The sequence below is a fragment of the Azolla caroliniana genome, unplaced genomic scaffold (genome assembly GCF_043228905.1).
Source record: "Azolla caroliniana isolate FFs.n. ecotype wild unplaced genomic scaffold, voAzoCaro1.0.p SCAF_6, whole genome shotgun sequence".
Lineage (NCBI taxonomy): Eukaryota > Viridiplantae > Streptophyta > Polypodiopsida > Salviniales > Salviniaceae > Azolla > Azolla caroliniana.
This window is the reverse complement of record NW_028230441.1, coordinates 7,803,171-7,873,989: the sequence shown is the minus strand read 5'-3', so window position 1 is coordinate 7,873,989 and position 70,819 is coordinate 7,803,171. Positions and strand designations below refer to the sequence as shown.

At 36.8% G+C, this 70,819-nt stretch overlaps 6 protein-coding genes across 19 annotated transcripts; 5 read left to right on the top strand and 1 right to left on the bottom strand.

Moving 5' to 3' along the window:
- Positions 1 to 6,637: 6,637 nt before the first annotated feature.
- On the bottom strand, positions 6,638 to 9,976 carry LOC147862952 (uncharacterized). Its single transcript, XM_087321663.1, has 6 exons — positions 9,865 to 9,976; positions 9,593 to 9,663; positions 9,483 to 9,499; positions 8,494 to 8,740; positions 7,772 to 7,911; positions 6,638 to 7,063 (listed from the first exon to the last, which is right to left on the bottom strand). Exons 1-6 carry the CDS (start codon positions 9,893 to 9,895, stop codon positions 6,961 to 6,963), a joined length of 609 nt encoding a protein of 202 aa, XP_087177789.1. The 5' UTR covers positions 9,896 to 9,976; the 3' UTR covers positions 6,638 to 6,960.
- A 6,436-nt stretch (positions 9,977 to 16,412) lies between these two features.
- Positions 16,413 to 17,299, top strand: LOC147862951 (uncharacterized). The gene is made up of 2 exons (XM_087321327.1): positions 16,413 to 16,806; positions 16,937 to 17,299. Exons 1-2 carry the CDS (start codon positions 16,443 to 16,445, stop codon positions 17,242 to 17,244), a joined length of 672 nt encoding a protein of 223 aa, XP_087177453.1. The 5' UTR covers positions 16,413 to 16,442; the 3' UTR covers positions 17,245 to 17,299.
- A 17,820-nt stretch (positions 17,300 to 35,119) lies between these two features.
- On the top strand, positions 35,120 to 44,168 carry LOC147862950 (putative serine/threonine-protein kinase At1g54610). 4 transcript variants are annotated; one of them, XM_087320941.1, is made up of 9 exons: positions 35,120 to 35,183; positions 35,823 to 37,168; positions 39,667 to 39,951; positions 40,304 to 40,621; positions 41,314 to 41,541; positions 41,619 to 41,719; positions 42,399 to 42,504; positions 42,640 to 43,023; positions 43,349 to 44,168. In XM_087320941.1, the coding sequence occupies exons 2-9, from the start codon at positions 36,761 to 36,763 to the stop codon at positions 43,685 to 43,687; spliced, it is 2,169 nt and encodes a 722-aa protein (XP_087177067.1). In that variant the 5' UTR covers positions 35,120 to 35,183; positions 35,823 to 36,760; the 3' UTR covers positions 43,688 to 44,168. The 4 variants fall into 4 exon arrangements, with proteins under 4 accessions (XP_087177067.1, XP_087177068.1, XP_087177071.1 ...); XM_087320942.1 differs by lacking the exon at positions 35,120 to 35,183 and adding an exon at positions 35,332 to 35,349; XM_087320945.1 differs by lacking the exon at positions 35,120 to 35,183 and having other exon boundaries at positions 35,742 to 35,940; positions 36,041 to 37,168.
- Positions 44,169 to 47,034: 2,866 nt separating this feature from the next.
- On the top strand, positions 47,035 to 53,762 carry LOC147862949 (kinesin-like protein KIN-UB). 9 transcript variants are annotated; one of them, XR_015529920.1, is made up of 17 exons: positions 47,035 to 47,168; positions 47,268 to 47,427; positions 48,151 to 48,253; positions 48,339 to 48,453; positions 49,085 to 49,188; positions 49,270 to 49,356; positions 49,444 to 49,524; positions 49,997 to 50,133; positions 50,211 to 50,272; positions 50,359 to 50,418; positions 50,495 to 50,587; positions 51,863 to 51,951; positions 52,049 to 52,159; positions 52,421 to 52,551; positions 52,785 to 52,860; positions 52,939 to 53,074; positions 53,492 to 53,762. XR_015529920.1 is itself a non-coding variant. In XM_087320947.1 (17 exons), the coding sequence occupies exons 1-17, from the start codon at positions 47,096 to 47,098 to the stop codon at positions 53,597 to 53,599; spliced, it is 1,644 nt and encodes a 547-aa protein (XP_087177073.1). In that variant the 5' UTR covers positions 47,035 to 47,095; the 3' UTR covers positions 53,600 to 53,762. The 9 variants fall into 9 exon arrangements, 8 of the variants coding, with proteins under 8 accessions (XP_087177073.1, XP_087177072.1, XP_087177076.1 ...); XM_087320947.1 differs by having other exon boundaries at positions 49,270 to 49,345; positions 49,439 to 49,524; positions 52,939 to 52,998; XM_087320946.1 differs by having other exon boundaries at positions 52,939 to 52,998.
- Positions 53,763 to 55,220: 1,458 nt separating this feature from the next.
- LOC147862948 (Zinc finger (CCCH-type/C3HC4-type RING finger) family protein) lies at positions 55,221 to 64,045 on the top strand. 3 transcript variants are annotated; one of them, XR_015529932.1, is made up of 6 exons: positions 55,221 to 55,379; positions 60,967 to 61,027; positions 62,154 to 62,950; positions 63,039 to 63,177; positions 63,300 to 63,399; positions 63,614 to 64,045. XR_015529932.1 is itself a non-coding variant. In XM_087321062.1 (5 exons), the coding sequence occupies exons 1-4, from the start codon at positions 55,320 to 55,322 to the stop codon at positions 63,156 to 63,158; spliced, it is 1,038 nt and encodes a 345-aa protein (XP_087177188.1). In that variant the 5' UTR covers positions 55,221 to 55,319; the 3' UTR covers positions 63,159 to 63,177; positions 63,300 to 63,487. The 3 variants fall into 3 exon arrangements, 2 of the variants coding, with proteins under 2 accessions (XP_087177188.1, XP_087177187.1); XM_087321062.1 differs by lacking the exon at positions 63,614 to 64,045 and having other exon boundaries at positions 63,300 to 63,487; XM_087321061.1 differs by lacking the exons at positions 63,300 to 63,399; positions 63,614 to 64,045 and having other exon boundaries at positions 55,222 to 55,379; positions 63,039 to 63,183.
- A 3,818-nt stretch (positions 64,046 to 67,863) lies between these two features.
- Positions 67,864 to 70,264, top strand: LOC147862947 (nascent polypeptide-associated complex subunit alpha-like protein 1). Its single transcript, XM_087321063.1, has 2 exons — positions 67,864 to 67,985; positions 69,625 to 70,264. The coding sequence occupies exons 1-2, from the start codon at positions 67,917 to 67,919 to the stop codon at positions 69,964 to 69,966; spliced, it is 411 nt and encodes a 136-aa protein (XP_087177189.1). The 5' UTR covers positions 67,864 to 67,916; the 3' UTR covers positions 69,967 to 70,264.
- The last annotated feature ends 555 nt before the right edge of the window (positions 70,265 to 70,819 follow it).

Sequence of the window (70,819 nt, the reverse complement as noted above, 5' to 3'; positions counted from 1 at the left end):
TACTAAATTAAGTGTCAATAGCTCTAAAACAAAGATTATGCTTGTGAAGAGCCAAAAAAGAGATAAACCATGCATTATGTACAACAATGAGCCACTTGAATGTGTGGAAAGCTTCAAATATCTTGGCCTTGAAGTTCCTTCAAATCATAGATGGAATGAATGTGCTACACGCCGCTTAAAGGCGGGCAAGCGAGCATACTATGCATTTGAGAACACATGCAATCTTGGAGATATTAAGTGTTGGGTCCTCAAGAAATATCTTTTCGACACTTTGGTGACACCGGTTCTTCTCTATGGGGTGGAAGTATGGGGCGGTAGCATCCCTAAATCTATGTGGAAAGAGTTTGAAAATGTCCAAAAGCATTTTCTTACCAAGTTTCTACAAGTTAAGAAACAAACGCCCTACACCCTCCTCCTCCTTGAGACGGGATCGTTTCCCATTCAGATCATGGCCATGGAAAGGGTTGTTGAATACATGCTTAAGGTTCAAAAAAGTCCTTCACATCGACTTCCTAGAATTGCGTGGGAAGCAAGCAAAAAGATCCAAAAGACACATAAAAGCAAAATTTTGTGTTCCGGTTGGATGCAAGATATAGAAAAATGGTTTGGTAGATGGGATGCAAGACACTTGATTCATGATGCATCATTAGATTCCTCTGTAAATGAGGCATTTTTGCAACGCCAATGTATCATGACATGGGACAAATGTGGAGGCTCACGCTTCACACATTATACTACACATGTTGCACCTAACTACAAAACCATATTCTTTGCGGAACGGGGAAATCGTACACATCCATACATGTTAGAGCCCATATCGTTATCTTCCATTCGAACCATTGCTTCCATGCGACTTAGCTCACATGCATTGCGATGTGAAACAAGGCGTTGGGGTACAAGTGATGAGAGTGGTCGGCTATGCACACTTTGCCCTAAACATATCTATCTGTCTATCTATCTATCTATCTATCTATCTATCTATCTATCGAAACCCAATTTTCTCACCTCTCTATTACTCCATAGATATCTCTTATATCACTAGATGCCATTGTAGAATGTAGGGGTTGAACCCATGACCTGGTCTCTCTTTCTCTCTCTCTCTCTCATTAAATTGTATATGTTTGTCAATGAAGTGTATGTATTGAAACATACAAAAGATACAACTTCAAATATTGCCTCTCCCTCTTACAATGCTCTACTCTCAATCTCATCGAGGTTTGTAATATCCTCTGCTTTTGGTACACTCTCTTCAATCCCATTGTTCTATGGAGCAAATACACATTTCAATGTGTTCTCTTCTTCATGGTGTTCATAAGGTTTGATTATTCATGTATCAATTAGTGTTCACATGATGACCCTTGTTCCAAGATTCTTTACAAGTTTGAACAAAAAATAAAAGTTGTGAATTTTCAATGGTATAAGTAACTTCCAAGAAGTCATCTGCTTGTTTCATATATGACAACATCTGCTTGATCAGATGCTTATACTAGCCTTTGTATCACGATAGAAGTGAGATGAAATGTCTCTTGTTTTCTCCATGTCCAATTTTCAAGTAATATACTAAGGTGAATCTTCAAATAAAAACTTCTAAGAAGGCGTAGTACACATAGCATGAATCGTTGTCGTTTATTGGTGAAGAATAGTTGAGTAATAAACTCTAACACCCAAATAATTATGATTTGTTGGCTACTTTTTCAATTTTCTAAAAGCTCGTTACTAGGATTTCCACCAATATGAGTGGGATTTTCAAGTTAGTTATGGCTTTAAAGGATGGGTGTGTGTATATTTTGGAATGCAAATATGAACTCAAGTTGTTTTGGACAAATATCTCAAAATTCATGTAATAAAAATCAATCAAGGAATTTTCAAATATTTAAGTGTAGATGGATTGAGGTAACAATAATAAAGGTGGATTAACCACTTGAAAGGATTGATTTATTGTATCTAAACCCCTAAATTAACACATTAAACCACCATATATCCATCGTGGTTTATTCCAAACCCTTTTGTCATTGCATTCCAAGATGCAATGTCCCTTGCAGATAGAGCATTATGCTTCTTTGATGCGGCCACATTTACCATATATATCTAAAAGCATGTTGTTGATTTGGATCTAAAATAAAAACTTATAATTTCATGTAATTGTCAAAGGCATCTAAATTAGATCTAAAATCTAATGTAACCACATTCACATGCAATATTCATTGTAATTTTTTATGGAAAAAAAAACCCCATCTGTAAACTTTAAACCCACAAAGAAAATAATGAATCCTCTTTAATTTCCATCTCTCCTCCTCTGCATGTACCATTCTTGTAAATGTTGTGGGAAAATATTAGTACAAACGAGTATTAAGCTCAATAAGATAATGATTACTTTTTCACCAATTAGAACCATTTCGTGACCTTAATACCTCTTACACTCTAACCAATTTTCTGTTTGATATTGTTTTATTCTGTGGATCATATTATTGGAAAAGTGTATGTTTCACTTTCACTAGTAACAACATGCTCAACACTTGTGGATAATGGTCTTATTCTAATATTGTATGCTAATGATGTTTAGTGAATCAAAGCTCCATAGTGTCTCCTTGCCTAGCATAAGATCGGTCATTGAAATCAATTTAACTCATAAGATTGAATTCAAAGTTGTACAAAACTTGATTAGTAAGTTTCAACGATTGGAAGAATGTTGTATACCAACTTTGTTAGAGAAGTGTAGACTTCTGTTTCATTTTAATGACATGCTCAACTTGTTGATTACATTTATATTTAAATATCTTATGCTAATAATGTGTAGTGAACCAAAGCTATAGAGTCATTCCTTGCATAGTATAAGATTGGTTGTTGAATTTAATTTAACCCATAATAGTGAATTCAAATAGGCACAAAACTTGTTTTAATAGTTCCAATTAATGGAATCATGGTGTGACAGTGTCTACCAACTTTACTCAAGATAGATGATTGTTAGATCGTCATTTTCTTACTTCAAAGCTTTCACTTCATTATAACGATAAAAATTTGCCATCAATTCATAAAGTGGCATTAATTAATTGAAAGTGGATCACTTTCCCTACTTGTGATTAGAACATCTCCCGTATCTTAATTATGCCTCCACATCAACACATTGATATTGATTGGCATTCACACTCAACAACCTTGCATGTTTTTTTTTTGTTTGTTTTTTTCCAACAATGATTTATATTATATCTAAAGTGATTTAAATTATACATGGACACTTCCAAATATTCTTAACTTCGTCATGGTTTTTTCCCTTTTCCAACTGCTCTTAGGCTGCCAAAGACATTCATTAGTGCGCCACATTTAGCATACATATCTACCAAAGCATTGCTAAGTACATTACAACATCTTTTTCTAGCAATCCCTTTACAACAATCTCTTCATGAACTTCATTTCCCTTATCAACTGCTCGTATAATGCACCACATTTTGCATACATATCTACCAAAGCATTGTTAAGTACATTACAACATCTTTTTTTAGCAATCCCTTTACAACGATCTCTTCATGAACTTCCTTTCCCTTATCAACTGCTCGTATAATGCACCACATTTTGCATACATATCTACCAAAGCATTGTTAAGTACATTACAACATCTTTTTCTGGCAATCCCTTTACAACGATCTCTTCATGAACTTCCTTTCCCTTAAAGACATTCATTAGTGCACCACATTTAGCATACATATCTACCAAAGCGTTGCTAAGTACATTACAACATGTTTTTCTAGCAATCCCTTTACAACGATCTCTTCATGAACTTCATTTCCCTTATCAACTGCTCGTATAATGCACCACATTTTGCATACATATCTACCAAAGCATTGTTAAGTACATTACAACATCTTTTTTTAGCAATCCCTTTACAACGATCTCTTCATGAACTTCCTTTCCCTTATCAACTGCTCGTATAATGCACCACATTTTGCATACATATCTACCAAAGCATTGTTAAGTACATTACAACATCTTTTTCTGGCAATCCCTTTACAACGATCTCTTCATGAACTTCCTTTCCCTTAAAGACATTCATTAGTGCACCACATTTAGCATACATATCTACCAAAGCGTTGCTAAGTACATTACAACATGTTTTTCTAGCAATCCCTTTACAACGATCTCTTCATGAACTTCATTTCCCTTATCAACTGCTCGTATAATGCACCACATTTTGCATACATATCTACCAAAGCATTGTTAAGTACATTACAACATCTTTTTTTAGCAATCCCTTTACAACGATCTCTTCATGAACTTCCTTTCCCTTATCAACTACTTGTATAATGACCTTGCATGTTTCTTTCCATGGGTACATTTCAAGAGTAAATTAGGCACCACAACCATTATTTTAATTACACCGCTCCTTAAAGGTATTCATACTAACAATTCCATGGAAGATATTCTAAAAAATCTTGGTGTCTTCTTTTTCTTGGATACACATGGATCTAACATATTTTCCTTTTCCAAGACATTGGCAATGAACCACCGAGAACCCGAACCAAGGAAGATAGATTTGATGGTGTAAGGGTTGTGGGAATCAAAGAGCAAGTTGTCCCGTCGTCATGGTGCTAATGTGTTTTTTTTATTGCACAAGTGCACTTGTAAATATGCATTTTGAGTGTGAGATAAAGTGTTGTATGTGTGCACCACTACATATAATATGAGTACGTGTAGTATCTTTGCATTTGTATGTAGGTGTAAATATAATGAGTGCACGTGCAAATGTGTGTATTAATGTATGGGGATTTGCATGCATGTGCACTCTCATGCTTGTATATGTAAATATAATGGTATATTGTCCCTTGAATGTGAATATTAAGAATCCAAGTTCATATTTCATACTCCCCTCCCCCAAAATACGCGCAAAAAGAAATTATGGGGTTATCATAGGATCTTAAACAATACTAGGGAGCTTTAACAATATTTAAAATGTTTTCAAAGGAATATGTAATATTATATGGTTATGAGACGATTTAATGCAATATAGGACACTTTAAATAGGATAGATGCCCTATCTTCATCGACGTGAATGTTTCAATGGCAAAATCCACATTTATCAATTGGCCCATGGTTACATTCTAAACAAAAATGTGACAATCATGTCCCTATCATAACTAGTACATATTAGGCAAACATTGTAGATCCAATATCTTGTCCCGTAAGTCATATTGCCTCTATAATCCTCTATCCAATACGAATGATGATCACCATAGAGAGAATACATGAGGATCACAACTAACATTGATTGTATCTACTCATTGTACAATTGGTTTTAATTGTGACAACTATGATTTCTTTCTATTATGAATATTTACACTAATCCTTAGGTTTATCCATGTCATTACATTTCATATCCCTTAATCTAGCTACTAGGTGCATATGTATGAGAACAACAAGAGTGACAAGTAGGTAGTTATCTAGTGGTATTTGGTTTTGAGAATGATTTCCCATCACATAAACTCTGCATTCTATTGTTGTTTCTTTATTTGTTGAGTACATTAAAATGTTGCCACAAATAAGATGGGCAAAAAACAAATGGCATGCTCTAGACATCAATTGTTTTCCGATGTAAATTCAATAACCTCACAATATATGTGTGAATGACTTGTTTAATTGATCTTGGATAGCTAGTTTCACACATATTTTGCTTTCTCCCTCCCTCCCTCTCATATATTTCTGCATGTATTCTTGTCATGCTTGGCAATGTGGCATGTTGGTTGTGATTATATCCATGTGTTGGATGTTGCCAAAAGGTGGGGACAATTTTATATATATATATATAATTGTAGCGTACATTCTAAACCCTTATTGTTGCCTCTATTTAAAGTGATTTGAGAATCCATGGTTGCTTCTTTTGAGGAAGTTGCAGTCTTATGGATGTGGAAAGAGCTATATTATTGACAAATTTTAGTGATTTGTCGCACTTTGACTGATGTGAACTACTCAAATCATTTGTACTTAAAACTCCAAAAGTTGAACCCTGCACCATTAAGCTCAAAACTATAAAAACTTCACTTCAATTAGAATTTTGTCAATCTGATTATAGTTGGACATTTAATGATGATTTAACTAATCCCCTATTAACAAAATGAATTAAATTAGACAAGTCCTCTACAATATAAATTCCTCCACAGCTCGGAATAATGGATAAAATAGTTCTCATAATGAACCTTTTTTGAATGATTTCAAACTTTAATACACATATGGTACCTTTTTTTTCTTAAATAACATAGAGTAGCTTTTCCGCATACTACTACATAGATTGCATTGTGTGTGATTTCCTTGTTTCTGCATGATGCAAGAAAAATCAATTGTGAAATGTTTATATAACTGTTAGAATCATGTCAACCACACGTAGTAATTAATCACTTCTCAAGTCCAGGATTACAAAATAAATGTATAAATTTGTCATAAAACGAGATCAAATATTTCAGATCAACTGAGGGTGCCAACGTTCCTTCATCGCATCAGCAATGCTATTGTATATAACAAATGGGTTGTGGAAACTGAATTTGGAATGCAATTTCTTAATAAGAAAATATTGGTTTGCATATTCTTGGATATGCCACTAAATTGACATACTCTTGTAGAAAACTCACAATTGGATATCACATATACTCTCTTGTTCAAGCCAAGCATTTTAACGTTAGAAAAGAGAATGTTTATACAAAATTATACAACAGGTGCAATCTGCATGTATAGCTAGCCTGTCCTTCAAATTGGACTACTGATTATGATACCCAAAAGCTCACAAAAACTAATATAAACATCCACATATGAACATATGAATGGCTGAGTTCACTAATCGTATTGATATATCAAGATAGGATTCATGGTGCGACTCTGACATAGCCAAATCTAATATTCAACTGTTGTTATATCATGGTAGGATTGATGATGTTACTCTGACATAGAAAAATGGAATATTTGCACTGGAAGCAACTTTCAACTATTGCTCTCGGAAGTCAACAAAGAACCTCTACCATCGCATGCCACACATTTGCGCGAGCCAGAACAACTCACACAGTAATTCCACTTTTTGGCAAGCCTATAAATGAACATAAAACCCTTCTTATATATGTGAAACATAACTAGGGTAAATAGCTTTAACGATGATTCTGGAATTTCCCACAAATTTTGGCAATCGGATTGATGATATCATCTCTGCCACATCTTCAGAAAAACCTCAAATTCTGAATGATAACACATTTATAATCTACCAATCGGGATGTTTGTAATGATACTTCTAAATTCTTTTCTACTGCATTGTATCACTTCTCAAGTAGCAAGTTGGGAAACCCCAAAATTTTCTAATTTGGTGCAATTTTAGTTTGATGCAAAAATGCCATCTCCAAAAAACTTCTTGACATCTATTCAGATCAATGACATTCTAAGGATATGTTGCATGTGATAGTTCTATCTCCTTTTAGAATTTAGAATTTACTAAAAAATATCTTTGTAAGGATACGAATATGTGATAGTTCTAAAAAAAACTTTACGATAGAGGGCACTGGGAAATTCCTAAATCATCTAGCATGATATTATTTTATATAATAATCACACACTCCTAAAGTGTCTGATTTTCTCTAAGTAAGTTTTTGTTATTTCCCCAAATTCGTTTGGTCAACCCCATCTTGAGAAACTGTGCTATTTGAACAATTAGGTAGCATTTAGGGAAAGAAAGAAAAACCTCGGGACTATTCTGATGTTTTTCATAGTATAACAATGTGATGACACATAAACCTCAAAGCCTTACCCTGCGGTATATCGTGTCGCTGCATCTTGTGCATTCGCGCGAGCCTTTGCTGCTGCCTCTGGTGAAAGAGTCTTAAGCTGAAACCCTTCACCATTACAAGAAGAACACAAACCTGAACCATCACATGCCTCACACCGCACCTGATAATTATTCGAAAGTAATGGAATAATAACTCATGTGCACAGGAGAAAAGTGTGTGGTTCAAAAAACACCAGTAGAATTTTTTAACTTGACAATTGACTAAAATATTTATACAAGGAACAAAATCCAGTAGAATGATATACAGTTTTTGCCTACAAATTAGTGGCATTTTCTCATCATTTGCTCCTTTATGAAAATCAAAGTCCAATTTTAAAAGTTGCCAGTTGGAAATATATCATAAAGGTGCAAAATCCAATATCACTTTTAAGAAAAAATAAAAAACTACAGTACTTTCTTGTAATTTCAATTTCTTCTCTCAGTTAGGTGCATTCCCCTTTTGATACATTTATTCAACCTCATATGAGGCACATGTATTTAGCATAATTTTCCTATTATTTGTTTTGTAGTGGTTGCACACCATCCGTTTTAATCATATTTATACACCAGCATAGGATAAGAGGAAAAACTTGGCCAATTCCTAAAGAATTCTTTCCACAAACACTGAACCATCATGGTTCTCGAGAACATATTGAAATAATTGTGTGTATATTCATCATGCAATGTGCAATTTTTACTTTTACCTTTTCCTGTGGCGAAGAAGCCGACGATTTGTCTGCACTAAGCTGCCGCAGTGCAACCACAGAAGAACCTACCACAACAATAGCCACCAATGCAGAAACTGCTTCAGATGGGAAAGCCTTCAACCTGTATCGAGTTTGTCCATGCGGTCTCCCAAGTCCCACTGGAGGCTCATTCAAATAATCATGACGGCATTTCTCACTCCAAGTACACGTTGTGGCCAATATATTACAATTGCTACATCGAGCCCTAATAAAATTTAAAAAAATACTGAGCAAACTAAGGGCTCCTCCTTTTTGTGAGGTTTACATCAGCCATACATTTAAATATTTACATCTCTCACACCATAGAAAAAACTCAAGATACCCGAGTTTTTCTTTATTTCCCCAAATACCCCTAAGTTGCCATTATTTGATCAAATGTCCTTCAGAAATCCTCCAAAGAGAGAAGAAAGGGATGAACCGACCATATAATTGCTCGAGTTGCACATATAAGAGATGAATTGACCATTTAAGCTTCCCAAAAGAGAATCAAAGCGATGTTGTGACCATATAATTGCTCAAGTAGCACACATAATGGGATTGACACACGAGTTTTTGAAGGAATAACCAAAAACTCAGGGGGATTTCAGAATTTTTTCCATTTATTACATGGTGTACCGTAGTGAAAAGAAACCAGACGAAAATGAGTTTTGAACATATTCGAAAAAATGCTGGCAATAAAAAGGCTTGAAGTTGTAAAATAGGGTGTTATCGTAGTTTTTCTTTTTGAACTTGTTTTGATAGAATAAGCATGTATCATTGTAACCATGGCCTTTGGCCTCGTATGCTACCTAGCTTCTTAGGTACACTAACAATGTGTTATTTCTTTCTCTCTAATGCTGATTCTCATTCATGCATTTATAAAGACAAATCACAGTCACCATGGTCATTTGAAAAAATAACATGAAAACAAATAGTACGAATTTATTAAAATAGAAGGTTAAACTTACTTTATCTTCGGAAATATCTGTAAGAATCAAAAACAAAATAGAGAGAGGTAAATTTGCAATGTTATAAGCGCATCCAAAAGATGGGATCATGTTGCAGAAACCGAATATACCTGGACATAAGCTTTTTGGACAGGTGCACTCCTCCATTGCTCGTCTCTAGTAAAGCTTGAGGTTGTCTTGGCTGAGCATTAGTTACGCGATTGTTTGTTCAAAAAACCAGGAATTACATACATTTCCACTCATCATACTTCATGTAAGCTTGAAATCATATCAAAAAACGACGCAAGACACATGATCTTTCTGTCTCTCTCTCTCTCTCTCTGTGTATATATATAAATATATACCATGATTTTTGTCTGTGGGCAGGGCATGGAAAGCTTACCTCGTAGTGGAAGGCCTGCAGCCATGGCCATTAAAGAGCTGGGGCCGTGATGGAATGGAATTGATAAGGTTTGGGCATCGAATCATAAGCCCGTTCGTTGATCCATTTGGTCTCTTGGTCCATTCGAGACCGCGGGCGGGCGGGCGGGCGGACGGGTTTACGAGAAAACCTGGGCCGCCCACATACCGACCGACACTTGTGTATCATGAGCTCTCTCTTTTTTTAACTTGATAACCCGGCGATTCTGCTCACATTTATACTCCAAACAAACACCATGTTCTATCATCGATCGGGATGTCTCTTTCATATGAACATGCGGCATCATCCCCATTTGAATCTATCGATTGTTCGTGCATGTCTTTCTATTGTCAGAAGATTGATGTATGATGCCCGTTGACGAACACGGCTTATCGCATCCTCTCATACCTCATGAACTTTGGAAGTGTTACTTCGGAACCTTGGAGAAAAGAGCTCCAATTTGTTCAAAATGCATTACCGGCGAGAACATGGAAGTACAGTATGGATTACGTTATTGTATGGGTTATCCTGATGTTGTTTTCGAGGATTAACGTAAGTTTTCTTCAAAAAAGAGGAGGGGGGGATAACATTAGGCCACTGACAACTTCGATTGATGATTAAGATTTATTTGCTAATCAAGGGTTCATGAATGTTGTGGGTTAGCAATTTACCTAGACGTTCAAGAACATATTAGCATGTTACTTGCACTCATGGAGCACATGTAGTTAGTTTTCCAATTATCCAAGAGAAGATGATCAGTCTTCATCCACAAGAGTGTGTGACACCCATTTTCTAAAAATAATCATGTGTATGGAGTTATGGTTTTCTGGGTTGAATTCCATAGCCAACAATTGTCAAGAACTATATTTGGGCACATATGAAGGTGGATCTCACAATATACTCATAATCAAGGAGTATGTTCATGATTGTCCTATAACAACATCTTCTAGAGCCCATGTACATTGCTTGAAACTCCCCATGTGCATTGGATTTTAAGAACTAAGAAAACAAACATCATAACTTTAAATACTGTGGTGATGACGGATTCTGTGTTGTCATAAACTATAAGAAACCAACTTCTAGAGTTAAGTGACATTTGTTCTTAAGCGCAACTAGCATTAAGTTTAACAATATGTAAAGAAAAAATTTGCATTTGTTAATAACGTACAATGGAAGTTGGCAAAATATCAAGCACTGTAGTTATTTTTGTTAGAGAAATAACAAATTTTTCTTTCCATGGATGTACAGGTGATGATTTTAAAATATACATATTGGTTCCTTCCACATACCTTCGTCGATTTAAAAAACACCGTAAAAAACTTTTATATGAAGAAAAAGTGAACCCTAACAAGGACTATCTTCATCAAAGCATATAATTGTGGATTTGAGTTCTTAAAACTTAGGAATACAACAGATAATGTAATCACAATTATATGCATATGTTGGAGAGATAGTGTTCCTCGATTCAAGGAGATCACCATCTTTGATGACTGTAAACATTGATAATATATCTACAATAACTTTGATTTCAAACCTAAACTCAATTAACTCATAAGCCCTAATCATCATAACCAATGACCATGGTCATCTCAATTGCTCTTTTAAACAATTTACTATAAGAATACTAGGAATTCTACAAATTAAGCCTCTAATAACCTAGGTAATAGAAATGGTAACTATAATGTCTTGGAATCCATGAGCATTATATATTGATTGTCTTTCTCCGCTATTTGCTAATGTAATCGACCTATAAATATCATTGTCTAGTAGTATTGCCAACATGTGAGGACACATTTGCTAATTGTGGCGTAAATTTAAGGATGCTTGCTAAAAATAGTGTATGAAATGACAATGAAAATGAGACACAAACATTTCACTCACGAGGAAAAAGAAAACATTGTATAGAGTTATTAATTCTACGACCCATATATGTAATAAAACCTTAATGGGTTTCCTTAGGAAATTATCTCAACAATTGTTACATAAAACTTTGTATGTGGTTATAAGAGATTCCAAACAACCTGTTCATTGGATTCACTTCAAACAAGAGAAACATTTACATCACCTCCAATTTATGTGTGTCAGAAAGAAGACAAAAGTCTTCATTCCATTTTCCTAAATGTGTCATGAAGCGTGACCTTAAATGATACACTTTCTTAGAGTTGTCAATTTGTAGAAATTTAGCAATGATCTTCTACAAGTACAAACTCAACATACCAGCCTTTAAAGTTCCTTTTTATCCGCACTAGAAAAGGCTCACCGAAATCATCCCCCTAGGTAATTGGGCTCGTCAAATCATCATGATGGCACATTCTGATGGTTTGGCTCAAAACTTCATGCTCTCTTAGCAAAACATTATATGGAATGATCAATTGGAACCCATCCCAATGCGTGTAGTGTAGTAATTCTCCACAAACCCAGGTACTCACGTCTGTACAACTCTAGCATTGGGATGGAAAATAATGTCTCAAGATCGAAGATGATCATAATTGATATTTATGGCATTGTAATTATGTAACATGTTAGTTTCATTGCCATGCAAGCATGCCATGACATCCAAATTTGTGCAAACTAGGAAAATCATTATTCACTTCACATATTTTTTGTGTCTCAACTCTCGTGTTTTGATAGAGGAAACATGGAGCTTGCCTATTTATTTGATCGTAAAACATAAACTCTCATTTGTCGTGGTGCACACTTAAGAGGTCTACCTTGAGTTGATCGAGGTCATTGGTCACACGACACATTGCATGATCATATGTACGATAATAATGTCGAGTGTTGGAAGTCCTATCTCCATACGAACATGTTATTTGATGACAACTTTATAACGTTCACGAGTTTCACACAATACTTGAGCATAATGGCAAACGCATACTTTACATGCCTAGTGGATAAATCCATTTGGGTTGTTTTGAAGCAATATTGGGCTTCGTTAACAAAAGTATCATTGTCCTTTTTTGTTGTATTTTCACATAGAGACTAGAGGGTTAACCCTTGACATTTGACTACTTTAGATATTGAGGCCTCATGTGCAATAACAACATTGGAAGTGGTTTCTTGTTCCATGCATTGTGAACATATGTAGTCAAACTTAATACACTATGGGTGAATTGTTGACATGGCAATGTATGGTATATAATTGGAGAAACTAGATGTGCAACTACTTATTTGGAAGCGGAGTTTACATGAATGGATCCACATGCAACAAAGAACCAAAGAAAAGATTGGAATGCAAACTAAACAAGTCGTTGCCCAACTTAAAATAATCACCCAAGTATGGTTACAAGCATTTCAACACATTCTATTGGTATCTTATGTGTACAATCGTTGTGAGTGTGATTGTCATATATATTCCAATTATTTTAACGCTTTATGTTGATGACATGCGTGTTGTTCATAGTGTTAAATTACACATCTTCAGACACAAGAACATGTTGACCAATGAATTCAAAATAATGTAATCCATACAAAATTAAATGGATAAAAAGATGGCAAGTTGTGTCTCCTTGAAGGAAGTGTTTAGTATTCTCCACCCTAAAGTCATACAATTTCATTGAGTGGGAGAAATCGCTAATAGATTATCCATGGCTGAATATACTTTGACGTTCAATAGATGATTGATTTACATGGAAGTGTGTCCTACAATCTAAAGTTGTTCTCTTCCACTACTAAAGTTGAATACGTGGCAATCATCAAAGTAAGAAACAAAATTTTAAGGTTGATGAAATCCATAGAGGAACTTGGTATGTTAAGTAAGACGTAGTTCAAGTACAATATGATAGTCAAAGTTCTATACCTCCTTTCTGAGAATAAATTATTTTATGTGAGGCCAAATCGTGAAGACGCTTAATATCCATGGTTAAAAAATGGACCATCAATGAAAAGATTTATCTGTTGAATGTTCACATGAAGTATAATAGAATAAATATAATGGCAGAACCAATTTGTACATAAATTTTGAGCATTGTTGGAAGTTATTACAAATCACAAAAACTATATAATACAAATAAGTGGTGCAAAACATCCATGCCCCGGTTTGGGCAATACAGGTATAAAAAACTTACTACCTTGGAGATGGCACTGAAGTCGAGATGGAGATCGTTGGTTAGTGCTCCTAACATAGGCAAGTGTCAATACATGTTGAGCAAGTGTTTATTGCATGTTGGGTAATGAGTTACTTCATGTTAGGCATAGTCTATTATGTGTTAGGTTATTGTCGAAAGCAATGCCTTTTTAGTGAGTGCCTCTCTTCACGATCAACATCATGTTAGGAAACTATCCATTATATGTTGGGTAACTAACTAAAAGCCTATGAGCCATTGCATATTACATTGGTGTATCTTAGTTATGAGTTACACGTGTTGCTTTGAATGTTGTTCAATTGTCTTCAACTTCTAAATGGATGCTTTGAATGTTGTTCAATTGTCTTCAACTTCTAAATGGACCCGACAAAATTGTGATCTCCCTTTGGAAGACATAAAGCAAAATGCCAAACCACATAAAAATCTCAAGTCCTTGTTTTCACTTTATTTCCGTGTTACTAATAAGCTCTATTTTTAGGATTAGGCTTTCTTTTGTATCTCTTGAAACTCTACATGAGCATACCCGGTTCCACACAACATATAATGAGCTCCATTATTGGGGGATCGACTTCTTTACCTTGTCTCTCTTCTACCTCCATATGACGATCAAGTGGATAAAGAATATGTAGGTGGCTAGAAATAGTTTTACACGGTAAGTCCACCCTCAAATATCAATTAATAGTTCGTATGCAGCTAGCCTATTCATTCTTACACAATATCAATCAAACTAACTAGTGCCAGACTAATTAATGAAACCTACTAATTGCCAACCATTCAAATTAATTAATTTGAGGCATGTGCCAAATGAAGGAGCCTAAACCCAAGGGGAATTGTGGTAATACTAAGAACAAATCAACACATTTGGTAATTGTACAATTAATCAATCACTAAAAAAGTGTAGTAAGTGGGTCATTTTCAAATGTACGACATAAAGAACACATTTAAATATGTTTACCAATCAATGTAATGTCATCTCACATTAACACGACGATGGAAAATTTGAAGTCGCCCTTTGGATTGGTATCCTTACAAAAGGGAACAAAACCGCGTACAAATATTCAAGAATACACATAACTTGTAATGAAAGACACAAACATTGGTGATATGATCTCATAACTTGGGTCTATTTCATCACATGGATGGTCCTACGCGGAGAACTATGTGATGGGATCTTTCAATGTAGTAAAAACCTTGAGGATCACTGTACAAATCCCATATAGATAGATAGATGCTTGGAGGCACGTAATAAGAGCACCTTTTTTTTGGAACACTGATGTCATACTAAATGCACATCCAAGCGGAACCACAAGGGTTTTGAACTAGGAGAGCCTAGAGTGCAAGAAGGAAAGGAAGACGAAAATCCAATTCATCAAATGAGCAAATCCCAAACCGTGAGCACAAAGACGAATTCTAGCACAACGTTTCGTAGACACCACCAAAATTTTTGTGTGGATACTCGTTAGAAACCTCTCTGGACAAGCTTTCCATGAACTATAGAATGTCATAATTGGATGTCTGAGTAGAAAGACATGACCAAAACACCCAGCCACATATCCAATCCTAAAACGACAAAGAAGGAAGAATGTGAATAGAGAATCCATGTTCCAGAAAAAAAAAAACCGAACAAGTCGGAACACCCAATTGGATTCAGAGTAAGTGTCAAGTTAAGGTGGCATAATAACTTGGTCGTAATTACTACACGACACTGATCGGGACGGGGCTTTGTAAGTAAGCGTCTCTCATTAGAAACAGGACGGGCAGGAACATGTTTGTGAGCGTACTACAAAGACAAACATTGAATACCCCATGATTACAATGGACCATATATAAGGATGGGCAAACAATACAAAGGCCAGGCCCCCTCGCCATTGGTGGAAGCACCCACCCGATTTCACACTGTATTATATCCCAGTGGGTTTATTGAATGGATCCACTTGTTGGATTTTGCATGAATGGAGGGGGGGGGGGGGGGCGTGGGGACTCGCTTTGTGTAGAGTAAGTAGCTCTAGGGAGGGTATTGTGACACACCGATGGGACCTTAAATTAAAAATGGGAGAGAGAGACAGAGAGAAAAGAAGAAGAAGAAGAAGAAAGGGGGTGGGGGTGTAGTAAATGCAGGGCATTAAAGGTTGACAGTGACCGTGATTAGGTCAACGACTGGAGTAAATGAAGGGGGGGGGGGGGGGGATTCAGGATATGGAGGCAGGAAAGGGGCGATGAATGCGACGCATGTGTAGGGATGTATCATCCATCCATCAATCCATCCATCCATCCATAGTTAGTTACTTAATAGCGGGGTGTGTGACTGAATCTTTGTTCGTGAACTATATAAAATATCTCTTGCTGTTCGTTCGTTAATAAATAGATAGATCACTCAAGCTCCTATTTCTCCTTCCTTCTCTCCTTCTTGTAAGTGTGTTGGGTGTTGGAGGTGGGTGGGTATATATTATATATAGTTTTGTTTTTGTGTGGGTTATGGGCATGATGTGGCAGAACCGGGCGGCTGCGTTCTTCTGTTGCTGCTTGGTGGCCGTGCTACTGGCGTCGTCCGCGGGCATAGAGATGGCGGCGGCGGAGGCGGCGGCGGACACGAGCCACTGCGAGGCGCTGATAACGACGCTGGTGCCGTGCCTGGCGTACGTGCAGGGGCAGAGCCCCCTGCCTTCCCACCAGTGCTGCGCCAACGTGCTGCCCATCCACCAGCAAGAGCCGCAGTGCCTCTGCGAGCTCATCGTCGCCGCCTCCCAACACAACCCGCAGCTCCCCACCCTCAACCTCACCCTCTCCCTCTCCCTCGGCCCCGCCTGCAACATCCCCACCAACCCCAGCCGCTGCCCAGGTCACTCCCCCTAACCCTAACCCTAACCCTAACCCTAACCCTAACCCTAACCTAACAATGATTGGACTTTCCTTGTTCCTTCCGCTCTTAATTTCTCATGCGTTTTTTTTCTTTCTTTCTTTTTGAGCAGCTTTGCTGGGATTTGCTCCGGGCTCCCCCGACGCCAACCTCTTCCCTTCCGCCGCCGATGCGCCGCCGTCGCCTCCGCCGCCTTCTTCCACCTCCAATGCCCCGCCTTCACCATCGCATTTGAACTCGCCTTCTTCTTCTTCTTCTTCTTCTTCTTCTTCTTCTTCCTCGGGAGGGCTCGGCCAATCCTCTCCCACGACGTCCGCCTCCTCCTCTCCTCCATCTCCGCTCTCTCTGAAATGCTGCTCAGCCATGCCCATCTCCCTCCTCCTCCTGCTCCTCGTCCTCAGCCTTCTGCGTCCTTTCTGATTTCCCCCACCCCACCCCTCCCAACTCTACTTTCCTGTCTCTCGCCTCCTCCTCCTCCTCATCACCATCACCATCACTAGGGTTTCTTTGTATCATTTTTGGACCACATTTCCTCTGTTTTTGCCGCACTCCAATTCTCTGTAGCAACAACCAAACCATTGTTATAAGGGTGTTCAAATCGACACAAATTTTACATTTGTTATATACATACATATGTCATTGCACGGTGTTTCGTTTGTCTCCCCCCCCACACTGGACAGTGGATTTTTATTTTTATTTTTTTTGGTAAGCTCTGCGTAGGATGCCATTTTTCTTTTGGATTTGGTTTTAGATCCGAGGGTTTACAACCAGACATAGATTTACTTTTGCGTAAGGTCTGCGTAGGATGGGGGTTTTTACTTTGGATTTGGTTTTAGATTGCAGGGGGTCGGGGATTACAACCAGACATGGAAAATGTGCATTCTGATCGTCTTGTAGGATCCATTGTGGATCGATAGCTCCCCCCACACGGGATACATTTATTCCAAATGATGCATCGTTTCTCCGGTTTTTAATCCAACCTAACATCGCGTGTGCTTGATTTTGGATTGTGGTTATTGGAAAGCATAATTTACCCATTACATTTACATTGTGACATAATTTCCTCACATCCATCGGCAGGATTTGAAGGAGCAAGCCTCTATCCATTTGCCAAGATATCCAATTAATATATATAGATCATATAATTCATTCCCAAACCATTCTTATAGTCCTTATTGTTGTTGCTCGAGTTGGGGAAGTTTGGAACCCCCTTCTGAGTATGTCACGATATATAGTTTGAGTGCATTGCAATCTTGTTGTTTCTGTATAACCTCTCCTTCCAAATTTGCTGTCATGTGAATGTCTCACTCAATCTCAAATTCAAGATGTTAGTCTAAGTGATACGACTCATCTTCTAAATTATTCTCCCCACGTCCTAGTCTCTTATTTTTTTACAATTTGTTTGCCATATATTTCATGTTAATGGTCCTTTCTTCATTATGTAGTAAATACAAGAGATTTTGTTCCTTTCTTTGATACTTCATCCAATATGTACATGGACGCTAATAATTTCATTGTTTCCTTTAACCAAACTCTTCCTTGACGCTGAATTGTTGGAAAGGTAAATTTATTGTGTAATGTAATGGGTAAATGATCCTTTTAGTTCCCTATCAATGTGTAAATTATCCTTGACGTTGAATTGTGGGAAAGGTAAATTTATTATGTAATGTAATAGGTAAATGTTGATGAATGCCAATATTTGAACGTACTATGATGGTTTCATTTGTACCTCGTCAAACCTAGAAAGTAGCTCGTTTGTATAATGAGATCAAACCTAGAAAGTAGCTTATGTGTATAATGAGATCAAACCTAGAAAGGTAGCTCACGAACACGAGAAGTATGTGTGAATCCACAAATTCTCTTTTTTAAATCCTCGGGGTGCCTCACTTAATTCAAAATTTGTACATGGCTCACATTGTCATCCTCCTAGCTTCTCCAGTAAAGAATGGTGGATAAGTGAGAAACTAGATGGGCAAATATAATTAAGAAGACTTACAATGTGTTTTGGGCAATAGATTGCTATGGAATATTTGATGGTTCTCATTCAATTTAGAGAACAACTATTGAAGCAATATGAAAGGTATTCATACAGTAAAGATAGACTTGTATAGAAATGCGTAATAAAACAAACATTTAATTAAAATGGTTGTGTAGAGAGTTACTTGTATGTTTTTATTTTATTTTGTAAGGAGGCACATCGGATCATCAATGTTCAAATGAGTGTTCTATTGGGCACTTCAAGTATTAATTGGCATTGTTTTTTGAGAAAGCTTAATTTTACCAACATTGCCTCCAAGTTGTCAGATGTCCACATTAGTCCATTCAAGTAAAATAAATACATTGAATTGAATTTCATGCAATGCTTGATGTGAAGAAAACAGGTGATACACGAGATGCCTATAAAGCTCGGTCATTAACTTGATTGTTGGTCTTATATCACAATACCTACTTGCAATTTGCATCGTCTTTCTTGCATACCAAAGGCCATGTGATAGACAACTAAGAAGATAGTCCTTTACCTTTTAATTACATGATGTTGCTATTGATGTTTAGGATGCAAAATAATCGATGATGAGAATAACACTCCAAAGGGAGTCATGAGAAGCTAGACATATGTACATATAACCAAAGCTAAATCCAATTCTTTGCTCGTTTAAGTTGGATATCAATTTTCAAGTGATAGATTTCATGCACCCATTTGTAAGCCAATATACATTGGAAGGTGTATTCTCTCTTTTTTAGTAACACTTTTATTACTAGTGGGAAACCTCAAAGTGAGGTGAAAACCCACAAAGAATAAAGAGAAATATATAAGTTTCAATTAGACACGAAAGAGCTTAAAAGCACTCAAAGTAAAGAGTGTAAATTTGTAGTGTGACGTCCCTAAGTTGCAGGCAATCAAATAGAGATTGCCAGAGGGATTGCTTAAAGAACCTAACTTCATGCAGTTGGTTGCGATCAAAGACCTTCATATTTACGGGCCGTCAAAAGTGCCCAAAATCTTGTCCATTGGAGAAAATAGGCATCGCTTGATAAGGCGCACAAAATTTGTCCAAATAGCCAAAAGTGTTTCCCAAACCTTCCGCCAGGAAATCTGTGAGAAAGAGATGCGCTTAATCTTTGTACAAATGTTGTAGTGAATGAGCAAGTCCATAATAAGTGTGGGACTGTTTCCAATTGATCACCGCATCTTGCACAAGGCGGCGAGGTTATCGATCTCTTTTGAAGATTTGACCCAGTCGGGAGCACACCCAATGGGCATCTCCATACGAATACCTGTTGCTTAAGTGGAATACCATAGCTCCATAAGCTTGTAAGCTGGTTTTTCCACCAGGACTGTGTTTTGTGTATGTGCCACAATGCATTTGCATGTTCGTGAAACCACGGGTCAGGTTGCAACAACATATACACTGAATCTGTTGTAATCTTATTCATTGGAATAACAATCTTTGGCAGTAATGTAGCTTTTCTAGCCACGGGTCAGCAAATTTTGGCAGTAAAGTAGCTTTTCTCGCCAACATATGCAACTGCAAATTAAGGTATTTAGCCCTCCACACAATCGTGGAGTGCATATCTTCTCTAGTGTTCTGTAGTGATAAGATTCGTACACCTCTACGTGACTGCTTAGAGAACCAATAATTGTTTATGATTTCTGAGTTAATCTTTTGTATCATGTGTTTCGGCCAATCAATCATAATTAAGTAATATTGCATGTAAGCCATGAATATAGATTGCACTATCCTCAATCTGACAGGGAGCGGCCATGTTGCAATCTTCCAATAGCTTAGCTTTTGTCTCACCATTCAACCTTTCCTTTATCTGTTGCATTCCATCCCAATGGATAACCAAGATGTTTAACCATTTCATTTGGGCTAACAACTTGACCTGGCCACAAAAGTTGATGCCAACTATATGATGTCAAGGGTAGGAGATTGGACTTGCTGAAGCTACTTCATACAATTTGAGGGCATCCATAATGACTCTCATATCATTTGGATTGTTTTGTGACAAGAATGATGTATCATCTGCATATGCCTAAGCCACGAAATCATGTCCGTCTTTCATTTGCAAACCGTGAAGTTGACCAATTGATACTACATTATCCATGTACAGTAGTAGTGGATGAGTTGCAATTGCATATAACAATGCACTTACAGGACAACCTTGTCGTACTGATTTGGCTAAGCTCCATGAATCTGTCAATAATGCATGAAGATGTGCTAGACCCATAAAGCCAATAGATTACTTGAGACATTTTCGAGCCAAATCCTAGTTTGACCATTGTAGTTGCCACAAAATCCCATTGTATGGTATCAAAGGCCTTTTCAATATCAATTTGCATGATCAATACATCTTGTTTAGTGTATTTGGCATACTCCATCCCAATATAGGCATTAGCAATATTATCTGTAATTTTCCTTTGTGGAATGACCCGTACTAGTTTACGTGTATGCCTCCCAACAAAGTGTCCTTAATATGATTAACAACCATCTTTGCAATAAGTTTATAGATTACTAGCATGAGAGTGATTGGTCGCCAATCCGAAAAAGATTTACACAATTTTCTTTTTGGGTATTAATTTGACTAAACCTTCTTTCCATGAGATAGGCATATTATCCCAATGTTGCCAAGCTTTATTTGCCTTATACAAGTCTGATTAAATCCTTAAGGACATCCCAAATTTCTGCCATGAACTCTAACGTAATACCATCCCAAACAAGCGCTCTGCCTTTCCCGAGACCCTTTGAACCTCCAAAAGCTCCTCCATTGTGAATGTTGCATCCAAAGCAATAGCTTTATCAACACAAATAGTGGGTTGAACTAGTGACAAGAATGTATCTCTGGCATGTTTAACTGTATCTGTAACAACTACATTGTTCTCAAAGATGTGAGAGAAGTGAGTTACACATTCCTTGGCTAGTTAAAACCCTATTTGTAGTCCACGAACCATCACAAGTTTTGATGAATTTAATGGATTACTTTTGGCGTATTAGATGCAACCTTTTGAAGAAGGATTTAGAAGAGCATCCTTCGTCTTTCAAAGGCAACTGTCTTGACCTAACTTTCCATTTTTCCAATTTATTTTTGTCATGTAACATCAATGTGTGTTTGGCCATACACAATGCATCCTCTTCATGTAAGGTCAAAGATCTGCTATGTGCTAACTCCATTAGGGCATGACAAGTAAATTTGGCTTGTTCAGTGCAATCTCTTTGTCTTGAGACATACCATTTCCCATACTCCTGTATTATTGTTTGTAATCTATGTACAAAATGTACCCACGCTGTGTTAACATCTATGTTGACTTCTACATAAAGAGGAGGTATTATGTCATAGACCATCCTCTTGAAGAGCTCGTGCTTGAGGTAGGTGTTTTAATGAGCATAAGTCTCTTCCTTTGGAGATGCACATCATACGAATTCCCAAAATGAAGGTCTAGCCAAACAGGAGCATGGTCTGACAACCTCAAAGCATGATCTACTGGCATTGTACATGTGAAATTTTCATACAGACTAGCGTGCAACAAAAACCCTCTATCGAGCCTTGCATAATATGAGGAGTGGGTGGTGTGATGAAAGCTAAACCCAGGAACATGTGCGTTGCATATTATACCATTGATCTTGTTCATCTCTCAACATATACAAGTGCCCACTAGTGTTATCACCTACATTTGAAGAGTTGTTGAAGTGCGCGAGACCGGACGGGTTGATAGATAAAAAACAATGTATAATTTAAAAAAACAAGATTTTACCAACTTTACAATGCTTGATAGCAAGATGAAACCTTTCTCTACTGACTCTTGATTTGAACCCTCGACTTCAACACTGAGAGACAAGACACTTCCCCAAATGAGCTAACTACTTTGCTTGATAAATTGTTTGATTTTTTATTTTCTCTTGATTGATTACCCTATTTTCCCTTGATCCATCCCTTAATTCCTTGCCTCTCTTTATAGGTCCTCTCATGCATATGATGATATGGGGGGTGCATGGCATGCATGATCGCCATTTGGCGCACATGCGTTACATGTGATGCATGATAACCATCATGCTGATCTAAGCTCTAATGTATGAAGATAGACATGTCATAAGCTAATGCTATGTACTGTGTCCTTGGTGTGTGAGGTTATGGGTTCAAGTCCCACAAATTTTACTTAATACAATATTGAAGTTTATTCTTATATCGTGAAGCAAATCCTTCACGACACCCACCCTGAACTTGCACATTGGATGTGCAGAGTTCATCCAAAATCTTGAAAAAACTCTTCATTCCCTTTCCGAATTGGATGTTCCCTCAAGAATTCTTTGTTTCTTTCATGGTTAGGCCTCACGGTTAAGAACTGTATTGCCTTCCTTCCATCCTAACTCTTGATCATCTCTGTCGCAACTCTTATCTTCCACCCATGATTCTTATTGATTGTCCACTTTCCTTGAGCATAACATTTCAACAATATCATGTTGATTTCCGATCCAAGATTTATCAAAGCAATGCAAAGAATTTGTTGCTCCCCAATTTTTGTGGACGAATGCGGATAGTGCATCTATTGGATCATTCCATCCAGTGAAGTGCCATATTTCATCTCCCGCTCCTTTTAATTCATCCACTCGAACCTTCCCTTTTCTTGCATACTCCATCACATATTGCCAAAAGCTAGACCCACCATCTAAGTCTTCTATGCGCAACCCTAAGGTTGCCATGGATTGTATCGCTTGAATTGTTTTCCTCTCAACATATTCTATTAGCTTTTTCATTCCACATCGCCCGAAGGTGAGTTGGAGTGGTTGTCGAGTCTTTGTGGAGTGAATCTTACCATCTTGATAGTTGGTTTTTTCAAGATTAAGAGCATCCATATGTTCTTGGTAGTCTTTCTTCTAGTGGTCAACACTATCGCACCACATACACCTTCAGACCATTCCACCTCCTTGCCTTGATGAAGTTGAGCGTTGTCCTGATTCCAACTTTGTGACTTTGATCGACAAGTTTTTCATGCCTTTCACCAATTCATGCAAGAGTGACTCTTCTACTTTCTTTTCGCCCGAGTCGTTCCCCATTTCGTCTCCCTTCCTCTTAGGCAGCTCCATAATAACTTTCTTATACAAAAATGGGCGCACACACTTTTCACCTCCTCCCAGTCTTCGGTAAGTCCACTCAGACTATTTTGATCTTCCAAAAGCATTCCCAAGTCCTTCCTGTCTTTAATATTAGTGGCTTGTAGAAACAATATTATTTTATCTGGTATTATTATATTTCTATCCCTAACATTTAATTGCTCAAATCTTTGAACTAAAAATTCTTTTAACACTTCCAAAACACTTAAATGTTTATTGGACTCTACCCAATCCATGAAAGCTCGCATTGTCATCCTTGACATATCATAGAGGTTGTATTCATTCAATAATGCTCTTTGGAAAATTGCCCATATCTGATGCTCTCTTTGTAGCTCTTAGATCCTTTCTTGTAGCCCAATCGCAGCGACTCGACTCAAGCTATTAATTTTTGCTGCTTTGTCGACACCTCGTTTAAGCATTTCCTCGTTGTAAATCTTCACAAATCTTGTTAAATTCATACCTTCAAAGATCTCTATTCGTGCGAGAATATTGTCGATGGCTTTGTCGATGCTTGCCATCATCCCTTGCTCCCGCATCATTCGTTCCATCATCGTACACATAAGCCTCATTTGCTCCTCCATTTTTCCTTGTCGCCGCCTTCACATTGGGTTCACCAAATATGTCGGGGTAGTTGTGGTTCGTGCGGCGAAGTCACCGAGACTAAGGTTAAAGGAAGTTGGCTATATATTTTATAAGGCTTGCGCGTTGATGTTAGAAAGATTAAGGATAGGAAGACAAAGTAATGTGTGAGAGAGAGACGAGTATACATAAAAAATAGAGACAATGTATGATTTAAGAAGCAAGAGTATATGATATGAATATGATTAATATTAAGAAAACAAGATTTTACCAACTTTACAATGCTTGATAGCAAGATGAAACCTTTCTCTACCGACTCTTGATTTGAACCCTCAACTTCAACATCGAGAGACAAGACACTTTCTCAAATGAGCTAGCTTCTTTGCTTGATAAATTATTTGAGTTTTTTACTTTCTCTTGACTTTGATTACCATGTTTTCCCTTTATCCATCCCTTAATTCAGTGCCTCTCTTTATAGGTTCTCTCATGCATATGATGATATGGGGGGTGCATGGCATGTAATGCATGTGATGCATGATCGCCATTTGGCGCACATGTGTTACATGTGATGCATGACAACCATCATGTTGATCCAAGCTCTAATGTATGAAGATACACATGTCATAAGTAGGATGATAAAAACATAATTATAAAAAATAAATTATCCTAATGGTATATATTTCGTCCTTGGTGTGTGAGGTTATGGGTTCAAGTCTCTCAGATGTTACTTTATACAATATTGAAGTTTATTTTTATATCGTGAAGCAAATCCTTCATGACAACGTTGTCGGAGTCGTCAACAGATTCATGCATAATCCATGCCAATCGCATTGGAATGCAGTCAAGCATGTATTTAGATACTTGGTGGGCACACAAGACCTTGGCATCCTTTTCGATCAGAACAAGAAACCAGGCGTAGTCAATTACACCAACTCAAACTTTGCTAGTTGTGTGGACAATCGAAAGTCAACAACCGGATATTGCTTCAAATTCGGCAATGGAGCAATTTCGTGGAAGTCGAAACTTCAGGAGTGCATGGCCACTTCAATGATTGAGGTTGAATACATAGTCGCATCCGACGCGGCAAAAGAAGCTTTATGGCTCGGTCAGGTGGCGTGTATGTTTCGACAAGTCGACCCCAATTCGGCTCCAGTTGTCTACAATGACAGTTAGGGTGTTCTTGCTCTATCAAAGAATCTGGTTCAGCACAACGCCTCCAAGAATATTGATGTTCGGTATCACTTTGTTCGGGACTATGTAACCTCAAGAAAGCTCGGCCTCGAGAAGATCTCCACGGACGACGACATATTAGACGGGATGACCAAGTGTCTCGCAGCTGACCGATTTCGGTCACATTGGTACCAAATGGGCTTAAGGATTATCCAGTCTGATTGAGTCGGACAACAGAGATAGCTTCGAGCACTCAAACTAGCCGATTTGGCCTTTGTCCCTCTCAGCCATCGTCAATTTGGCTACAAGTCGATCTATCATAGCATCTCTTGGTATAACCTATATCTTCTATTTTATATTACAAGTCTCTTCTCATTGAATACGCTCATTACGGGGGGGTCTCAAATACGGGTGTTTAATGACCATATTCACATTGTCCATTAGACAGACTAGGTTTAGGACAATTCTATAAATATGTCAAAGGGTAGTTTCCCTAGCCTAGTTAGTATATAATGGGCTTATAACCTAGCTCATAAGGTTGTTGCCTCCATTTGTTGTAACTTAGAGTTCAAATAATACAATTACATCTCGTGCGCCTCTCTGTCTATCGATCTCTCTTGTTTCTCTCTCACGTTGTCTCTCTAATCTTGCTATAGCTTGTTAACTCGGTGATCTTCATCAGAAGGTGTTGTTTATGGTTCCACACTGACGGCCTCAAACTCCAACAATCCCAAATCGTGCAGGTTTGATTGGACATTACCAATTGTCTGAAGGACTTTACTTTTCCCTTTGTCTTGTACTCTCGGTTTCTGGATGGGTTGCATCATAGATTGGTTGGTTGCCTTTGAAGAAGGAACCTAACTATTTTCTTTCAGTGATGCATATTTCAACATGGTGGTTTCATGTGGTTGAATAGTGAGCGTTGGGCATTCTGATTGCATATGACCAAACTTGTTAAATGTGTAACATGCACCTGCAATTTTGCCCCATTTTAGCTTGAAAGGTCTTGCACCAACAGTTGGATCATCCGAGTTGAGGGTGATACCTTCTAAGATCAAAACATCTGTGTCCGAAAGAATGCAAAATCTATTAGAAGTACTTATAGTTTTTTGGGGGCATATGACTCTCCCCATTCTGGCTGCGATTGTAGGTAACAAGTGATTCCAATTTCATGGAAAGTCAACAATTCCACCCAAAGAGTACATTTGTCATGAATTAGTCCTTGATAGTCTTTAGTCAAAGACCACAACAATGCACAAACCATTTGATCTCTATATATTAACGGAGATTCTTCAAGTAATTGAGTTTTGTACTTCGATTCTACTAGCAACACTTCGTAAAAGCCTTTAGCAGCAAAATAAACTCCACTAACTTCATAGAGTTTAAACATTGCATTTATCCATTGAGCTACGTCATATGCAAAAGGCATCTTTCCAAGGAAAAAGAGAATAATTGTGTTTGACATGTACACTTTCAAAGGATTTAGCAAGTCTTTTGATGGGATTGTAAATGTCTTGCTTGGCAAAGGGTCATCCCATGTCTATCTAGCCTCTCCAAAGTCCTCTACTAGACTATCCTAAAGTCATTTTGTATCTAAAGGATTTTCTATTATTTCTTTCCTCTTCTTATTCCATATAGAAGTTGATTGAAACACCCTTGACAACAATGATTTGGTAGACCTGCTACTTTGTGTGTTGAAATGTAGAGAGGTCTAACAAAGTTAATGAGAGTAGCAAACCTAATGTCTCACAGCTTAGGTCGAAATAGGCAGGTCTTATAGTCTGCACGCCGCTTAGATATGAGTGAATCTGACATGCTCAATCCATCTAGAAGGCGCCAAAACCCCCAAAACGACTCAGACCTCGTTTGAATCAGATTCCGAATGAGGAAGATATGAGATTTGAAAGGTAAACTCTATCTCTTTGTCTTTCAGGCCGCACTCTATCTTTCTCTCTAACTTTGTATCTTCAGGAGGCGTATTCTCAAGAACTTGTTTTGCAAGTAAAATGTTATTAGTAAATGTAGATATTCTATTAAAAATTATCTTGAATATAAAAAAGCTACATTTATATACTAGAATTTAACAAAAACTATCATGTGATTCATGACTCAATATCTACATATTTTTTCAAATTTATTCATGTACTTGAAAGAGTGACGTCAAACATGATACACGAAATTCATTTATATAATCTATTAGTTTGATAAGTTTAGCCAATTAGTTGAGAAGAGAATCCACATTCATAGAATTTTCTCAATTAACTTGCTCATTAACAACTCTTCTCCCAGGGTAAGGCTAGGGCCATTTTCGATTGGTTAATCCGACGAACCATGAACATTTGCCTTTGGCCTTTGTGCAGGTTGAAACCGCATGGGTTCACCGGGCTGAATTGATCAAAAAACTTTAAGCCAACATTTCCTAAACTTTATGTACATTGATCGTTTGGAGGGCACTACACAAAATATATATGATGGGCCAATACAACATCTTGAGCTAATAATCCATCAAGTTGGTGAGCAGTTAGTCGGAAGCGATGAAAACCTAACTAAACCTATATGCAAAAACCTTTCCCATAAGGGGACAAGTCATGGAATTCAACTAAGTATTCTTGACAATAATGTCCTTTTGAAAGAGATTCTTATTCTTGTTAATAAATTTAGTGAGGTCCTACTTGCTTTCATGATTACCTTCATAAGGACTCACTCACACCAAATATGCATCTTGATCTCATTCGGAGTTACACTCTACAAACAAACAACCAAAGGGAATAAGACAAAGGAAAAGCAATCATGCACCAAATATATGCTATAGATACTAGATATTGTCCTCCCCCCCTGAGTGGGCACCCGACATGTGTAAATGGTTTGAGAGATGGAATATTGCAATACAACTTGACTTGCACACCAATTGTGTGCTCACAAACATACTGAATATGCCTTACAAATGCCCTCAAATCAAATGGAATGATAATGTTGAGAATAACAAATTTATGCAATGCATTATGCTACTACAGTCACATTGACCAATATGTTGGCACAAATGAAATAAATTGTAGGCCACACGCAACCACATTTTATCACCCCCACATTGTTCATTGCAAGAAGGGTAATCACCCTTGAAATCGAGAAGGAGCTTGGGGAGGACTTACTGGAGCAGATTGTGCATAGACACATACGCACAACCATTATCACGAGACTGAGATTGATAAGTATCTTCATTGCATCACCTTTCATGACTACAGTCCCCGAATCACAATTGATGGGAGAGTCATGTCTTGGATATGGAGAAGCTCCCCATAGTTCCCATTTCATTGATCATGGGAGAGTCATGTCTCAGGAGTTAGGACCCAAAAACCTCAATACAATGACCGAATCTACACATTTCACAGTAACACACATGTACATTGCTTTAGAAACACACAATCAATTCTCGTCACTTTGAAACCAACCTTGTTTATTGGAACGAACAATTAGTTGCATTCATTGTCAAGAATGTGAGCTCTAGAATAGTAGAAACATGGGAAAGGTAACTCAATGTCCTTGTGGAAAGGAGCTCTAATGTGAAGCATCCATAACATTCAAAAATAATTTCTACGATCATTTATTGTGTCCCCCATCCTTGCAAAACTTCTTCAAGTTGGACACACTAAGCCTCACCCTAGAGCACATACACACGCTCTCCAATTTGGCACAAAATTGGTCGTAAGAAGATACACGACAAAGTAGGTTACCTTTTAACACTCATTTGGGGTTCCACAATCATGTTTATGCTCTTCGGATGATGTTAACCTTTTTTACTTTTCTTGTGTTATTGGGCTCATAGGACTTGCAACACAATTGTATTAAAACAAGGAATGCTAAACAGTTTCCCATAAAGATTCCAATGGAGTTCATGAACAATTCTCAAAAAGTAAATGTATTTTGAGAAATAACAACTTTGAGAAGACTTCAATTTGAAAAATCCCCAAGACATGAGGAGCATTTTGAAAAATATCATTATTTTATACACCTTGATTTCAAAAACCCGGAAATTGAGCTAATTCTTTGTAACGTGAAAAGTTTGAAAACATCAAACAATATTTTAAAATTGCACGTGCCTCTTTAAAATATTTAACGTACTAATAACTCTAATTATCTAGTTATCTCTAGAAAACCAAACGTGATAGTTATAAAGAAACGAGGCCCGTACTCCGAATCTTAGAAAACAATCCACTCACAATAACCCTTGACTAAAAAATTGATGTGAATTATGATCATTATTTTTTGTTTCAAAACACTTCCAAACAAGTCTTTGTTACTTAAAAACAATTCCAAGAGCATGGAAACTAAATTTTGATGTTAGGTCCACTGCTTTATTATTCCACTAGGCGAATATTTGATGGACTTGATTTACCAGTGTTTTACATGTAAAATAGGGTTTTACAACTACATGGAAAAACACTTAGAACTTAAGTTGAAACAAGAGTGATGTTGTACTCTTGCCAATACGTCTATAATTTATGCATAACAAATATATCCAAAGTTAATTTGGTTGCTAGACTTGATAAAGAGGTTGCAACTTCGAATATGGACCAGTCAATGTAATTTTATTCAAGCCTTTGGAAACGAGATATGAAGTTTGACATTGAATATTATGAATTATTCACATTTGCCTATAAGTAATCCTACAACATGCATGTCCTTCAATAATCCCAAACTGTTTTTCCATCACAACAACCTATATTATTGCGATTGTTATACGCAAACTTGTTTATCTTTGGTTTTGATTTTCCAAAGAAGAATATACTCCATTAGTTAAAATGACATACAATACACAACTTTAGACATTACCTACTTCCGTATGGGTTACATCACTTATTTATCTTACTTCCATATGCTATTTAGTGTAAGATAAATAAGTGATGTAACCCATACGGAAGTAGGTAATGTCTAAAGTTGTGTATTGTATGTCATTTTAACTAATGGAGTATATTCTTCTTTGGAAAATCAAAACCAAAGATAAACAAGTTTGCGTATAACAGTCGCAATAATATAGGTTGTTGTGATGGAAAAACCGTTTGGGATTATTAAAGGACATGTTGTAGGATTACTTATAGGCAAATGTGAATAATTCTTTGGTTTTGTTAACTCAAACCACCACTGCGACACAAACCTATATTTGCTACACATATGTGTTTCAATGTTTTAGGTATTTAACTTATGCATGCGTGTATTCACTCAAAACAACTATGGCTCATTTTTTTTGTTTGAAGGTATAACCATACGAATGAAGGGGATGACTTGTCTCAGTGCTTAGAGGGAGTAACAAAGATATATCACAATTCATCTTCGACCCCATGATTAAAATGATCGATCATCATTCTTCATAGATCACGGGTCACACTTTTCAGTTTGGAGAAGATCGAGTCAACAAAATATTTGTTGAGTTCATGTCATACGTTTTACTATCTAACAATGATATATGCATTAGTACCAAGCACGCAAGTGTAGGTGCAAAAGAAGAGGACACAAGAGAAAATGCTATAGAGTTTAAAACCTTGTGGCCATACTAGTGTAAAAAGGGCCAAACATTGTAAGTGATTATAGAGGTTATTTATACCTCTCTTCAATGGTTTTTTTTCCTCATTCTTGAGATTTAGGGTAAAGCTTGTCTCACACACACACACATGTATTACGTGAAATGAAATATTTTTGGTTTAATAAATCATATTTGACCCTCGAAGACGATAATAGCAACTCTCTCTCTCTCTCTCTCTCACACACACACACACACACACACACAAACACACACTCACTCACTCGCTCACACTTTTCACATTTCATGATATTAGAGCTAAGCACTTTACTCTATGCCTTACACACATTATTCTTGTACGTGATTTGTGGTTTGATTTAATTAATTGAAGCATGTTTTGCTCACTTGCGTTCTTTTTTTGTATTTTTAACTAGTAAGGTAGACAAGTATGCTGCAATGTGCTACTAATTACCTTCTTAGTTCTAAAAACTAGTTAATAGTGGGAAGGAAGAGTTTGTCTAGTTAGTATAGTGGCTTAAGAGTATGTATTTGATAACTACCCTTGCCCATTTCGTATTGAAAGGGGAAATGACCATCAACCCCAACATATGATCGAGAGAAAGATGTGTGTTTGATCCAACACACCTAGAAGTGACACATCTAATTTGGTGGTGGCATTGGGGATTAATGGATCGTTGCTAGGTAATGAAGAAATAAAGGAACGAGGGGGTGAAGTCATGCTAACTTGTTTGTTTTTGTGTTTAATAATAATAAAAAATCTTGATTTATTTTAAATCACTTTATTATATTAATTAGGTGACTAATAGTCAATCACTTCTTTCCTTGAAGTCATCAAACAAAATAAAGTTAGATTGACTAGCTTTTGCCCCCTCTCCTACCTCGTGATTTTAGCACTTGGTAGGAGTCGACAACGGCTCAACTCAAGCCTAATCCGAGTTGTTAAACCCGTTTGAGCTCGATTTGGCAAGGTTGAAGCCAAAGTGAACCATTTTGGGCCAAACCAGTTCCCAAATTAGTTAATGCTTAATCACTTTAACCAAACTAGTGCAACCAAACTAGTTAAGCCTTAACCGGTTTTGTAATCGATTAGTAACTAGTTCAATTCAAGGCTTAACCAATTTGGTTTGGCCAAGACCTAACCTATTTAGTCGAAACTGAATTGTTGTCGATTCTTAGCACTTGGATGAGAAATCGTTTCTCACATGAAATTTAAAATTTTCGGAGGAGAAGTAATTTCTCTCCATAATTTTTCAAATAAGAGATGAGAAATTTTAAAAGAAAGAAAAAATGTCAAAAGGAAAAATGCCTTACATGCATACTAACAATTGTTACCGGTTCATAAGGGTCAATTGAGTGAAAGAAATGCATTGAGGTTGGTTGGCCCCGGGGTTTTACATTGAACCACCAACTGATGACTTCCTTGTGAACCATTCATTATGACTATAGTGAATTGCAACACTTGTATAATATGATCAAGGTCCAACATAACACATTTATCACTAGTTGGTCTCACCAAGTTGCCCAACAAAGCTAGATTGTTTTGTAATTACATAATATGTCCTCGATTACCCGAGTATTATGATATATATAACACATACCATAAGTTTAGTGAAGTTTTGCAATGCCCCACTCTTTACATTGAGGACTTTCTGAAGAATGTACCTCGCTTAGTTGTTTCATCCCATCATGACTTGGAGAACATTGATGTTGATATTAAAAAGCATTTAAAAGGCCAACGTTTTGCAATGTTAGAATTTCTATCTTTTATTAATCAAAATATCATGTTGTGTGTCTCTCTTTGTCTTTGTTCTTCCCCTTTTATCTTGTAATGTGGTGAAGCCATTGATGACTTCACCCCCTCCAATATGAGAAAATAATAGCATGGATGACACTTAACACCTTCAAAGAGACCACCTAGCGACCACAAAGAGAGTTGACCAATGATGTAGGTGATGAAAGACAAGGCAAATAAGAAGTGGGTTATTTGAGCAAGTTAAAAATAAGGCAAAGAATGGTCCACAAAAGAGCATATAATGAAGACATGGTTGGTGGTTTATGGTTATCGCAACTAATGGTTGGTCATTCAATGTTAAGCTATAGCTAAGTAATGATTGATCGTCGATCATCAAGCCGAGCCAAGCCTATTGGGGCAAACAACTATATTATCTAAAGAATGCAATTTGGATAATAAATAGAAACCTTATTAGATAAACAAGAGTTGACTTGATTTACAAAGCATAATGCAAAAGACATCTCTTATTCAAGGATTGCATACACCTAGAGTATCTTATACCACCCATATGACTAGAATAACCATAAAGAGGGACGTGTAAATGTTAACCACAATCTTCTTTATAGCAATTTCATATTAAAAGATAAGAAAAGACTAACATAACAATTCATTACAACGACTCCTATTGAGCCACCCACAAAATTTGATACGTTTGATCCATTGGCCCCATACAAGACAAATGAGTGAGACATATTCATAGATGGAATGTTTATAAGTTGAGGCATGCATATATCCTTTTATAGAATACAATTGTTTCGTAATATAAACCTCATGATGAGGTTAAATCTCATGAGTGGATACATCACAGGGACATAGAGGTCTCCTTTACTCGATTAACTAAAATTTTTTATAGAAGAAACTGTATAAGATGCTTTGGGATATGACAAGAAGGGATCGTGCATAGATACAATCTAGTGATTGTCGGAAGGTGGTATATGGATCAACAATACGTTGACCACAATAGACTTGGTTGCAAGACAACTAGATATATTCACACAACCCATAATTTTGACTAAGTTGAAAACATTAAATATGGTTCCATGAGTTGCATGATGCAACAAGGAATATTGAAGACACTACCAAAACTGTTGCCAAGAGATCTTACTTGTAAGTGATGCTCTAGTTCTAGAAAAACTACGAGTCGATTGATGTAGTATGCATACGAGAGTGCGTCTAGATTCCCACTATGTATTTTACATTGACACATACATACGCAAATATATGTACGCGCATACACACACACACACACACACACACACACACACACACACACAAACAAACATGCATACATAGCGCGCACACACACACACACACACACACATACATACATACATACATACATACATACAAACATACATACATACATACATACACACACATACATACATAGCATACATACATACATACATACATACGTACGTACAAACAAACATACATACATACGTACGTGTGTGTGTATGTATGTATGTATGTTTGTTTGTACGTACGTACGTACAAACAAACATACATACATACATACACACACACACACACACACACACACATCATACCACATATACAAATACATATATATATTGATATACATACATAACATATACATCATACCACATATACATATGTACATAACATACATATACATATACTGTATACATATACATACATAACATACATATACATATACTGTATACATATACATACATAACATACATATACGTATACATACATAACATACATATACTGTTATATATATACATACGCACATACATATGTCCATAACATAGAGACAGACACTTACTTACACATCCATGCGTACATACAGATGTATGTACCCTGCTGCATGTGTAGGTAAGCGGCACAATGCACGCTCCCATGGCGATGGCAGCAAACCATGCATGATGTTCAGATCATCGCCATCATCATCATCATCATCATCATCATCATCATCTTCTTCTTCGTCTTCTTCTTCTTCTTCAACTGTGAGAGGTGCTGAAGAACTTACAGCCTTGGCGACCTTGTTCAGTTCTAATTTAATTTACACAACGATAAATATAGTTCCGTCGATCTCTCAGGTCTTCTTCTTCATTACTTCTAATGCACAACCTCCCACAAAGCTCACACGCTAAAGAAATAAAGCTAAGCTGAAAGAATGAATCAAAGCTTCTCGCTGTCTCAGGTTTCTTCTTCTGTTTTCGTTTTTCTGCGTTTCTCCATTGTTTGTGCATTCTGCATTGTGTACATATATAGCAATATGCTTCTTTTACCTGTTTTAAAGTGTTTTTTTTTTCGGTGGTAGAATCATTATATATAGAGAATGCTGTGATTTACAAAGGGTTCTTCAGGTTTGAGAGCTCTGTCGCTCTCTCAGGTTTTCCTGTTGTTTATTCATTTCTGTTTTTGGCCATAGTTTAGTACTTGCTTCTGCATTTTCTGTTTTTCTTTACCATCTTTTTGAAAGATTCGTTCCACATTGTGTGCATGTTTATATCAGAGAAGCTTCTTTTATAGCATTTAAGGTTAAGAATTCATAGTTATATATAGAGAATGCTATGATATTTCTCTGTTTTAAGACCCATCACTCTCTTTAGTTTTCCCTATATTATCTTCATTTGTTTGTTTCGGTTTTTCTCCATAACCTGTGTATCCTCTCTTTTTTGACGATTAATTTGAAAGAATCTCTCTCTCTCTCTCTCTCTCTCTATTATAGATTGCAGAGAAATTTCTTCCGCCTCATTTAAAGTAAAGAATTTTATTATCAAGCACAGAGAATGCTGTGATCTGCTGAGAAAGCTTCATCTTAGCTCCGTTTTTTAAGATATCTGTGAGAATTATGGAGCCAAAAGACGAGAAAAAGATTACATGAAGAGAATAAGGAAGGAAAGGATTTGATTCAACCCAGTTCGATGCAAAGATTTCTCCTCTACTGAATTCAGGTTATATGTGCTTTGGCCACAGAGCGGATTCTTATTTAGGGGTTTTTGTTGAGATTTTACAATGAAACAGCTGCTAATATCACGTCATTCTGAGGTTCAGAGAATTGAACATGCCAACCTAGTGATTTTTCATGAGAGGTCTGTTTTGAGGTGCAAAGCAAAAAGGTTGCGAGTCTAGGGCAGGAAGGCTACTGGATTAGAGGTTTTCTGAAGTTTCAGAGCAGGAAGGCTGCTAATTAAGAGGGTTTTCTGAAGTTTCAAAGCAGAGAGGCTGGCAATTTAGGTTTGTTTCCGAACTAATTTAAGTCTGCTAAATTTGAGGTTTTCTGAGATTTCGGAGCAGTAAACCTGCCGATGTAAGTTTTTCTTTCTGAGTTTTCAGAGCAGAAAAGCTGTGAATCGAAGCTTGTTCTGGGCTTCAGAAATTCAAGCAGAATGGTGTCATATTCAGGGTTTTCTGTAAGCTTTCAGACCACTATTGTAGTGTTTTCTGAGTTTTTGGATCAGAAAAGCTGATAATCCAGGTTGTTGTTTGAGCATTCAGAGCTGAAAAGCAGGAATTTAAGGTTTCTGAGCTTTTAAAGCAAAAAACCTGCCAATTTGAGGTGCTTTTCCGAGCCTTGAGAGCAGAAATGATGATAGTCCTAGTGATTTCCCTAAGTTTTGAGAACAGACAAACTCAGAGGTTTTTTCTGAACTAGTGTAGGGTTTTTTCTGTTCTAAATTGGACCAGAAAAGACTTCATAAGTTCTTTTTGAGCTAATTTGGGCAGAAACAACTGGCAAATTTAAGAGGCAGCTTCATTTTGTGGCTTGGAGTGATGGGCTGTGTATGTTCAAGAAATGCCAACACAGATTTACAGGGGGATTTCAACTTCAACAAAGAAAGGCTTCAAGGGTCAAAGAGGAGTTTGTCTGGTTCAACTAGATATGATGATGAAGGAAGAATAACTAATGGCATCAATGTAAAAGAGAAGGAGAAGGAGAAAGAGAAAGAGATAAAGGCCAATGGGATTGCAACAATGACGATTGCTACACACAATGATGAAAGGAAAGAAAAACAAAGTAAACTGACAATGGATATTAATCCTAGGCCAAGGAATCTACCTAAGCACGTAGAAGGTGAACAAATAGCTGCTGGTTGGCCTGCTTGGCTCTCAAATGTAGCTAAAGAAGCTATAGATGGGTGGATCCCAAGACGAGCGGATTCGTTTGAGAAGCTTGATAAGGTAATTCTTTGTAAATGTTAAATCAAGATTTTGCTTGTTTTTTCATTCATGGTCATGTTCTTACTAAGCTTTCCATTTTTTGTGTGCACTTGTTATTATTAAGATGATTCTTTGTATTCTATATACAAATGATGGGTAGATATGGCTTAATCTTGTGCTTTCCATTCGAGTTTAAGAACACTGAAGCTTGTTTGAAAACAGGAAAATATCATGTTATCATAAGAACATAGAGAGACATTGAACTTAGAATGAAAGAAATATATATTCAGGTTTTTTAAGAGTTCAGGAAAATAACCCTATTAATCTGAACAAGAATTTTATCTGGAAAATGTTCTCATCCCAGAACTAAAATGAGTAGCTCCAATATCCCTCAAGCATATGAATAGAGGCATTGCGGCAGCTAAGGGAGATAGATAGATTTAATTACCGTCTTTGAACTTCGTAGATGAGAGAGAGAGAGAGAAAGACATAGATAGATAGGGAAAGAAAGAAAGATATATTAAAGTTTTCTAAGTCCAAATTTGGCCCATGTAAGAGAATATGTATGGAGTAAGAGAGAGAGAGAGAGAGAGAGAGAGAGAGAGAGAGAGAGAGATTATATTGGGCTTATGTGTACTTCTTCATGTTCCTTTCAAGTCGAAACGATTTGATCAGATCTACACTTCATATGATGCTAAATTCTAATGATAACTTATCTATCAGTATTTGAGCTACTCAGAAATAAAGACCTTGACAGAGTTTGAGTATTTTTGTTGTAGGAGTGAATATTGAGATTTAACGACAGAATTATCAAATGTACTCACATCTAGGGATCGGCAACGGCTCGGCTCAAGCCTAAACCGTTTGGGTTAGCCGGCTTGAAAACGGCTTAGTGGCTCGGCTCGGTTTAGGCTTGAACTTGCCTTAATGGTTTGAGCTCGGCTCGGCTTGGCTTGAGCCTCGCCAAACCGGCTCAAGCCAGCTAAACCGTTTAAGCCGTTTATAAACTTTAGAGAGAGGGGGAGAGAGACAACAGACAAAGGGAAAGAGAGAGAGAGAGAGAGAGAGAGAGAGAGAGAGAGAGTGAGGGAAACTAAACAGACGATGGGAGAGAGAGAGTGTGAGTGAGGGAGAACTACACAGACAAGGAGAGAGAGAGAGTGAGGGAGACAACATATAAGGAGAGAGAGAGAGAGACTACACAGAGGGGAGAGAGAGAGAGAGAGAGGAACTACATAGAGGGGAGAGAGAGAGAGAGAGAGAGAGAGAGGGAGAGAGTCGAGACCACAGACGTGAGAGAGTGGGAGGGAGAGCTTGTACAATGTATACTATATACTATATAGTATATAGTGGATCATCTGAGAGAGGGAGGTAGGGAGAGAGAGAGACAGAGGGAGGTTTCTAAACCGGTTTAGCGTAAACTGGTTTGTGAACCGGCTCGGCTCAGGTTGGAGATCCTGTAAACGATTTAGGCTTAGCCGGTTTGGCTTAGCCTAAACCGAACCGTTGCCGATCCCTACTCACATCATAGGTGCCCTTGAGTTGGACAATTGAACAGTCAGGATGTTTAGGCTTCTTTTGTGCATATTGGTCCTGTGATTGAAATCACGCGCTTATGACTAAGCATTTTTTTATTTTTTATTTTAAAAAGATATCCTGTCATTAGTATAAAACGTTTTACAAGATTTTAAACCTCTATGTGATCAGCGGGGGAAGCAACCATTTTGGAGGCTGAAAATGCCAATAAGGAGTGCCATAATTGAATGTCATGAATGGAGTAGCTGTCCAGATAATAAGAAACTCATGCCGTTGAGCAATTTTAGCCTCAGAATCTCCAACTATACCATCCCATTGACCCTTCAAAGTATGAACTATGTCTAACCAAATATTTGAAACCACTTCAGCTGGTGGTGTTTTAAGTTGATGGAAAACGAGAGTGCATCGAGTCTTCCAGATGTGATATACAATGGTACTTCTTAGTATCTCCCATACTGGCTGGACTTCCTTCTGTACTCCTGAAAACTGTAATGACAGCAGTGGTAATGTATGAACACTTCCATATTTAGTGGAAAACCCATGGTCCATAGATTCGGTGTCATAATGGAACGTGTCACGGACAAGTGATGTCCAAACCACCATGCCCCAAGTGAAAACCAATGGGGGAAAATAATTAGCAAAACGCTTATGACTAAGCATTGTCCAACTATGATCAATATCTTTAATTGTGATGCTAGCCTTGTATGGAGAAATGAGGTTATAATGGAGCTGTGACAAAGCACATATGGAAGACAATAAGTGTTAGTATTGTCTCAAAGCTATAAAAAACTATCAAGAGAATCTAATCCTCACGATGTCTTTTAGATGCAAATTTCACTGCAAATGTTTTTCACTTTTCATTTCAAACCAACCGGTTTGCAGAACCTAGAGTCCATCTTCCAGAGATATCATCACATCTTTTGGGTGTGGGAAAAGACTCTAGTTATTACTAAACTTTTATTATATGTATATTATATTTGCAGATTGGACAGGGAACTTATAGCAATGTGTACAAAGCACGTGATTTGGAGACGGGGAAAATTGTTGCACTGAAAAAAGTGAGGTTTGACAATCTGGAACCAGAGAGCGTTCGGTTCATGGCTAGGGAAATTCAAGTTCTGCGACGCCTTGACCATCCAAATGTGATAAAACTGGAAGGTTTAGTCACATCAAGGATGTCTTGTAGCCTTTACCTTGTTTTCGAGTACATGGAACATGATTTAGCTGGGCTTTCAGCCTCTCTCGGAAAAACATTTACTGAACCACAGGTCAGGATTAAATAGTTAAACAAATCAAGTATTTCTCTTTAAGGAGATGTCACTAAGTTTTTCTTTATTTTCCTAAATGCTCCTGGGATTTCATTACTTCCCCAAATGTGCTTGATCAATCCTTCTCAAGTAAATGTTTTGAGCAATTATATGGTCAATTTATCCGCTTTTTCATGAATTATATGTGCTATCTAGGTAGTTTTATTGACCAAGGGAATTTGGGGAAATAGCCCATGCTCAAGCATTTTGGCAAATAATGGAAACTTGGTCAGAGTTTTCCCTCTCTTTTTCTAGACAATGTGGTTCTCTTTATTAACATGATGTATTGCATCTTGATTGGGTTCTTGGACAGGTGAAATGCTACTTACAACAGTTGCTTCGGGGATTGGATCACTGTCATAGTCGTGGTGTTCTTCATCGAGACATAAAGGGATCCAATCTTCTTCTTGATAATTCAGGAGTTTTAAAGATTGCTGATTTTGGGCTTGCTACTTTCTTTCATCCTGATCAAAATCAGCCTTTAACTAGCCGTGTTGTTACCTTATGGTATCGCCCTCCTGAATTGCTTTTGGGAGCAACAGAATATGGAATTGGTGTAGATCTTTGGAGCACAGGGTGTATCCTTGCAGAACTCCTAGCAGGAAAGCCTATTATGCCAGGGAGAACGGAAGTTAGTGTGCTTTTTTCTTGTTTTGTTTTTGGGGAAATTCAGGACACCTGAAATTTTCTTTGTTTTTCCAAATGCCTTAAGTTTTCATTATTTCCCCAAATACTTTGGTTAACCCTCCTCTCGAGCAATTATGTGGTCAGTTGATTACAAAATTGTCAATTATATGTAAATTTGAGAAATTATACGGTCAATTCATTCCCTTGGGGTGTTGACCAAAGGGCATTTTGGGAAATAGCGAAAAACTCATGGATATTTCAGAGTTTGTTTGTTGGGAAGAACACCAGAATACCCCTAATTTGATCAAATTACCACAATAATCCTATAGTTTTTTATATCAAATTAAATGCTAACAAGGCTAGCAATATTAATTGATTATGCTTATTTCATGAAGGTCCACAATTAACAGCATTAATAAAGATAAACATGATAACTAGTCACCTCTAATAAACTAAATTAGCCTATAATGAATGTGATCAGGTCCTTACGTAACCCTTAGTTAATCAAAGCAATCAATCACTTCCACTAATTCAGATTATTCATGCACTAGCTATGATGAATTACACTATTACTGGGGGTATGAGCTGGTACTATGGTAGTTTGTTAAAAAAAGTCCGCAATGTTTCAATATGCACTTTAAGTGCAGTTCATCTCTCATTACCAAGGATGGGACTCATCTGAAATAATGATTGTAGGTTGAGCAATTGCATAAGATATTTAAATTATGTGGTTCTCCATCGGAAGAATACTGGAGGAAATCAAAGCTTCCACATGCCACTATTTTTAAGCCAAAACAGCCATACAAGAGGTGTCTTGCTGAAACCTTTAAAGATTTTCCTCCATCATCTTTGGCATTGCTAGAAACTTTGCTTGCCATAGAGCCAACAGATAGGAGTACGGCATCAACGGCACTGGATAGTGAAGTAAGATCTACTTTTGATTTTGGAAGGTTTCAAAAGGAAAATTTTCTCTTGCTGACAATGAGTTGCTGTTATCACAGTATTTCACTACAAAACCACTTGCTTGTGATCCTTCAATTCTTCCTAAATACCCACCGAGCAAAGAGTTAGATGCAAAATTACGAGACGAAGAAGCTCGAAGGTAAGCTTTTACTTTTTCACAAATGTATGCTATGAATGAGATGTTACTCCAGATCCTTATAGATGTAAAGCTTTTTATGATATTTTTTTTACAATATTTGATGTTGTAACCATTTTATAAGATGTTATACCATATACTTGTAGATGTAAGATCTTCATGAGGTGCACTCTAAATTCTTGTAGCTGCAACGTACTATATGACATACATCTCCAAATAATTGTAGATGTAAGCTTTTTATGAGGTGCTACTCGAAATCCTTGTAGACACAAGTTTTTGTCAGATGTTACTCCAAGTCCGTGTAAATTTAAAGCTTTCTGTGAGATGTTACTCCAAATGCTTGTAGATGTAAGCTTTTTATGAGGTGCCACTCGAAATCCTTGTTGACACAAGTTTTTGTCAGATGTTACTCCAAGTCCGTGTAAATTTAAAGCTTTCTGTGAGATGTTACTCCAAATGCTTGTAGATGTAAGCTTTTTATGAGGTGCCACTCGAAATCCTTGTTGACACAAGTTTTTGTCAGATGTTACTCCAAGTCTGTGTAAATTTAAAGCTTTCTATGAGATGTTACTCCAAATGCTTGTAGATGTTACCTTTTTATGAGATGTTACGACAAATCCTTATTAATCCTCATGGATGTAAACTTTAATCTCATGCACATTACATGTTGAACTATGTCTAGACAAAGAGCTGCTGGAGGCAGGACACATGGTGTTGATGCTGCAAAGCATACAAGTAAAGCAGTTCCTGCTCCAGATGCGAATGCAGAGCTAGCAACATCTATTCAGGTGAATTTAGCGTGTCTTAAAATTCTATGCTACATATAGCTAATAATCTGGGTATTAGCTATATAGCTAGTAAAATGAAAAATAAATGTATTTATAGCTAAGTAGAAGACTGAGTTGGCAGACATTCACTTGCAGAAACGTCGCTTGACCTCACATACCTCAGTTAAAAGTCAATCTGAAAAATTCAACCCTCGACAAGAAGAAGCAGTTGGATTCCCTATCGATCCACCCAATGCTGATGGAAATAGGCCTCCAGCAAAGGTTAATGCAATTTATGTGAGAAAGCAGAAAGAGGATTCTAAAAATCCTCCTAGAGCAACATCTCTATCACTGAGGTCTCAATCAGTTTATAATGGTTCTCGGAGTGAAGGATTATCCAGTGTTCTCATAAAGGATAATGAGAGTGCAGAACAAAGGCAAGATTCTGTTACTGTCAGGAATGAAGAATCAGGTTCAATATGTAACGGTTTAGAAGGTTCCCAAATTCATGGCCCAGCACAATGTCTTGGACTGAACATGGTAATAATATGGACAACATTTACGAGTGTTCTTGCTCATTTGACAGAAGAAAGTGATTAAATGTTTTTAGAATTTTAACTGCAATTGATGTGACAAAAGAAAGAGCTAAGATTATGAATCTTATGTACTGTGCTTGATGATGTAACCAAAGAGTAAATGTTTATACTGTCAATCTAACTTAGCATGCTTAATTTATGAATTTGTGGATCTGAGCTATGTGGACTTATCAATTATGTGAAAGGAAGCAATTAAAAGTCCTGAATCTTGTTTTGCTAGATGTGGTGAAAGAAGTGATTTTGACTCAATAGACCTGGTTCATATGTAGGAATTCAATACGAGTGAAGCTGACCGGACATATTTCTCTGGACCATTGCTCCACCCTTCAGCAAATCATGATGAGATACTTGGACAACACGAAAGGCATGTACAACAAGTTGTCCGGCGTTCGCGGCAAGGAAGAATGCATAATCCAGTCAATGTTGCATCTTCTCATCAGGTGTCATGGCCTAGTGTTTCCAATGGGAACGCGAGAATAAAAGACTCTATTAAAACCCAAGAAGTATCACAACTGAGCAATGGGCAGAGAAAGCCTTTACGGAATGCTACTGATATGCAAGGGCTTCCGGTTGTAATGGAAAACTATGAGAAAGAGCGTGAAATGTAACATAAAAAAAGGGACAATCATATTTACAGGCAAGACCTCCCAGTAAATGTGAGATCTCTCTCTGAATAACAATGCATGAAAGGTGTGGTGTGATATCAGGTCATCCATTAATATACTTTTTCTTCAGACAGCTTCAAAGCAATGAGATAGTGGAGACATCTGAATGGCTGATCTTTTGGCGTATCTATATTATATCCAGCTTATCAGCATATGTGGTAATATGTATCATAAATTCCATTCTCCAATTAATATATTCATTGAAGCATTAGGATATTAAGGCAGTTCAGCAAAGGAATGGACAAATTTGCTCTCTTTCCAACCAGATGAGGTCACATTCTTTTGTTTTTCTTCAGCTTTTTGCTTCATTATCATCCTTCTTACAATCAAATGAGAACAAACATCTCTCACTCTCCTGAATGATTGATAGTTTGATACTATGAAGACAATCACAATGACCAATGTTATTTCGCTTTGTTTGGGAGCTCTTTAGCATCATTTCTATTTTTAACATTTTGGGTCATTAAGAATTGTATGAAAGAAAGAGCATGAATGAATCGATGTATAGTCTTCCAATTGAACTATACAAAAGAAACATGTGCCTAATAACAATCCTTTCCTCTTCTTGGCTGAACTTGACCCCAATTCACTCTCCAAGCTAACATCTTAGATCAAAATTCCAATTGAGAATGCTAATTACATTGCAATATTTTTCAGCACTTTGCATCACTCCTTGATTATCTAAATACGTACCCATCGATAATCTTGTACCTCAGTTCAACCACCAGTCCACCCAAGATTGAGAATTTGTCATTAAATACCCATCCTTGCAATAATGCTATAAAATAATAATTTGGTGGAATACATAGCCATGTTCTAGCATCACAAACTTGAATGACCTTTAGGGTATGTATTAATTACATTACACACTTCAACAACCTCTAATACATATAAATAATTGAATTGAGATCTCAAAGTTTCCTTTCCTTACCAATATGACAAATAAAAAGAAACAAGTAATCTCTTATGTAATGAATTACATGGTCTCGATTACTGATGCTACCCATTCAAAATAAGGCAACTTCTCTCCAAGATCTTACAAATCAGCATATACAAAGTGTCAAACTTTAAGAGAAATGTGCCTATTGACCAATTACCAATTGCCTCAATCTTAGTTTTCCCATGAAGCAATCCTTCTTTCTCAATAAAATGTTGTATATGATATATCCATGGTTACTCTTATCAACATATTTCTCACAACCATGAGTCATTCAATGCATTTTGAGCCACTTGGTAGCTTGGGAGTGGTCCCATGATCCAAATGAAATCCATGCAATTCCCATATTCTCCTTTTGCCACAACATAAACCGAAGAGGTTAAAAAATCTCTTGTAGCACCTTATTAGGGGAAGGATGGAATGCTAATATAGAAACATTTCACCATTTTGGGTCGCACAAAAAATGTTCATGATGAGACTTCCAATGCATAAACTTGTTCTTCAAGTTCCGGAAATCTACACAAATAATTGATAATTTGCAACATAAACTCCTAATGAATACCCTAAATGTCGAGAATTTGTAGCTGTATCAATCACTGATCCATATCATACCAAACATTGTAAATTGGTCTCAATACAAGCGATCAAATGGTACCCATTTACAAACTAATCTAAAACTTGCATACTCGTGTCAACACTTTCTTGAGGCATATAAAAACATGAAGGAATTATCCACAAAAGCTTCCATCACTCGTTGTCCTCAAAATGAAAGGATTAATCCCACTATATCACCACCAATTTTAAGATTTGAGAACATTACCAACAAGGATGTGTAGCAATAAGAAATAACTAGAGACTATGGGAAGATGGCATTGATCTAGTGAGTGAAATTTGGAAATATTTATTGGAAATATGGCAAGTTTTGTCTTTGTGTTATCTAATACCTAGATAGATATTAAACCAATATGTACAAAATGCACTAAAGGATGCAATGGAAATCATGTTCCGAAATTTAAGGTATTGGGCCAACAACATAATTGGATATAATATGCACAACACTTTTATGTTTGATGGCACACATGGAGTAAATGTATGCATTCGAAAGTTGAAAGACATACCTATGTGGCAATTATCCATGCTAGAGTATGTTGGGATTATTTCATCATGTGGGTATTCAAGTTTTTTTTATGGAAGTAAGGTGTGTCTCTCTCCCTATGCAGTAGGGCAACAATATTGTATTAGTGTTTTTTACAAACAATTACTTTATTTATGTGGTTTAGAGAGCGAGAAAGATTTTAATATTTTCTTTAGAGGTCAAATATGACATACTAGACCAAAGTATAATATTTTCACATAATACATATGAAAGTATGTAGCGATTCTCAATATTCAAAACTTTTCTAATGAATGTTGCAATGGAGAGTGAACATTGTGTATGAGAGAGAAATTTGTGCAAGGATTGGGTTTGGTTTAAGATGTGTGCGAAGCATACTCGAGTGTGATCAAACATAGAACATTGTATCAAAGTGCTTGTTTAGGGAAAAACGTGCATGATTGACTAGTCTCATCACCTCTAATCAATATCCCATCTCACATTGAAGTGAGTGTGAACCAAGTCATACGAAAGCAATGGCTTGGACAATAGACATTGGGATGGGCTCTAAGGTGCATTCATGTATGTGGTTTCCCAAATTTGCGAACCATATGGTTTTGCCAAATTTAGAAGCACATATGTAGTATATAATGTGTGAAGTGTGATCTTCCACATTTCCCCCATGTCATGATACATTGGTGTTGCAAAAAGGCCTCCTTCACGTAGGAATCTATTGATGCATTATGAAGCAAGTGTCTTTAGTTCCATATTCCAAACAAATTTTTCCATATTTTGCATCCAACCAAAATACAAAAAATTGCTTTTAAGTGTCTTTTAGATATTTTTACGTTCTTCCCATATGATGATAGGAAGTTAATGTGAGGGACTTATTAACAATCCTTTCCATGACCATGATCTCAATGAGGATGGATACCGTGTCCAGAAATAGGAGGGACGGTCTATACTAAATGGTAGGAAATGGCAATGGTTGGGTTTCGAGTACATGGAGTTTAGGAACGTGAACAGAACCGAACCGAACCGATCCTAAACCAGTTTGGGTCAAATCAATTAAGCCTAAACCGGTTTGGCATGGGTCAAGCCGAAAGGAACTGAACTAAGAGACCGGTTAAGGACGCTCAAGCTTGAACCAAGCCTAGCTACCAAACCATTTAAAAAACAGCTTAACGGCTCGGTTCCGGCTTGAGCGGAGAAACAATTGTATGATCCAACAACAAAAGAAGAAGAATTGACGTGAGAAGAATGAATGTATGTCGTTCTTCGAAGAAGAAGTTGAGGAAGGAGGGAGGGCGATGGACGTTTGATGATCGAGGCAAAGGAAAAACGAAGGAAAATAACAGAGATGGGCGATCGGCGCAAAGACAGAGCAGATAATGGTATGCATTTGTTTCTCTCTGTGTGTGGTTTTCCTTTTATCCCTGTTTTCCTCTCTGATGAAAGATTACATGTTTTTGTGTTAATCCTATTGCCCACAGAACGTGTCAGAGTAACTGTCAGAGTCAGGCCATTCACAAAGAATGAAAAACAGAGAGAGAAAGAGAAAGAGAAAGAGAAGGGCAGCGAAAGAAATAAAGGGAATCAAATCCCCCTAGTTTATATCAATCCTGAGAAAAGCACAGTTACCGTGAGGAGAAAGCAAGCATGCTTTACTCTTAATCCCAACTTCAAATTCATGGTTAAATGAAAAATCGAAATCGTTTGTAACGCTAGTTGTCGAGTTTTTTCATTGAGGACAATAATTATAAAGAAAGAAAAGAAAAAAGAAAAGACATTAATTTCAAGCTCATCATAGAGAAATTTCAATCTTTTTCCTATTTGATCGTGAGATATATCATTCGTCAATTGTTACACTAGGATTTTCATGGCTGCTAAGTAGTTGGAAGGTAAAATGAAGAATTCATAGTGCCCAGATTGTTGAGCTAAACATGATTTTAGATCCGTTCAAACTCGAGCCACTGTCCACGTAATTATAAAATTCTGAAATTTCAGCTGCTCTTTTCTGATCATGAGCAAAGTTGTCTTGCTCAATTTCCGCAAAAAGTCACATGATGTTTTTTTGTAATATCACAATCATGACACCTTGTAGTTCCTACAAGTCCTCTGAAACCAGTGCTCTATGGAATCATGTTTTCTATCAAGCATAATCTTCAATAGATCCTCCTACAGACCATGGTAACCATGTTGAAACCTCTGTCCTTAATAGAAGAAACTGATAAATTGATGTCAACAGAAGCCCAAATTTCTTTTTATCTCATGAAGATGTTTTGTTTCTTTCAATGTAAACCAAAAATTCATTTGCGCCTAGAAAAGAAGTCAGATTTCCTACATATTTATGCTTTCCCTTGATATCTCTAGCAGGGTGGGTTTTGTTGATTATACCGAGTTCAAATTTGATGCTGTTCTCTCTGAAAAGGCAACACAAGCTGACGTTTATGAAGTTGCTGCACAGCCCATTGTTTTGGTGAGATTTACACCCTTTTCCTTATTAATGCTAATTTTATGTGCATTTTCAGTTGTATCTCTCACAGTTTTTTCTGCTCACATAGGACGTATTAGAAGGCTACAATGGCACGATCATGGCATATGGACAAACTGGAGCCGGGAAGACATATACACTTTCTGATGTCGTAATCAATGAAGAAAGTGAATCAAGGATTGAAGGTGTACATCTAATATAGTCTATACACTATGCCTGAATTCCATGTGAAAAATTGGTTCACATTCTGTCATCTTAGCTTTAGTAATTTTATTCATTGATTTTGTTGAGGCTTTAAATCTTTTATTTATCAGTGATGTTAAGATGACTAATTGTTGTCGGTGAGTTGTTCATTGATTGTCCAGCACAGATTCAAACAGTTGGAATCAAAGCTGGACATGTGTATGAACATAATATATTGTTAACATTGAGTCAATAATAGTGCAACTTGATATTATGTGAAATTCTTCCCCCTTGGGATACAGTCATCCTGGGAGAAGGATCCATCTAGGTGTAATGGCATGAAACCATACACTTATCATACTCATACAATCATATTACTGTTGGGAAAATCTAACGTGGGAATTTAAAGCTCAAGTTTATTTATATTTGATTTAGTCTACCCTCTTCTCTTATTGCTTCTCTCATGCATAGAAAACTGGAATGTAGGACATTTATCCATAATAGCTTGACCAGGGTGACCATGTACGAGTTATCCATACATATCATAATGCCAAACCTCTGTACATACTAGTCAAGAAATCCAAAATCCAATTAGCTTTATGACATTTAGACTTGTATTTTATGTCTATCCAGGTATAATTCCCAGATCAGCAGCAAACATTTTTGAGTACACCTCAAATGATGCAGATCACGAGTATCGCATATCTATGTGCTATATCCAAATTTACCTTGAAATGGTAGATATTCTGTTTTATCCCGATTTAACTGAGTTCTCATAGGTTTAAGGTGTGTGTATGCTAAGGACGTAATGACGACAGATACAGGATCTTCTCAATCCAGAAAGTTCCAATCTTCATATTCGGGAAGACGAGAATGGAGGAATTTTCATTGCAGGTGTGCGTGAGGTAAATCATTCCAGTTTTATGTGCTTGTGGGTAAGCCATGTGTCTGCTTTCTAAATAAATTGATGTCTATTGCTGAACTTAGAACAGATTGAGATCAAATCGCTTGAAGATGTGGTGACCCTGCTAATGTTGGGTGATTGCAATCGTCAAATTGCGTTCACTAAATTGGTAACATCTTTGTGCCTTGTTTGTGCTCAATGAGGAGTCAGATCTGCTTTAATGGAGTTTTGCACATGCCTTTATATTTAGCTTTTATTTGTGTCCATGTGAAAGCAAAACATGGGGGGTCAAGCTGAGATATAATGTTAGACCCTCATTGATAAAATTGATTATATAAAGCCTGAGATCAGAACCTCCCATCATTTCATGTATTTTTGGAAGTTTTTAATCTTGGGATCTATTAATGTCCACAAGAACATGGTACAGAGTATTGTAATAATACTACATTCAATGATGAGATTGGTATGCTTTGAACATAGTATTATGGTGCTCTTTCCTTGGTCTTCTCCTGGACAGAATGCCATAATTTGCTATAACAGTCTGGTTTTGTGATTCTGTATACAATTGTCAACCATCAGTGTATGAGCCTTCTACTATGAATGGGTGGTGTATTAATCCTGAAGCATTTTTTGCAATGCAGAATGCTCATTCCTCTCGTAGCCATGCAATTGTCATTATAACAGTAGAAAAGAAGAGTGTAAGAAACAAGAAATCTACAAACATCCCATCAGATAAGAAGCAAACAACTAGAGGAATAGGAATAGGATCGTCAGAGAAGTGAGACGTTTTCATATATGTGTTCTAATAAATAAATGCTAGTTGAAAATCTCACTAAAATGATACCCATAATGTAGGATCCTCGTTGGAAAGCTGTTCCTCGTTGACCTTGCTGGTTCAGAACGTTTAAAGAAAAGTGGTATCTATTATAGCTTTAAATTTCTATATAACTATATGTTCATGATTATTTCCTTTATATGATAATGTATGTTTGGTCATCTTTAGGGTCAGAAGGCCTACGTGCAACAGAGGCCATGAGTGTCAACATGTCTCTTACTGCGCTTGGTATACAATTATGTACTTTCTAAACAATTCTCTCATTTTATTTCAAAAGGCGTTTCTAAAAAAGCTTATGTTGTAGGAAAATGTATTAGTGCTCGGGCACATCCATTAACTACACATATTCCATTTCGTGATTCAAAATTAACACGTCTGCTTCAGGAATCTTTAGGAGGTATTGTTGTATTTGATATTCTCTTTTTTAAGAATATGGTGTACGCATTCATAACCAGAAATTTACATCAAACTGCATTGAAATGTTTCTTGTGTAAAATATGTATTGATATCAGAATGCTTACCAAATTTCAAGATTATGCTCATTGTTTACAGTTCTTTAAAAGAGGTTGTTTATACATGTGTTTTTACCTATGCACACACAAATTGGTAGTCTCTTTTGATAGCGTTAAGCATGTACAGCTAATCCCATTCTAAGATCATGGGAGATGATGTGATGGGGACATAATTTCCGATTCTTTATCCTTTTGTGTCTTATTCTTGAAACTACTTATGTTATCAAGAATGTTATGTACATTAAGAAAGTTTGGCAAACCTTTAGGCTTCTTTTGAAGAAAAGAAATCAATATGATTTTTTTCTCTCTCCATATGCAGTTTTTTCCTTTGTCAAATGCTTTGTGTGTACTCAATAATGGAACACCAAGCATTATGTGTTTTCTTCTAGAACAGATCCTACAGAAATATTCCAACTCTGATCCGTTCGAGACATTAATCATGCATGACAGCAATTTGTTGCCAAGAATTGTACAGTGACCCAACTATTGCACAAATATCATTACTGTGTAGTATGTACCAATTCAAGGAAGGGCACCAAAATTGAGATCTAACTTTTACATCGAGCAATCTTAAATGATTGTGAATGAGAAAGAACCTGGGAAGTCTTTACCTAGAATAACAGAAGAGAAAAATAGAATTCTGTTGCACTGAGCAGAGTTGCAACCTTCACTTGAAAATATCGTATCACTAGAATATAAGGATAATTGGGAATTTCTGGATTTGAGTATTGCAATGTGCAGTTTTTTGATAACTTTTTTTTTAATATTGGATATCTGTATTATCAAACTGAAATTAAGTTTCCTTAAAATGCATGTCGTGTGCATGCACATACATTTATTTATCATTTGTATGACCAATTTCTTTCCATGATAACATATGCTTCATGTACAAAACTGTAATGTATTTTTGTAGATGTTTTTCTTGTATTTGGATTGGAATTCCTGGATTTAAGTATATCACCGTGTGGTTCCTTGAGGACTTCCTGCGAGTATTCGATATCTGTAGTATCAGATAAATGACCAAGCCTCCTGAAATGAAGTTTCATTAAAATGCATGTGGTGTGCATGCACATATGTTTTTCATTTGTATGATCAATTTCCCTCCATGATAAGGGCATTACATGCTTTATGTAAAAAAATGCAGCGATATTTTGCACCAGGAAACACAAAGACGTCACTAATCATCAATATAGCTCCATGCAGCGAATATATTCATGAAACACTTTCTTCTCTCCAGTTCGGTATGCGGGTAATGTGTTTTTCTATGATCTTAGTCTGCAGTATTAAAAATTTACATATAAGTTGTAACTCAATATCTATAATATACCAAGATACGGTCATACCAGGCTCTGAAAGTTGGATCGAGAGCAGTTCTGAATTTTGAGGAGGAATTCCGTGTTCTAAATGGTAATTGCCAAGAGGAACCTGAGATGACAGAAGTAATGCCAGTTGATGAGGTATGATATTAGAAGAAAACAGCAGATTACCCCTATATTTGCTGGGTATTTACCAGAGTACCTCTTTGTTGTACTTTTACTCTGCTTCATAACATAGGGTTATTTGGGTAAATACAGATTTTGTCTTCTTCCTTGTTATGTTTACTTAAATATATATGCTGATAATCAATGCCAGGATCTATGTTTTAATTATGATGATAGCTATCCAGGAATTGCACTAATATAGAGTCATATTTGAAAAAACAATGCTTGTTTATGTAGCTTTCCCCACCCCAAGAATACCATTGGACAAGCAGGGAGTGTCGGAAATCGGTATGGAATGATGATTCAGAGAAAGATCTTCATAGAAATAATAATGATTTTGAACATAAATCAAGCGAAACAGAAGCTAGGTAATATCCGAAAGATCTCGATGTATGCACGCTCAAATTTTGACTCTTAACTATCTTATATGTTTGAATTTTGCACAGTTACTTATGTGTTTTCTTTGGTATGACTAATTAGATATTTGGAAGTAAAAAATTTGAGAAAAACGATTAATGTAAAACCTCTCTCTTGAGACATTTCGTAGAACTATCTTTAGAGATTGGGAAGTAAAATAAAAACTGAGACATGTTTCTTTCAGGAGTAAACAATCAAAATCATGTCAAGAGGGTGGATCCCATCTCAATTCCAAGGATGTTAGTGTAAATTGCGTAGAGGTTATTCACGAATCATTTGTTATTGATTTTTTATCCTTATTGGAGATGCTCTTAACAATAGCTATGATATGAATGTAGGATGAGATTCATGATCTCCAAAGCCCCTACAAGAAACATTATGTAGATGAACTACAAAATGTATGATACTCGGCATATTCTCAAAGCAAGTACCTGGATATTTGTGTGGTAGCTAGATTTTGAAAATTGTGACATGGTAATAGATCTATGAATAGTCTTTAGCCCTCATAACTCATTGGATATTCACCAGAATACCATAAAACCTTAAAAACTTTGAACGAATACTCAAACTTCATAATTGACCAGAGTATACTCCTACTCTGTAGTTGAAAATTTTAATACACTTATTTACTACTATGAACTTGTTGGTTATTTACTAGAATACCTCGTAGCCTAAAAAACATTCCTGTACATTGCAGTACCCAACAAGTTAGGGGAGGGGTACTGGGTACTGATGTTTTTACATTGTTATTTCTAGAATGTGATTTTGTCTGAGATTAGAAAATTGTGCATGTATTTGACATGTTCTACTATACTTCAATTAATTTCTGGTGAAGGTAGATTAGATGATTTAAAATGATCTAATCCATCTTGATGTGTTTCTTGCTAACAGGAGAAGCGAAAAGTTGAGTTGGTTGCTGGGGCACAGCTTATGGCCAATTCAGCTGCAAGAGTACTGAAGTCTCTGAATATGATTGATGAGTTCTTTACGAAACTGTAGATCCTTAAGTTCTTAACATATCAAAGAGAGTCCCCTTCCTAGCGTTGTACATGATGATGATTGAGGTTCATTCTCTTATGTATGATATTAAAATCATATGTATACATCTCTCACTTCTTTGTAGCATCTGTCTTGAATGTTCATAAGATTGTTTTGATCCAAATCCTTTAAAGTTTTTAAATGTTGCAAGCATCTTATGCATGATACTATATTTATATGTATACATTCCTCACTTTTTTGTAGCATCTGTCCTGAATGTTTGTAAGGTTGTTTTGATCCAAATCCCTAAGATTTTGTAAGTCTCTCTTAAAAACATTGTTATGGTTCTTCAAAACTTGAGGTTTATAATACTAATTGATGGGGTTCAAAACTAGGACGATACTGTATCGTGCTATCATGGAGTATATATCTTCTTGTCTTGCTACATAGAGGCCTTGGGATGGATTAAGATGTTTGCCTAACATCCAAATGCAAGGAACTCAACTCTAGTGGTGGTCCATGAGGCTTAAGTCTTGATGTTTGTAGAATGAATGCAACATACTATTCATTCATCCATAAATGCAACAATATAGGATGTTTAGATTAATGTGATGCAACATCATGGAGTAGTGATATCGATTGGAATATGATTTGAAAGAATGTTGTTCATTCATGTTTAGCTATTATTTTGGATATTGTCACCCATCATACTTTATTGTTCATTCATGTTTAGTTACGACCTCAAAGTAAACAGGGTTTAACCTTTTTGTTGTAGCTGAATAATCATTTTGCTTGTTATTCCCTTAAATTTTGAATTTGGCGGCTCTTCAATTAGTGTTCAAACATCAAATGCCAAATTGAAGTACCTAAACTATATGAGGTCGTTGTTGGACTTGAGTAGCATTATTAGTAGTAATTACATATAAAACAATTGCATTGCCATCACTTATCTTCCTTGATTAAATGCGAAGATCTTCCACAATAGCAGAGAATGCTTTTAGTATTTCTCCTTCCTTTTCTTTTTCTCCCTCTTTGGATTGCCCAAGACTTCAAAAGAGTAATTACTCCATGCTCTTACAACTTGAACTTGTAACTTCCCACTGCTTTAGATATAGTGAAATCTTTTCATTTGTAGTAGACACCCTCTTACCAACAAAATGACATGGGCTATGTTTCCATATTTTGAGCTATATATTCCAAAAGATGGACGCAATAGTCTAAACGCTTGGAAGATAATCGAACAACAAGATGGAGCTATTGATAATTATTCTCTATAGGGAATTTCCGAGATGATCGATGTATATGATTTAGATACGGCGTTGCAGTCTTGAGAAGGATGTTTTGGTCAACATTACGATGAGTGTGAGAAGGGGGGGGAGAACGAGTCGGGTAAGCCGTGGATGGAGTCAATCAGATGGTGAGGATGGACAAGATATATATATATATGAAGTATATAATAGAGAGGTGAGGAAATTAGGTTTCGAACCCAAGACACAGTGCTTGTAGTTTTATCGACTTACCGCTAGGGTAAGGTAATTACGATAAAAAGAGAGAGAGAGAGAAGAACCATACTCCCTAGTGTGTGAAATTAAATGTAAAGGTTTGAACTCATGACGTTCTCTTGTGCTACGGAGTCTGCTCTCTCTTTCTCTTTCTCTCTCTCTCTCTCTCTGAGTACGTTGAAAGCTCAGCTTCCCTGCCTTTCGTTCTTCTTCTGATTCTGATCGATCCGATTCCAGACATGGCGGCCGAAAGCGCAGAGGCCGAACTCCCCGCAGACCTCGAACACCAGAAGCTCCTGGTATGCCCCCCTCCCCCACTTTTTCCTCTCTCTCTCTCTCTCTTTCTCTCTCTCTCTCTCTCAATCCCCTCCACTGATGTAGACTTCTCAAGATAGGTCTAGGTCATGGCAAACCATACAGTTGTGTACATATTCTCAGTCTTTGGGATGTATTCTTTAGCCTTTAAGTCGTTTGTGTCTTATTTTTGAGCATTTGCTGTTTGCCTACTTATAGCCATGTTCCTGCTTATATTCATATGACGTGAGGCTTTCAAGTTGTTTTTGACAACGTTTTTGGGAAAGAATTCTACGAATTTTTTTGGAAGAAGGAAGTTTTAGAGCATTTGGTTTGCTTGCTTATAGTCATGTTTGAGTGGATTTGAGTGTACTTTTTGTCTATGAAGGAGACGTTCCATTTACCTTTGCCTTTAATATGGGGAAGAGTCTCTCCAGAACTTGGAAGAGGATGCATGGTCTGTGTACTTGCTTCCTAAGGAAACAAACTGCTTCAGAGAGAAAAAATATTTGATCTACCAGGACTTTCAGAAACTCTGAGATTGGCTACTTGGTCATCTATATGTAAGATATTGGAATAGGGACCTTGGTTTGGCTTGTCATCAGGAAAGCATCCAACAACCAAATTCTCACAACTGGCAGGACTCAGTGGGTCAAGAGAAATTACATAAAATCTATTGAGGCTTCTTCTCTTATGATGTCTATTGACTTAAAAATAGAACTACAAAATTAAAATTTTAAATAATTAAATAACGAAAAACTGAAGATATATTGGCCGAGGTCTCTTCTTTGTCCCATTTAAACCAAAATCAGACACATTGGAAGACCTCAAAATTCAACAAGCAGCTGTGCAATGATTAAGTTTAGGATGAAATGTGGTATCAATTTTAGATAATTCAATAAGAGATTCGTTCATGTTCTAGTATCATTTCTTCTTGTATAGATTTAGATAATGCAGGTACAGATTTAAATATTCCAAGTATAACTCTGATGCGTCCTTCTCTTCTTCATTCAATACAGACTTTCTGTAAGCTTGCAATAGAATAATGTGGAATTTAATCTTGCAACAGAATAAAATAAAGTGCAATATATAAATATAAATGTTAAAATTTAATCTTTTTTTGGACTCTCATTTCATTGTTTCGTAAGGGACATGAAACAATTAATTTTGTTGCTTCTTGACGGTTTCCATTTCTGAAACAGTAGGCAACTAGTCTGGTTAAGGTAGTTTACTTCTTTAAGCTCAGGAACATACAAAATATCTTTAATCATAACATCTGATTTACCTGTACAGACATGGTAACTACTTTTACCCTCGGATTTGATGATCATACCATCTGTTTACAGAACAAAATATCTTTAATCGTAACATCTGATTTACCTGTACAGACATGGTAACTACTTTTACCCTCAGATGTGATGATCACACCATCTGCTTACAGATGTTGGAACCATTAGAGACATCTCTATTGTTGTTCGTATGATTTAGAGCATCACTATCTACGATCCATTCAATGAACTTAGAAGTACTTGTATTAGGATGAGTTACTTCTATTTTGAACTGTCATCCTCGAGAACTTCAATGGAAAAAAGGATTTCTATGGTCTTGCTTTCCACAGCTGATGAAGGTTCGATTTTCCAACTTGTTGACCTCTTTTCCTCTTGGAACAATTTGCAGCAATCTGCCCTTTGGTCTTGGTCTCTGTCTTTGGTCATATGAGTGCTATTTACCATTCATTTGATTGACTTGCAAGCTCTTGTATTAAGATGAGTTTCTTCCATTCTTAAATTGCCATCCTTGAGAATTTCGATGGAAAAATGACCACTTTAGTCTTGCTTTTCTCAATTGATGAAGCTTTAGTTTTTGAACCTTGTTGTCATTTTTGGAGCAGCAATATGCCATTTGTTTACATAATAATGAACACAAGTTGGAGCAGCAGTATACCTTTTTTTTTGCTCACAACAGTGAAGACAATTTGGAGCAGAAATATACCTTTTTTTGGCCACAATAATGAAAACAATGAAGTCCTTGTGACGATCCTATGGCTTGAACTCTTTTTGATTGAAAACTTGGATGATGTGCTTGTGACTTTTGAACAGTACTTCTTCTTGTTTTTGGTTTGGATGCACAAGCATCCTGACTGTCTTCATTCTTGAATACTTTCCTATCCTCCTTACCAAGGATCACGGCCACGAGAGACTCAAATGGTTGGAATGAAGTCCTTTATTATGATTGTCTTTTTACAAAGGACTTTTATGAATATGAGAGGTTAGCAAGTAGATGCAAAGACAATTGCTGCTATTCTATCTCTTAAAGAAACAAATTCAGCATTTTCTTATCAGTGATAGATTCATCTTGATGAATGTTTAGACCTTCAAATTGCATTTCTTTCACATCTGCGGGGGAGCTTCACGGAAACTGTTGTTCACAGTTTTTGCCACTGGTTTAATCTTTAGGAGAAACCATATGGCTTCTTTAAGAACAGGATGAGGACGGTCAGATCATTAATCATCTGATACATTACATTGATTTTGTATGTGGTTTAAAGTCAAGTGGAAATTGTGTATCAGAAGCTTCAATTGAGTTATATCCATGAGCACAATGCCACAGGATATTGGAGACTACAATTTAGACATGTCATAGAGATCTGGCTTTGCCACTTGCAATCCATGGAAGAAGCTGACCTGGACTTGGACCTATCAAAGATACTTTATGGCCCCTTCATGCATCCACTTGATACATTGCATTATGCACTTGATTGTTTGTAGTGGTTGGATGTACTTATCTGGTTTTGATGCACCTCGTAAGAGCTCTTGGCAATTGCATTCTAAGATATTGGATAACATATAAGAGAAATAAGCAAGAATTTGGAATGGAAGGGCCTTTAAAATCTTCTAGATGCAAGGAATGATGTAATGTATGGATTAAGGAACCTTTGAGTGAAAGACTAGAGGTGCAAGAGTCCGTAAACCGCCCCGATTTCTAAACACCTTGAGATGAGAGCATTCATGGCATGTGCAATAAAGCAAGAATGTGTAAAACATGATAATTCCAAGGACCTTGCGATGTTGTAATGTCGAGAGACACCCCCCTCTCCCCGGCAAAGAGGTTTGTAGGGAAATCACTAACAAGATAAGCGGGATAGGAACTTATAAATGGTTCCCCTTGATGATGATGAAACTGACCATTACTCATCTCGCTCTATTTGGTGGTTGGCCTTGTTACGTACACCATCACATCAAAGTCATAAAACTGAGATAATCCAAGTTTGAGCCTCGCCATGGCCTAGGCGGTGTTTCATGGATTGCAATCAATCTCTCTTGGATGTTAAAAAAATTATGCATGTATGATAAATTTGAGTCTCATTGATCGCACTTGGCCACTGGCATAGGGGACATTAAAAGTCTCTCTCTCTCTCTTTCTCATTCAGATGCATTGTTTGATTGATAAATAACATGTCCAAATGAAAATGAGGAAGGAAGAATGATAGAAGGTTGAGTGAGTGGTGGGGATGGCATCTCAGGGGTTGAATCGGACGGTGTCAATTGTATCTCTCTCTCTCTCTCTCACTCTATATCTATGGGTGTGTGTGAATTGGAAGTTAAAACGTTTTGCAATTCTGCCTGTCTACTTTTTTTGTCTTCTTCTTCTTCTTCCCCTCTCTCTGATCAATGACTGCTGGAAATGCAGCAAATCTCGCCGCAGAGTTCCAACACCAGAAGCTCAAGGTACCCTCTCTTGAAAGCTCCCCTCCCCTCCCTCTCTGAGTAAGAGATATCGAAAGCTTCCTTTCCTTCGTCATAAATCAGCTTCCATGCAATGTTTCCGTTGTCTTTGTTCTCTCCCTTCTTCCTGGTTCCTGGTTCCTGCTCCTCACTTCCCTGATAATTCATCCAAGGAGCCTTAAGAAAACACAAGGAAAAACCAACCTTCAGGCATTCATTGTATTGCCTCTGATTTATGGGAACACGATTCTATGTGTTACTGTGACATGTCGGAATCCCTATCTCCACATGGAATGGAAAACAAACCAAGATAGGTGTAGGTTTGATAACTCTTCCTGGCACACTAAAACTCAATATTGGGAAAATTACTGAAGCCAGTTGGTCAATCCAAAGTTGACTTCCGGACACCCATTGCTAAGAGCACACTTAGGGTTGCGCATGCTCACACATTGAAAATAGGAAATGAGCGTTAGCTGAATATTAGGCTAAAGAAGTAAATAAACTCATGGAACATCAAAACAATGGAATTTGGCAACAAGCTTTCCATTTTCATATCAGTGTTTACTTCTTTTAGATCTACCATTTTAAGATCCTCCCAGCTTCATTGGTAGAAAGACTTCTGTGTACATATATATTTGTTCGTTGAGGGTTACGATTATCCTGTTTCCATACCTGGCTTCCTCACTTGAGGCTTGCCAAAAAATCTATTTCTATGCCTAGGTAAATGGTGAAGGATGGTGATTTACGGAAGTGCTAGGCTAGTCTTCATGTTTATAATGGAGGCTTTCCTTTCAAAACAGGAAAGATCTATAAAAGCGTTTTGCGTTTTGAGTTTTTGTCTGTCTACTTCTTCTTCTTCTTCTTCTTCTGTCCGCTTCCTCTGTCTCTGATCAATCGACTGCAGAGATGATCGTTGGAAACGCAGCAGATATCTTCGCAGAGCTCCGATATCAGAAGCTCAAGGTACCTACCCTCTCTCGAAAGCTCCTCTCCCCTCCCTTTCTGAGATAGAGGTATCGAAAGCTTCCTTTTCTTTGTCATAAATCAGCTTCCATGCATGCAATGTATGTTTTCTTCATCTTTGCTCTCTCCTTTCTTCCTCATTCCTGCCCCTCACTTCCCTGATAGAAGAATTCAGAACTTCTTTTTATTGCCAGTGAGACGTTGTTCTCCTTTTTTGTTGTCTGTTGCTCCAAGTAAGTTTTCTTTTATTTTTTCTAATAAGAAACATATTCTTTAAATTCAGAATCGAACACTTAGCATTTTCTTTCACTCTTTGCCATTTGCTTCGTTTTATTTTTTGCTCTTTGATTCAGCCGCAGCCAAGAACCTCTTTTGCATTTTGTTTTTTCGTTTTCGTTTGTAATGATTGTGCTAGAGATTTGCTTTTTTCTTTCTCTGGGAAAAAGACCAAATCTACCTCTTGCTTTTTATACACATGTGTTTGTGCTTTGGATGCCAAAAGAAACATAACTGTTCTTGCTTTCGGCATTGAATCAGCCAATGTGGCACTTTATTTAGGACTTCCCATGTGTACATAGTTTTAATTCATGTCATGTTGCTGAAGGTAGTTAGAATTGTAGCTAGCAGAGAAGTTTTGGTCTTTACTACAATTGAGAAGGCAAATTCAACTTAATATAAACTGTTATGGAAATGCCTGAACCGATGAAATCAATTATGAGATTATTATATTCACTTGTGGGGGTTTTAGATCATGTTCTTGCACTGTCTTGCTTCCTTACCTGTGGCTTGCACAGAATTTGCTCTCAATTGAGGAAACTTGAGTCTCTGTGTCACTCACAGGAAGTTGTTTATTTTGTTTGTGCTGTAAACTATGATGGTGATGTGTACAAAATTTTGCCCTCAGAAAACAACTGAAGCTAAACAACTTGTACCGGATCCAACAGTCAATTCAGAAGAGAGTGGAAGTAAGTCTCGCAACATATATTTCTGCTCTTTTTTTTACAATCTTCTGGGTTTATGATGTATGGCATTGTGTGTGCATTCACTTTTTTTCTTGTGTACTCTTAGGAAGCTTTTTAAAGTGGATTCCATGAGATCTTGTCACTGAAGTTATAGATTAGTCATTCCAGCTTTCTTTCATCTCATTCATGGATGACTTTTGTGACTGATAAAAAAGGTTGAGGTAAGATGCCATTATAATAATATTGATAGACCCTGCCTTAGCTGGTAGTAATTTCAAAGTGACTGTTGAATTGTCAAATTTCTTATAGATATTGTACTTTTGTTGACCTAAAGAATGGTGCAGATTATCATGAATATGCCATATTATGCAAGAGAATTTCTCTTTTTGCTTTTAGTGTGCTATATAGTTGTGTTGTTAACTGAGTCTCAAGCCGTGTTGAGGTCAAGCTGTAGAAATAAGACCGCCAATAATCATATGGTTTGAATGAACTTTTGGGCTTCAGATGATTATCGTATGAAGTGCGAGTGAAGGAGAGATATGAAGATGGAATGATTATCTTCTATATAGGAAGCCCCGGAGGAGAGGTTTAAGGGTGGATGATTTTGGTGCAAGTCTACAATTGAAAGAGAGCTTTAAAGATGGGAAGCTTATCATTTATATAGGAATATGTACCTGGAGGATAACTTTAAGATGCGGTGATTAACATGCAGGTGGGAAGCGGGTGAGGCTTAAATAAGCATGTATATGAGGTAATATTTTAGTTGTCTGTCCAGAGATAATATTATATGGTGTATTATTGTGTAGAGTAAAAATCCTGCGAAGTCTTACATGTGGTGTTGTAGGATGATTATATGAGATAAGGGGAAGGTTAAGACTCAGTTGACATGGTATGATTATCTAATATAAGAGGAGGCTGAAGACTCAGTTAAGGTGTAAGTATTTGATAGGAGAGAAATTATTGCGTCTATTTTATTTTGCTTTCTTTAAGCTTTACTATAACATGATGGAAGAAAGCAAAGGATGTTCAATACTTGTACTTATGCTTTTCAGACAGATGATTCTGTTAATGTCTTAACAGTTTGTACTTCATCTGTATAAAAAATTCTAACATGGAAGAGTTACTGTAGGTTTATTTGTCAAAAGAAAAGGCAACAAGAATTTGAGAAAGCGTACAACAGCAGAAGAGGGAAATGATAACGACTCAACGTCTGCTATAATTCAGAAGTCAAAGTTTGGTAGAAAGGGTGATGGAGGTCTTGGATTTTCCTCGCATAACCCAGAGAAGGAGAAAGACAGCCAAGAGAAGAAAACCTTCTTTTATGAGTCATCAAGACAGATACAAACTCAGACTGATAGTAGAGCAACTGCCACGTTGGAGACTGAGACAGAATTTGACAAGGATGCCCGTGCAATTAGGGAAAGGGTATTAAAACAAGCAGACCAGGCTCTGAAGGGAAATAAATCTCAGGATGAGAAACTTTACAAAGGTATCCATGGTTATGTTGACCACAAAGCTGGGTTTAGAAGAGAACATACTATAGCAAGTGAGAAAGCTGGAGGTGCACATGGACCTCTTAGGTCTTCTGCCCACATCAGATGGTCAGTAAGATTTGATTATCAGCCAGATATATGCAAGGACTACAAGGAGACTGGGTACTGTGGATACGGAGATTCTTGTAAGTTTATGCATGATCGGGGAGATTATAAATCCGGTTGGCAGATGGATAGAGAATGGGATGAAAATGAGAAATTGAAGAAGGCTAGATTGGCAGCTGGATCAGCACAAGATGATGAAAATGTCAAGGACGATGAAGAAGAAGATGATGATGATCTGCCATTTGCTTGCTTTATCTGCCGCAAACCATTCAGGGATCCTGTTGTCACCGCTTGCAAACATTATTTCTGCGAGCATTGTGCATTAAGGGTATTTATTTCATATTTGATTTTTAAGTTTTTGAACAGTCAATGTAGTAATTGAGTGAATAAATATCTAAATGTATTCTTATTTGCAGCATCATTCAAGGAACAAACATTGTTTTGTTTGCAATAAGCCCACGAATGGAACATTTAACACTGCGTTCGAGATTCTCAAAAGGGATGCTACGGGCACTTCACAACCACCTGAAGAGTGATAAAATCTCCACAACTCAAGTATGATTTAAATCTCGAGGCATTCTGTGATGGAATGTGTAAAGCTTTGGATCCATTAAGATTTGAATATCATATTGAGGGTTTTTGTCTGAAAAATCTAATACATGTGTTCATGATTGTAGCTCATGAAAAACACAATTTGCTGCCTGTCGGTGGAGCAATATGATTCTGTGTTTTTCCCTTGTACTCTTATTGTAGCGAAATTTGCGGCAATGATCTCAGGTGATCATAGATTTTGTCACTCATATATCCCTCGTCAGAAGAATGAAGTTCCATAATGTATGAAACTCTATGTCCATAATATATGGTAGTTTGACAGAACCTAGCTTTATTTATCTGACCCAAATTCGTTTGTGAGTTGATAGATGTGTAGAAAGATTATGTCATGTAATTTCTTCTTTCTGATTTACCAACCCTAGCATGTGATGTCATGCAGAGCTTGCAACAGTATGACAATGTATTTGGATGTTGTGTCTTTTCATCGGTTGGATTCACATGGCGTGAATGGACATGCCAATATATTGTACATGCTCATTCTCTTCATATATACTTGTGAAAAACATCTATCTGAGAGAATGGTTTTTTTGGCCTTGGTTACTTGTGGAGCAAAAACATGACATGCACCAATATGTCAATCATATCATTAGTTGTCTGATCCGGTGTGTAGATTTTGCAACTGGTTTAAACTCTAGCAGAAAACATTTGGCTTCTTTAAGAATAGGATGAGGATGGGTGGATGGCGACATGGGTGGATGGCTTCTAGGAAATACCACATTTCATTGCAATGGGATATGTGTCGTGAAGATTATGCAACTGGAGAGTAATGCAATGAATATTCTAATTTTTCATATTTGACAAGTATTGTAAATGTGGCTTAATTGAATATATGCATATATATTTGATTTTTTGCATGTTTGAGATGTTGTCTCTTGGAGTGCTCTTCTTACAAGATATGGTAAACATGGTCTAGGTGAGCAAGTCTTGCATGGTTTTAAGAAAATGCAACAAGATGGTTTATCTTTAACTTTAGCAACATTAGTTGCTGGTTTCAGAGCGTGTACAATCTTAGAGGCATTAGATAAATGGACTGTACATGTAGAAATTGCTCAAGAAGGTGGCTCACTTGAAGAAGCTCATGGTGTTTTGCCTTGTGATGCTTGTGGAAACATGAGGGCACATAAAAAGGCCAAAGATTTCCATGATGAATCATGATGTTGTTATGAACAGTTTTGATACAAATTCCTTCATTGCAATATTTTAGTGGATCATGCATGCACTTCACAGTTACAACATATGGTAGCCGTTTAGGTCAATTTGAGCATACTTTACATATGCAACTCTTGAATATGGTAGTCTTTTAACATACACAACTCTAGAAATTTTGATTGGTGATGAAATCTTGAATATATGCTCTCTTCTGAATATATGTGGTCTTTTGAATACATGTGGACTGGTGGTTGGAATATATGTTATTTGATTTCTGCACATAATAAATGGAGCAAGAATAAATGGCACTAGTGTCTTAAAGATATGTTAGGGTAAATCTGAGATAGCAAAGCTGGACTAAGATGTATGTATGTATGTGGAATGGATTACATTGCTTCCAATAATGTAAGTATATGAAATTGTGGTAGCTTTTGAAAACTCTAGTAGCATTTGAAGATAAAACCGTGACTTGCAACATAATTCAGATTCTTGAACAACTCATCAACACATCTGGTAAATCACTCATGCATATACATATATGTATCACTCAAGCATTGATGTAATTTTGTTAAGAGTATGTCATGCTCATCTAGAGAGGTTGCACTGCAAAACGTAGAACCAACAATATAGATGAATGCACAATAAACTAGAGGCTAGGTTTGAAGATTCATTGGCTCAAGTAGACGTGACAGAGGTAGGACACAATGGGGTTAAGACGTGACAAAGGCAAGACATACCAAGGTTAGACGTGATAGCGGCATGACAAATTGGGGATAGACATGATAGAGGCAAGACAAACATGGGTTAGATGTGACAAAGGCTAGATACAATGGAGTTAGGAATGGGTGCATGCTTTTTGTGGATAATGATCCGGATGGTGTAGATTTAATGGATTATTGAAGCCATTCCCACATTGTCCGTGACCGCGATTCCCTCACCAAGACTATTTTAATATTTGGTTGCAAACAAACTCGTACGCCCATCCTTACTTTATCTTGATTTACGTGTGTTCATCCCATGTTACCTACATATCCAATCCCAATGAAGTTTTGGTGAGGTTGGAATGTGTTTTCGAAGGGTGGCTCTCTGTGTATGTACAACATTGTTTAAATTGGACCAAGTTTAATGATGCTTGCTACTATATCTATCTTTTATACTACTTTCACTGTGATCTATAATTTAGCCATGCTTTGAATTGATATTTGAAAGTTCAAATCCTACGATTAATGGTTCTATAAAAAAATGGAGCTTCCTAAGGAGAATGTTCATGTTTCAAAAGATCCAGAATTTATTGACTTGAAGAATAGTGTGAGGAGCTTGACTACGTTGATTCTAAGTTCACTTCAAGTTGTACACTCCTCACAACACATCAAATTACAAGATTTAAATTTGTTGGCCATAATGAGGTCGTGGATTTTGATTGTCGCCCTTTTAACTAAGATTAAGAAAAATTTGTTTCTAAACCACCCAAGGGTGATTAATAGGCAATATTTGATTAAAGAAATCCTTGTCGTGATAAATTCAAGCACTTTGATATCTTCCAAGACAACAAATATTATGATATGTGCATCAAGACAGCTTGGAAGAAAACCATGATGTCTTGGTAAATTGGGACAATGTTTTCAAAGAATGGTTCTCCATATATGTACAACATTTTTTAAATTGGACTAGGTTTGACGATTCTTACTGCTATATCTATCTTTTGTACAACTTTCATGATGATCCATAATTTAGCCATGGGTTTGAAATTGATATTTGAAACTTGGTTTTACGCCATGTTGGTTAAGGTGAACATAATCTCTTTTTGCATCTTAGCAACCTTCGTTTCTGATTTAGAAGGGTTGGATTCATGGACCTTCAAGTGAATGGTTGGAAAGGCAAGAGTTTGTAAACAACCCCAATTTCTAAGCACCTTGAGATGAGAGCTTTCATGGCATTTACAATAAAGAAGAGAACATGTAAAACATCGGAATTCGAAGGACCTTGACCTTGAAATGTTGTAATGAAGAGAAACACGCTCCTCTCCCCAATTAGGAGGTTTATATGGAAATCATGTAAGGTAAGTGGGATGGGAACCCATAAATGATGGCCCTTGATACTTTGATGAAAGACATGTATTGGAGGTTATACTACAACAATTTGTTGTTTGGAAGGGGACAAGGTCTTGTCTTTGATATCTTCTTTCATAGTTTGGGTATTGTGGAAGGCTAGATGTAAATGTGTATGTAAGAAAGTCAAACAGGATGCGGTTGAGTTATTCAAGGAGATATGGTTAATGCTCCTACATACTCAGTAAGAGGTCAATATGACACAATAACTGGTGAGCCTGATGCTGTGATTCGTAAACAAAAATAATTTCGAGAAATTTGGAAAAAGGCAGAGGTCTTCACTTCTTTTGGAGGAGAATAAAGTGGAGATTTGCTCCTCCAAGATGGCTTTTTCCGGCCTCCTTGTCTTGGAAGGACCATACATGAGGGCTTTTGATACTCGACATGTTGGTTGATGTGGGTATGAGAGTTATAATAAATTACTCTACGAATTCGTTGTACACTTTGGGCATCTTTCCATTAGTACTAAGGTGAATCTTTATTTATTTATTTTTAAAAAGAAAAAAAAAATGATGACCCTTGATAATGATCAATAGAGAATGAGAGACTAACCATTACTCATGTCTCTCTATTTCGTGGTTGGCTTGGTGATGTACATCGTCGCGTCAAAGTCATTAAACCAAGAGAAACCAAGTTTGAACCTCACCATGGCCTAGGCAGTGTTCCATAGATTGGAATCGATCTCTTGCGGACGTTTAAAAGAGATGTATATATATCATAAATTTGAGACTCTCATAGATCGACCATGGTAAGCCAATCAAGAAGGGGTCTTCTTCTTCTTCTTCTTCTTCTTCTTCTTCTTGCAATTACCTTATCCTAGTGGTAAGTTATTAGACGAGTAATCTTTAAGAGGCGTTGGGTTCGAGAGTTCCAATTGGGCTATCTTCTATATATATATCTCTCGTATTCAAGTGCAGCATACCCCTGGAAGTTCATCTATTTACCAGAATGCCTCTGGAAGTTCTAAATTTACCAAACTACCCCTATGATAAATAGAGCTAGTTCGGGTCCATTTCTTTCATTTTTGGTAAATAGGGCTTGTAGATTTGAGTGTATAATTACTTTATAAAGTGTAATTTTTTGGACATAGGGGTAGTTTGGTAAATTTGAAACTTCCAGGGCATCCCATACTTTTCCCTTGATTCTATCATATGTTTGAATGAAAGAGAGGAAGGAAGAAGGAGAGAAGGGTGAGCGAGCGGTGGGGATGGGAAGTCAGGGGTTGAATCGGACGGTCAAGATTGAACCTCTATATATAGATATATCATACATATATATACATACATATGTGTGTGTGTGTGAATGTAAAGCGTTTTGCGTTTTGCGTTTTGCGTTTTTGCCTGTCTATTTCTTCTTCTTCTTCGTCTTCGTCTTCTTCTTCTGCCGTCCGCTTCCTCCGTCTCTGATCGATCATCGACTGCAGAGATGACCGTCGGAAACGCAGCAGATATCTCCGCAGATATCTCCGCAGAGCTCCGATATCAGACGCTCATGGTACCTACCCTCTCTCCAAAACTCCTTTCTTCCCCTCCCTCTCTGAGATAGATTTATCGAAAGCTCCCTTTTCTTCCTCAATACTTCAGCTTCCATGCATGCAATGTATGTTTCCTTCGTCTTTGTTCTCTCCTTTCGACCTGGTTCCTGCCCCTCACTTCCACGATAGAAGAATTTAGAACTTCTTTTTATTGCCCGCGAGACTTTGCTCCCCCTTTTTTTTTTGTTGTCTTGTCTCTCCAAGTAAGTTTTCTTTTATAACAAGAATCATATTCTTTTTCAGAATCGAACACTTAGCATTTTCTTTCACTCTTTTGCCATTTGCTCTTTGATTCTAGCCGCGGCCAACAACCTCTTTTGCATTTTCTTGTTTCGTTTTTGTTTGTAATGATTCTGCTAGATATTTGCTTTTCTCTTTCTCTGGGAAAAAGACCGAATCTGCCTCTTGCTTTTTATGCACAGGTGTTTGTGTTTTGGATGTCAAACGAAACATAACTGTTTTTGCTTTCGGCATTAAATCAGCCAACGTGGCACCTTATTTAGGACTTCCCATGTGTACACAGTTTTAATTCATCTCATGTTGCTGAAGGTAGTTAGAATTGTATCTAGCAGAGAATTTTTGGTCTTTACTACAATTGAGAAGGCAAATTCGACTTAATATAGACTGTTATGGAAATGCCTGAACCGATGAAATCAATTATGAGATTATTATATTCACTTGTGGGGGTTTTAGATCATGTTCTTGCACTATCTTGCTTCCTTACCTGTGGCTTGCACAGAATTTGCTCTCAATTGAAGAAACTTGAGTCTCTCTGTCACTCACAGGAAATTGTTTGAAATTTTAATCAATTGATCAAGCTACTTAAAACTGATAAACCCATTCTATACCATTTCCGTTGCATAATTACACAGACTTCTAATGACTTCTTAATCTATTTACACAAATTTAGAAACAGTAGAGTTTACTTGGAATCTTTAAATCTGTAATTGCCTTGTACTGATTGTTATGGTATTAGACCATGATATCATCTTTTATGGTATTAAACCATTATGATATTTAAACAGGTATGGTGTTAGACCATGAAAGAATTTGAAGTATCTAAATTCGATACTACATTTCACCCGAATAAAATGGAGTAACTTTTTCATGACTGTTTGTTTAATTTTGTAGTTCTATTTTTACGTCAAATTATAAAACTTTTGAGAAAAGATGCCTCAATAATCATTTAACATCATTTTTCTTGATCCTCTTGAGTCTCACTTGTCAAAGCATCTGTATGTTCGGATCTCTCCTGATGACAATATATATTTGAGCAATGCATACAAACAGGTATATGTAATATATATCTGTACATAGACATGTTAAGACAAATGTGTGTGTGGATTTTTGAATTCAGAAGTGTGCATTGTGTCTTTGAAAAACTACCAATATATGCTTGGTAAAAGTTAGATTCCCAAATTTTATGAAGATTTAAATTTTTGTCCTTAATATGAGTGTTAGATTTATGAAATTAGAATCATGATTTTCTAAGTGCGCTTCTCATTCAAAAGCTTCGGAATAAAATAATATTGAATGTCCATAAATGAAGTTACCATTAAAAGGAGGTAATATCTCACTGTTATTTATTGGATCCTGCAGATGCTCTTTGAATTATCAAAACCCGATGGATTCAAGAGTCTGGCATCAGACACTCACATAGTTTTTGGGGAAGCAAAAATTGAAGATTTAAGCTTTCAGCTACAAACACAAGCTGCTAAGCAAATCAAGGCACCTGATCTTGCACATGAAATCACAAGAACAATAGAACCATCAGGTGATTTGGAGCTAGAAGAAGATGAAGAGGTAGATGAATCTGGTATAGAACCAAAGGATATTGAACTTGTTATGACACAAGCTCGTGTTTCACGATCTAAAGCTGTTTTAGCTTTGCGATCAGCGAACAGAGATATAGTTTCTGCCATCATGGAGCTCACTGATTAAAGAAAAACCTAAATTTTTTAGCTTATTTGGTAGCTGATGCATTTGGCTAACTATTTATTTTGTTTTAGGCTAATTCTTTATATTCTGATGGCATATAAATTTTGTGCTTTTATAGTGGACAAGGAAGAAAATATATAGGTTTGATCACTTAAAAATCCCTCTTTTACTTTACTCTTGAGTTTTGGTAGGCATACAAAACAGACACAAGATTGTTGATTTGGTAGATTTTGGTAATTTGTAACGCTCAGAATTTTGTTCTACTAATTTCGATATGTTCATTGTCATGATATTTACTTCACTTCATTCTATTGAGTATTGTAATGTGTTACTTATGCTCTGGTTTCTTCATGGATATGACCTTATGGAAGTATTCTTAATTGATGTTTAAACTGAAATCGTCACTAACAATGGCTAACTGCCAAAGGAATGGGTAAATAACACCCACCAGTAATGCGGCATGACAATCTACAAGAGATGCTAAAATTTAAATGACAAAGAAACTCTGTTTTTAGGCGTAAGCTCTTATATTGTATGGCGAGAGTTTGAAGCATTGGATAAAGGGTTTTCCTTGTCTTTCATTGATACAAATGCATGCACTGTCAATCCTTAGAATCCTTTACATATGACCAGTTTGGCATGCCAATGTGATAACCATTCACAAAATTAAGAACCTTCATCATCATGAACATCAATTTTCCTAAAGGCAGATTTTTTTGTATGTAGAAGCTATATCCACCATGATGAATGCTACCAAATTGTCATGAACTTTTCAAATTACTTGAATACACATTAAAGAATATATTACAAGAACTGAAATGGAAGGCTTGATTTCAAGTCTTGATATTTAGTACAA

What these genes read in the sequence shown, in the direction of transcription:
- LOC147862951 (XM_087321327.1), top strand. Translation starts at nt 16,443, where the DNA reads ATGGGCATGATGTGGCAGAACCGGGCGGCTGCGTTCTTCTGTTGCTGC. An exon ending in CAACCCCAGCCGCTGCCCAG is followed by an intron (nt 16,807 to 16,936) that starts GTCACTCCCCCT and finishes CTTTTTGAGCAG; the next exon opens with CTTTGCTGGGATTTGCTCCG.
- LOC147862948 (XM_087321062.1), top strand. Translation starts at nt 55,320, where the DNA reads ATGGCGGCCGAAAGCGCAGAGGCCGAACTCCCCGCAGACCTCGAACAC. An exon ending in TCGAACACCAGAAGCTCCTG is followed by an intron (nt 55,380 to 60,966) that starts GTATGCCCCCCT and finishes TTTTGCCCTCAG; the next exon opens with AAAACAACTGAAGCTAAACA. An exon ending in GCGAGCATTGTGCATTAAGG is followed by an intron (nt 62,951 to 63,038) that starts GTATTTATTTCA and finishes TCTTATTTGCAG; the next exon opens with CATCATTCAAGGAACAAACA.
- LOC147862949 (XM_087320946.1), top strand. Translation starts at nt 47,096, where the DNA reads ATGATCGAGGCAAAGGAAAAACGAAGGAAAATAACAGAGATGGGCGAT. An exon ending in TCATTGCAGGTGTGCGTGAG is followed by an intron (nt 49,357 to 49,443) that starts GTAAATCATTCC and finishes AACTTAGAACAG; the next exon opens with ATTGAGATCAAATCGCTTGA. An exon ending in AGAACGTTTAAAGAAAAGTG is followed by an intron (nt 50,273 to 50,358) that starts GTATCTATTATA and finishes GGTCATCTTTAG; the next exon opens with GGTCAGAAGGCCTACGTGCA.
- LOC147862947 (XM_087321063.1), top strand. Translation starts at nt 67,917, where the DNA reads ATGACCGTCGGAAACGCAGCAGATATCTCCGCAGATATCTCCGCAGAG. An exon ending in TCCGATATCAGACGCTCATG is followed by an intron (nt 67,986 to 69,624) that starts GTACCTACCCTC and finishes TGGATCCTGCAG; the next exon opens with ATGCTCTTTGAATTATCAAA.
- LOC147862950 (XM_087320941.1), top strand. Translation starts at nt 36,761, where the DNA reads ATGGGCTGTGTATGTTCAAGAAATGCCAACACAGATTTACAGGGGGAT. An exon ending in CAACGGCACTGGATAGTGAA is followed by an intron (nt 41,542 to 41,618) that starts GTAAGATCTACT and finishes CTGTTATCACAG; the next exon opens with TATTTCACTACAAAACCACT. An exon ending in CGAGACGAAGAAGCTCGAAG is followed by an intron (nt 41,720 to 42,398) that starts GTAAGCTTTTAC and finishes AACTATGTCTAG; the next exon opens with ACAAAGAGCTGCTGGAGGCA.
- LOC147862952 (XM_087321663.1), bottom strand. Translation starts at nt 9,895, where the DNA reads ATGGCCATGGCTGCAGGCCTTCCACTACGAG. An exon ending in TGCAGGCCTTCCACTACGAG is followed by an intron (nt 9,664 to 9,864) that starts GTAAGCTTTCCA and finishes ACTAATGCTCAG; the next exon opens with CCAAGACAACCTCAAGCTTT. An exon ending in CTTCTTCGCCACAGGAAAAG is followed by an intron (nt 7,912 to 8,493) that starts GTAAAAGTAAAA and finishes AATAATTATCAG; the next exon opens with GTGCGGTGTGAGGCATGTGA.